Source organism: Micromys minutus, assembly GCF_963924665.1.
Source record: "Micromys minutus genome assembly, chromosome: X".
Lineage (NCBI taxonomy): Eukaryota > Metazoa > Chordata > Mammalia > Rodentia > Muridae > Micromys > Micromys minutus.
The window spans coordinates 40,837,688-40,909,776 of NC_137970.1; the positions used below are offsets into that span (position 1 = coordinate 40,837,688).

Below are 72,089 nucleotides of genomic sequence, written 5' to 3' on the forward strand. Positions count from 1 at the left end.
CAGTTTCTAAAGGAAAAACATTCTTCCTGCTACAGCTCCTGGGTTTCCTTTATTGTAGAGAATACTCAGGAAGATTGACCAAAAAAGAGTTAAAAGGAAGGAAATGGATGGGGGTGGGAGGTGGGGTTGCTGAACAGATGAGATTTCTGAGGGGCCTTCAAAAGGGTTGGAAAGTAATGTGGGAGAGACTTTTCAGAGATAGATTATCAGTGGTATGAGACTTTAAAGAGGTGGCAGTTGAGGCCAGGGACACTGGAAAAGTTAGGTGGGAATTAAAAATGCATTTCTTCGTTGGGTCTTCTCAAGAGATTAAAATAAAGCTAAAAGACCTGTTAAGAATTTTAGCCGCTGACCTAGATTTCTTTGGATGGATGCCTTGCAATAAATGAGACACATAAGGCCCCGATTTATATGAATGTTCTAAAGAGTACACGCAGCAACTAAGAGCTGAGTTAGAATCAATTAGAACTGAGATCTGGAGAGAGATTAGATAGACTACCTCGTCTACAAAGCAGCAATTAACTGTTAAGGACAAACCTATTAAGATAGAAAGTAAAGTTTTGATTACCACACACTCTAGCTGGGGAAGAGGTTTTTTTTTTTTTTTTTTTTTTTTTTTTTTTTTTTTTCTGAGTCACTTTCTTGGAGCATCAAACAAACAGGAAACAGAGAGGATTAAGACATGAGAGAAGTGTGGAGGGAACAGAGACGGAGCAGGGCCAGCACAGCACCAATGATTCTTCCAGGAGAGCACCAGAAAATAAAGGGGAAAATCGTTTTTAAGTGAGATTAACAAACAGACACCAATTTTCCTATTTTGGAGTCACTCAAGGGAGCTAGACAGATGCTCAGCAGTTAAGAGTGATCTTTACTCCTGCATAAGACCCAGGTTTGGTTTCCAGCACCCATTTCTAGTGACTCCCAACTGGTTTTAACTCTAGCTCCAGAACATCTAGCTTCCTTGGGTATCTGTACACACAGAGAGAGAAAGTAAATCTTTAAAACTCAGTCAACACACACATACACACACACACACACTGAATAAATCTTTAAAAGTCAGTCAACACACACACACACACACACACACACACACAGAATAAATCTTTAAAAGTTTAATTCAAAAACGATATAAATTTTAAACTGTAGGGCCAGTAAGATGGCTCATTGGGTAAACATGCTTGCTGAGCAAGGCTGGTGACATTAGTTCAATTTCCAGAACCTGCATAAAAGCAGCAGAAGAGAACTAAGTCCAAAAAGTTGTTCTCTTAACAAATACATGTAGGCAAGGCATGGGTCCCACATACACATATCACCCATACACACAGTAGCAAAGTTTAAAACTTAAAAACATAAATATTTGAACCTACCAAGGCTGAACATCGGAATGCCAAAAATAAACAAAACTCAAGTATTGAAAGAAGAAAACCACATTGTGTCAAAAGAAGAGGATTATTCCTGAATTTCTCATCAGTATTTCCAAACCCTGTGGGAGAACTGGGATAATGCAGCGTCAAGTATCCAGGGTGAGAACAGTGTAAAGCCATTTTCAGACATGACAGGGATTGACATTTACCTCCCCAAACCCTTTTCAGGAATGTAAAGGATCTGCTCCAGCATGTGCTAGGGCATGGAATCTAGAAAGAGAAAGGTGTAACAGTAAAGAAACAGTCCACACAACCAGGAAACAACTTAAGGAAAGCAGCTGCAGAGAGGAACTTGGAAAGAAATCAAGGTGGTTGGAACAGGAGAGAGAGAATGGGAGGGGGGGGGGAGGACTTTGTGAGTAAAATCCACCCAACCAAATATTGAATCACAATAAGGAGCTAAAAGTGATACAAACAAACAAAAGGTGCAGAGACCGGGGATGAACATTTCACCCATATAAATTTAGAACTAGCACCACAGGACTGTGGAAATTAGGACCACAGCACGAAATGCAACAAGAAAAACAAACGAAACATTGCCTTTTCTATTTGCTACAAGAGTGGACTGAATTCTTGCATACCAGCTCTCCTGCTAAGCACAACCAGAACAAACAAACAACCAAGAGCGTGTTTTCAAATGTCTCCAGGAGGAGTATCAGTCCAAAAAAGCCATGAGAGCCAAAATGGGACCTGAATCCGCTGCTGCTTTTCTCTCCATTGAGTAGAGGTTAAAATGCAGCTGAGAAGCTGGGAGCTTAGCAGACGGTGGTGACTCATACGCAGGAACTGTGCAGCGCTTCCAATGGTCTCAAAGGGACTGGGAGGTGCTGCGGTCTGGATGTTCCCTCCAAAACTCATGTTGAATTCAATTGCTTTCATAACCATATTAAGGACTGGGGCCTTTGAGAGGTGATTACATGACAAGGGCTCTGCCTTTAGACTATCCAGAGAAAGTCCGGAGAGTACATGAGTGGGTGGGTTGGTTCTTGTGAGTCTGTGCTTCAGGATTCTCTCTCTCAGCCACTTCTACCCCCCTCCCCCTTCCTCCTGCCCCTCCTCCTTTTCTCTCCCTCTGTCTCCAACTCTCTTTCGTGTGATGTTCTCCACATTATAAGAGCAAGTGTAGCCCCTCAATCTTGTACTTCCCAACAAGCCAAACAAATGCCTAGTGTTTATAAATGACCTAGTTTGCTATTCTGTTGTAGCAGTGAAAAACAGACTTAAAACAGAAAGATGGTGCCAAGAATTGGGCTTGTTACTGTAGCAATTTTTTCTTATTTCCAAAAATTAAAAACTTGGCCAGGTTTGGTGGCTACATGCCTTTAATCCCAGCACTGAGGAAATAGAAGCAGGTGGATCTCTGTGAGATTGAAGCTGGTCTGGTCTACATAACAAGTTCCAGGCCAGCCAGGATTTACAATAAGACCCTTTCTCAAAAAGAAAAATAAAACAACGGGGGGGGGGGTGGTATTACTTAGTGAGATCCTGTCTCAAAATAAATGTAAAAATCAGAGCAAGATCAGCAGTAACAGAAATATTTGTCAGAAAAGTTTTGTGTAAATGATTCAGGACAATAAAGGGGTGAAAATGGCCTATTTTAACATTTTTAAGGTTTTTTTTATTTACTGTGTATTGGTGTTTTGCCTGAATGTATGTCTGTGCACTATGTGTGTGCTGTGCCCGTGGAGGCCAGAACAGGGCGTCAGATTCCCTGGGACTGAAGTTAGCTTCATGTGGGTGCTGACTACTGAATTCAGGTCCTCTGGAAGAGAAGCAGCAAGTGCTTCTAACCACTGAGCCATCTATCCAGCCCCTTTAACATTTAATATTTCCAGTTATTGGGGGGAGGTGAATACTGCGCACATGAAAGCAGGTCCTGGAGGAGGCCAGAGGCTTTGGATGCCCTAGAGCTCATGTTACAGATGGTAGTGAGCTGTCAGACACGGGTGCTAGAAACTGTACCTTGGTCCTCCCTCCGGAAGAGCAGTAAGTGCTCCTGAGCACTGAGCAGTTCTCCCTGGCTCATATCCATATTGAAATGCAGAAGGCTTCTAAAGCCTTCTAAAACAATTAAAATTGATAAGACACTATGGTAAAAATAAGTAGGTATATAAAATATAAAACATATAAAAATCTATAAAATTATGAAATTATTCTGGGCTGGTGAAATGGTTCAGATGGTGAACACTTGCAGGCAAGCCTGACAAACTGAGTTTGATCCCCAGGACCCACATGATGGGGGGGTGAACTGACTCCCATAAGCTGTTCTCTGACTGCCATATGCATTGCATGTACACATACACTGAATAACTGTAAAAAGATAAATATGTACACATATATGTGAGACATAGCAGTAGCTTTTCTCTATACTCTAGCAGCGTATAGCTCTAAAAAATATTATGAACTTGTGAGGAGGATGTAATCTACACAGTTGAGCAGTATTATTTTATGAAAGATAAAAATGAACTGAACTAAACAGAGAAGCAGATGTGAGGACAATATGATGAACATGTCAGGTTCAATTTAATAATAAAAATTCCCAAAGGCCTTTCAAGAGAACCAGTTAAAATATTTTAATGTTCCTCTGGAAGAATGTCAAGAAAATGATGAAAGAAAGAATAGAATTGAAGGTGGTTGTTTTCTAGATGTGAAAATCTACCATAAAGTACCGAAAGTATAACACTGTGGTATCAGCATTAAAAAAAAGAAAATCAATCAGAAAGGCAGGTGTTAGAGAAAAAAAAAAAAAAAAAAAAAAAAAAAAAAAAAAAAAAAAAACAACCCAAGGTTGTACATGCCCTCACGAGAGTCTGGCTAAGTTCTTGAACAGCCCTGTAATGGTCAGCTCCTTGTAGAAAAAAAGAGACAATACCCGGGTAGGGGGGCAAATAAATGGATCTGGAGAGAAGACTTAGTGGACAATCAATCATACTGTTTTTACAAAGGACTACAGTTCCCTTCCTAGCACCTATTTTGGGTGACTCACAGCTGTAACTCCAGCCCCAGGACAACGAATGTGCTCTTCTGGCTTCTGGGGGCACCTGCATTTGTGCAGACACGGCTACACACAGACAATGCATATCATTTTTAAAAATCATAATTTTTATTTATTAACAACTTTAAATTAAGTTAAAATAATACAAATATTAAGAGCCAGGCATACTAGTACACCCCAGAGAGGAGTCATGGAGTTCAAGATTATTTTTGGCTAGAATTTCAGGCCAGCATGGAGTACTTGAGACCCTGTGGGGCAAGTGTGAACTGTGTCACCAGACAGAAAAACTGGTAAGGTTGAGCAGATTAAGGAACCCCAGCAATTCTAGTAATTGAATGGCAGATGTTTGAATCTACTCCCGACCAGATTCCTGTCCTGGAACACATGTCCACGACACCCTACTAAGAGGACCATGATTACTGGACAAGTAGAATAGAAACCCAGAGTTCTCCATGCTAATGAGGTAGCAAGATGGGCCCTGAGGATTTAGCCAATAAGCTTCCTTCCCCAGCATTCCTTCCTGCAAAAGGTATTTAATCTTTGGTCCACCCGGAGTTAATCCTATGCATCCTTTTCCACCATGAGTAAACAGTTTGGATAAGCAAGGACTGTCTCCTTCCTTCTTCCTCAAGGACCTCCACAGGGCCTTATACAAATCCTCAGCTAAGTCTCCTGCACTAGGCCTCCACACTCCTGGCACTCCCTCTGAGCTAAACTGGATTTCCCCAGCCTGGGATCATCTCAGCCCTCAGTCCCATGGGGGAGTTGAGAATGGTCTCAACTCTTCCAAGGTTCCTAGCGACATCTGGGTACCCAAGAGTTCAAGAGTCACAGCCTCTATCTATCACAGCCCCCACCATTTCTCAACCAGAGAAACATGGGCTGGGGCCCCTATCTTAGGCTGCATTACATCTTCCTTGAACAGGTATCAGCATCCCATGAGCTCATCACCCCAACAGGGAGAATGGAATGTAATCTAATGCCTCTGTGTGGTCTTCTGACACTCCAGTGGTGAGTCAGAAACAGAGAAGAAACAAGACCCAGTCTAAAAAAAAAAAGAAAAAAAAAATAGAAATAGAATAAAACAACAAAAAAAAAAAAAAAAAATCTAGGGATGTATTTGTAGAACTTTGAAGGCAGAAACGAACCTTTTTAAGCAGGACAAAACCCCAAAGAAAAGAAAACCATAAACATAGTTGAACACATTGTGTGTGTGTGTGTGTGTGTGTGTGTGTGTGTTATTTCTATTTGATATATATATATGAGTTCAAAGCTGGCCTGGTTAACAATGTGAATGCAATGTGTTTCTATGTAATAGAACAGATAAACTAGACAGGAACAATGTGCAACAAGAGGAGGCCAGTGAGATGGCTTAGTGCGTAAAGGGACTCTGCTGAGCTCAGTGATGTTGAGTTTGATGCCTGGTACCCACCTAATAGAAGAAGAGAACCACCTTTCAAAAGCTGTTGTCTGACCTCCAGTCCAACACACATACGCCTATGCGCATGTACACAAGCACACAATAAGAAAATTAATAAAAATGTTTCTTTTTCAGATACGGTCTCACTATGTAGCCCTAGCTATCCTGGCCACATTGTGAACCAGGCCAGCTTTGAACTCCTAGTAATCTCACTTGCCTCTGCGTGTTGAGATCAAAGGTATGATGAGGCACCATGTTTCTTAAGAAGAAACAATGTACAACAAATACATTAGAAAATTAATAGGCCATACAAAGGACACTCAAGATTCCAAATAAAAAATAAGACTCAGAATTTAAACAGTGTATCAGAGAGATTATGCAAAGGATAATCAGATATACAAAAGTATTAAATTCTACAGAGTCACATCAACAAAGAGTTTGCTTGCTTAATAATTGGCTGTAGCCTCCCATACATGGCCATGGCAGGGTGAACTGCTCTAAGTCTGGAAACTTCACCTAACAGATTTCTTCAGCACCTTCCCTCCATTCCTTTATCCTGTGTGAACAGAAACAATCGAAACAACGTACATCTCTGTATTCATATTTACCTTCTAGAAGAAAATAATTTGGCAATATCTAGTACCTTTTTAAAGATGCACACCAGCCATTCGCCTGACAGTCCCATCTTGGGGGGCGTGCTCAAGTACACATAGATCATATACACAAGGGTAGTTTTTCATTGTTCTTGTTTGCGTGTGTAGATGCTCACACTCATGCACACGTATGGAAAGGCCAGAGGAAGAGATCAAGTATGTTCATCACCCACCACCTTATTTTTTTCAAGACAGGGTCGAGGGTCCGCCTATGTTTGCCTCCCCAGTGCTGCAATTCCAGCACGTGTCCGTGTCCAGACTTTCCGAGAGTGTCAGCAATCTGAATTCGCATCCCCTGGCTTTCACAGCAAATGCTCTTACCAACTGAGACATCTCCACAGCTCGGCTTAACATTCTTCAAGGGGGACAAATTGAAAACAAACACCTATCCAAGGGGAGTTGCTTGATTAAATTCTGGTAGATTCAATGTATGAACTTCCTCAGCTGTTAAAGAAAATGAAGCTAAGCCTGGCCCACTGCCCCGGAAGAGTGGACCCAATATATTAAGTAATATGTAAAGATACATAATTTCTAACCATTTCATCAAAAAAAAAAAATACTTGAAATAAGTGGGTGCAGTGGTGCACGTCTATGTTAGTTCGGGGTCTACAAAGCAAGACTGTCTTTAAAAAGGTCTATCAGTAAGTCTTGAAATCAACACATGAACTCAGCAGATGTGAATACAAGCTAAGACCTATGTCAGGCAAAACCTCAGGGCCAGTGGGGAGGAGCTCCCCAAGGCCCCCCTCCCCCGGTTGCAGAGCTCCTGAATCCATGGTTTTTGGGGAGAGGGGGAAGGGGGCTTCTTGAGGTTCCTGAGAGGCTGCCCAGGCTTTAGCAGACTCCCCTATACGTCTGAACACACTGGCGGCACTAAGTGGACTCCATGGGTTTAAAAAAAAAAAGAGCCAAGCACAGTGTCACACACTTTAATCCGTGCACTCAGGAGACAAATAGCAAGACTTTGTCTCAAAAACTCCTAATGATAACTAATAATAGTAAGTAGTAGTAGTAGTAGTAACAACACAAGAAATTGTGGGGTAACTGTGGAGAGAGTAGGGAAGGATTCAGAGGAAAGGGAGTAGGGGGAAGATACATTGTGAGCACATATGAAACTCTTAAGCAATTTAAAATTTCTTGAAATACACATTTTTTTAATTAACCATCTTTGTGATTATGTGTGCATGGAGGAAAGCCTGTTCACTGATCCCCTCGAGGAAATTGGTTTGCAGAGGGCATAGGAATAAGATCATTACGCTGTGTTTAATACTTGTTTTATACTGTGTAGTATTTATCCCAATAACATTTAAACATCTTTTTAAAGGCCCCATGCCACTCAGGCTGGCCTCAAACTCCCCATGTAGCCAAGAATGACCCTGGACTCCTGACCCTCCTGCCTCAATCTCCACGGACTCAATTCGATTAGAGCTCTCTCTGTGGGGGCTGGACATGGCATGCATTTGGAGATCGAAGGGCAAGCTTTTCGGTAGTTCTCCCCTTCTGTACTGACACAGCCTAACGGTTCGGCTGCCTTGTGGACATACTCCAGGCTAGCTGACTCACAGGCTTCACAGTGTGTAGGGATTTCTCCTGTCTCCACTCTCCATTTTGCTGTAAGAGTTTGGATTACAGGTACATGTCACCGTGTCCAGATTTTCAAAATGTGGGTTCAGGGGGGTTAAACTCAGGCTGCTAGGCTTGCATGACATCTGCCCGGAGCAGCAGACTTTGTAAAGGACCATTGTGTTCCAGGTGGAACTGGAAGTGAGTGGGCGATGTTTTTGTTTTGTTGTGTTGTTGCATCATTCTGTTATTTTCCATAGTTTCTCCAAAAACATGGGTATTTTTTAAGTGTCTAAAGGCAATCAGTGGTTGTAGAAAGGCACTTAATATTTGACATAAAAAAAAATCACTGAGTCAGGAAAGGCAACACTCATGCATAATCCCGGCGTTTGGGGGACTGAGGCAAGAATGAGGGCTTATTGTTTGGTTTTTCAAGACAAGGTTTCTGTGCTGTAACTCCGTCTGCCCTGTACTTACTTGCTGCTGCCGTAGAAACATGGCCGTATGGCTGGTCTCTCAGGGAAAAGGGATTCCCAACATGGGTCTCCCAGAGGCATCTCCTTTGCCCCCATGCCTCGATGGAGCATATCCCCCTACATCTTTTTCCTAATATTGGTGCTGAGGCCTGGGACACCATCTTCCTAACTTTTCTCTCACTTGCTCTGTAGACTGGGCTGGCCTTGAACTCAGAAATCACCTGTCTCTGTCTCTCAAGTGCTGGAACTAAAAGGCATGTGCCACCACCGCCCAGTTTAGGATCGAGTTTGAGGCTAGCTTGAACTACAGTGGTTTGAAGGCTAGTCTGGGTTACATAGCAAGACCTTAACGATGTAGTTCAGTGGTGGAGCTCTCAGTGAGCATAGGCAAGACCCTCAGCTCAACACAAACGTGCTTGTGTTCCCAGCACTTGGAAGGTCAAACCAGAAAAATAAGGAGTCAGCCTTATGCTCAGCCTCATACAGTTAAGACAAACTGTGGTGGTGGTGGTGGACCATAAGTTTGAGGCCTTAAATTCAATCCCCAGTTCAGAAAATGAGGAAGCAGGGAGGGGGAGAGGGAAGGGAAAAGGAGGGGACGTGGGAAGAGGGGAAGGAGAGGGAAGGAAAGGAGAGGAGGGGATAAAGGAAAGGAAAAGGGGAGGGGAGAAGGGGGAAGAGAAAAAGGAAAAGGGAAAAATAGGAAAGGGGAAGGGAAGAAGTTACTGAACAAAAAATAGAACCAATGCTGTCATTACAAGTTGGCAGAGATTTATTATGTCATGGTCTAAGATTGGAAGGTGGCTGGGCTGACAGGTCTAGACGGAGAGTAGTATTTGCTTAGCACATATGGAAATGGAGCTCTGGGTTTGATCCCCAGTACTGCATAAAACTGGGAGTGGTGATCTGGAGTGGAAACCGAGGGGTTCTTGGTTAGACAGTTGGTGTCGTAAAGGTGGACAGATGTGAAAGGCTAAGGCTAAGGCAGACTCGTGAAGAAGTGTTTTGCTGAAGCAAACACAGGAGAGAGGATGTTCTGCTAAAATAAACATCTGAAAAGACATGTGATGAAAGGTTCTTTGTTAACGACAAGCATGTATTAGTCTGCCTTACATTGTAGTTTTGAGTTACATTTGTCAGGACGCTACAGAGAAAAACATACCAAATTTTTTGATGGGTACTATAGTTTGTTGTAGCTTTTTCAGACTGATTGGATACACATGCTGAGGCAAGGCACAGAGGACATGTGATGCTTGGAGGGTATAAAGACTTCACAAAGTGACAAGAGAGTTGGTGTCTGGCTTGTTGGTACAGCTAGCTAAGTCTTGTGGGTCTTGTGTCTTTGTCTATCTTTGCTTTACTGAGAGAGGCACAGCTCTGAGGCCTGTCTCTGCTAGGTCACCACTGTTGCTAACCTGACTGTACCGAACTGAACAGCTGGCGTGTCTATGAAGTGTCTGTGAGTGGATCGAGCTGCCATGCCTGCTGACCTGTGAACTGATTTCCAAACAATACAGATGGAAGTTGCTCTAAAGAACCTTTTAAAACAGGTCCACTTCCCTGAATCCTTTCTTTTCCACTACCTCTGGTGGGTGGTGGTGGGCTACAAGAAAAGTTACAGTGGTCTATATCAGTAATTTCAGCACTCAGGAGGTGGAGGCAGGAGAATCAATTCAGTGTCATCTTCAACTAGGCAATGAATGAATCTGAGGTCAGTTAAAGAGACAGGGAGGAAGGGAAGGAGGGAGAGAAGGGAGAATATACACTGGCTTTGTAGACCAGGCTGGCCTTAATTTGGGCAATCCTACTCCAACCTCCAAATGTTAAGATTAAAGGTGTGAACATTTAAGTCTGGCTTATTTTACATGTGAGTGTGCATATGTGCATGTCAGGTGCACGTGCGTCTTACCACTAGGATAAATCCTCAGCCCTAAATTTGCCCTTTGTGGTTATTTTTCTGCCAAGAACTGTATTGTATGTCTATAACTATAATCCCAGCACTCAGAAAGCAGAGAGACAATATGCTCTTAAGTTTGAAGCCAACCTTGGGCCAGTAAGATGGCTCAATGAATAAGGCACTTGCTGCTATACCTGAAGTTGAGTTTGATCCCCAGGACCCACAAGGTGGAAAAGAACTCCTGAAAGTATATGATTTTCCACATATACAATGTGTTGTGAGCACACATGGCCCCCAATAAAATAAAATATTTAAATTGAAGCCAACCTAGGTGATATATTACATGACGGAAGTGAATCTGTCAATAATAAAATTTTTTTCTGATGAACTATCAAAATATGCTGCTTAGAAGAAATAAGAACTAAACGTTTTAACTGCCACAACCCCTAGAAAAGTGGACACAAACACACATGGCTAAAAGGGAAACCCTGCAGTTATTCCTGTGCTACTGCCAGGGGAGGAACAGAAATATTGGGATGGCACAAGGGAACTCTCCATCTTTCCATGTCTTAGTCAAGGTGGCTAGAGCGTGCTGTTCCTACAGTAGGTGACAGCCAGTCTTTGCAACTCAGTGTGGAGGGTGGGTTCCATGCCTCCAAGTGACTTGCTGCAGTTAGGGTTTCCACTGGGTAGAATTTGGAGGTAACCATTTTTGAAGCTCTGAGACTCCCAATTCAGCATTATTACACTGACAGTCAATGTTCCTATCTTTTATTTTTCAAGATGTGTGTGTGTGTGTGTAGATGTCATATATGTGTTAAGTGCCTTTGGAGGCCAGAAACAGGTATCAGATCCCTGGGAGACAGTTACAGCTGCTTGATATGGGGAACTGAACTCAGGTCATCTAGCACTCCAAGTGTGCTTAACCACTGAGCCACATTCTCCAGCCTCAACATGTGATTTCTTGTGCATATTTCCAACACAATTACAACTCAAGGGAGGACAGATGCTAACAGAACCTCCAAAACCTCAACATAGATCTCTACTATTTCCAAGGACCTCAGGTAAAAGAAATAGGCTCTGTATTAAGTCAAACCAAACATGGAGCAATCAGAAACTGCCTTCTTCAAGAAAGTGAATTCACAAGCCTAGCTTACTACTGTGTAATTGTAGCCCAAGTAAGAGATTTCTGTGGCAATCCACATAACTCTATGTCATCTAGAACTCATGCAAAGGGTCTTGGTAACAACGTACCCTAGTGGCCTTACAGTCTTACCAGGTCATTAGTGGCAAATCCTTGGTGTTCTCCAAAACCAGCAAGACAAAAAAAAATGGGAAGGGAAAACCAAGGAAAAGAAAATAATTCTTGATTTGTAGCCTCAATTTGATTAAATCTTTCCATCAGAGGTCAGAAAACCATTTTAAAACCCAAATAGGGCTGGGGAGAGGGCTGCCAGTACAGTGCTGCTGTGCATTCATGAAGCCAGGTGTCCAATCACCAGTACCTATGGAAAAATCCCAGTGACACATGCCTGTGATGTCAGTATGGGAGAGGCAGAGTCAGGAGCATCCTGGGAGTCTGCCGGCCTTTCAATCTAGCCAAATAAAATGTAAGTAGTTACAGGTGCTGTACTTAAAGCAACAGTGGTTCCCTTGATGGTGAGAAGTGCTAAAGTGAAGGGGTCACAGCACACTGGGCTTGTAACAAGGTGGGGATTGGTCGTGTGATCCAAGTCTCATTTCTGTGTGCATGTGTGTGATGTGTGCTCAAGTGTTCATGTATGCCTTGTCTATAGCCAACACTCCACTAGGGTAACTTAAAACAAAATAGGAATTTATTTACAATAGCAAAGATGTCAAAAATAACAGGAACAATATATAACAAATCCAAGAATTATTTTATGAAAAAGGCAAACAATATATACATGAAACAAAAGATAAAAACAAAATCATTAGGGCAAACTTAACTTTGACCTCCTAAAAAGTTGTAAAATGCAGCAAGATGTCCTTTTTAATATGAATTACTTTAGTAACTCTGGGCCAATTAAACACATACAAGAACACACAATTTTCAGTCCTTCTCTTTACTTATCAAGTCTTCCTATGTTTCAGGAATGCAACATTATGGGCTATGTAAGAGTAGGAGGTACAAGCTATTAAGATGTGCACTGAAGGATGTACTTAGTGACTAACAAGACTCAGGACTTTTAGAGAAACGATAAAGCCAAAGTCTCTGGGTTCTAATTTACTCTCACTGTGCCATCTCTAGCTGCTTTTGGTGAGCTTCTTGACTACTGCACAAAACATCACACTAATCTTTAGCTTCCTCAAGTGCTCTAAGATCACTTTCACTTAACTTGAGCACACAGCAGAATCACCAGGGGCGCTCACTGAAACACAGGCTGCTAGGGCTAATGCCTTGTCCCAGTTCACTGGGGACTGGACTAAGAGGGCAGACTACCTTGCTGACAGACATTATTCTGACATGGATCCTCTTTAAGATGCTGATTGATTTTGCGTTTTCTTATACAAATGTAAGATCTTGCAGGAAATTAATACTGAGATCCTCAGTGATAATAGGTCAGCATATTTTCACAGAATGGGTGAGGTCAGATTTTCTCTCTTATGACTGACTGACATCCACCACATTCTCATGGACATGTAACTCGAGTTTTGGTTATTTGTCATCTCATCTCTCTTAGGCCAACACTGGTTTCTGGATTACAGAATCTCATTGTTAAAATCAAAAGTGCTGCCCATCTCTCAGGATTCCTGACTTTTACCCAACCTGTAATTTTCACCACTATAGTGACCATCCTCCAAGATTTCCTTCTACTAGAGGCCTCTAACCTGGACACAAAGGTAGGATCTCAGACTCAATGTGTCATGAACTGATAATAAAACAAATCTTAAGTGCTTTCAAAACCCACTTTATGGATGGGTAATTTATAACGGGAATCGGAGATGCTAATATAACAAATCATTTACAAAGATAAAAGAAAAAAATTAATTTCAAGGACATGCTCATCAAAGGACTCACCAATCACCTCCTAACTTCTCAATGTTACTTGCAAATTCACAGGACTGAAATATCAGTATTTGCATCCAAGTCACAAAATTCAAAGCAATCAAGCATTTTGCATTCCACTGCTGCATAAAAGGAATTAAGAAATAGGGGATGAAAATAATCCACTGCTTTTGATGTTTATTAAGTTTACAAAAACTGTACATTTTCTTAAGAAAAAGCTTTAACTTAGTACTGGTATCAAATAGACTGAACATTCGTTAACAGGAAAATATTCTGATTTTTATTTTTGCACGTTATTCTCAAGTACACAATTACAATAATGTCACACATCCCCTATATGATTTTCTTTTTATGTATTTTACTTTTTTTACAAAGTATACAGAGGGAGGGACATACAATATTTAATAGGATATTTCTACAGAACAATAACTTATATTATGTCCTTGTAAAAATCTGTACCTCTTTAAAACATTTAACTGAAACATCCTTTTTTAGCTTTGCTAATCAAATTTTGCTTTAAGAATTAAAACTAGGTTGTAACTAATGTCAGTACATAACAGTGACTACTTCACTTTCTTTTTATACAGACACATTTTATATTCACTTGACCAAACCCTTAAATACCTTTTTAAAGGCTTAAGTTGTGCTTTAAAAAGAAATGAACTGTGTGTGGTTCCAGATTATGTAAAGAGAAATATAAAGTGTGTAAGGTGTTCTGTTCCTTATCTTTCAATTTATTTAAAAAAATATATGTTAAATAGTCCAATCATTAGTTTTGTACTGATTGTAGATGGTTTTTAAATTTCATAAATTTCAATGTTAGCTGTTTTACACTACTTCTGGGGAAAATAATAAAGTAGATTTTAAAAGTTCTCACAAAAAAGGACAGCTTTCAAGAATAACAGGGCAATAAAACAAAAAATAGCTGTGATGTATTTTTAAAGCACATTGCGGAGGCTACAAAGGCAGAAGGATTCCCCATCGGATGGAAAGCCTAGGGAATCTGTGCCTTGACACTGACTGGCATTGAGGATGAAGTTCATACCAGCCTTAAGAATTTGATTTAGAACTAGACTAAATCAATCTAGCACTTCAGAGGTTTGCCAAACACCAAATACTCAAGACATCTAACCCCAAAAATATAACTTTTGAATACAAATCTTGATGACAAAGAGAAGGATGGAAGGTAAAAACTAACGGCACGAAAGGGATGGAGCACCATAATGAGGCAGCAAGGCAACTATCGAGTGGGAAGAAACTTCTAAGTCTCCCGTGATGTGCCAGACCCGTGTGCCAACAGCCAATTCCAGGGACTCTAGAAACTGTTTTCCAAAAAGACAACTTAACAAAAATCTTAATATCCAACTTATTTTTACAAATTTCATCAGCGATCAGACCTGTATGTTACAAATTGCCAGCTCTCAAAAACAAAACTGTGAAAGACTTGGTGAGGATCCAAGTGAGGCCTCAGACTGTTCACACACTTGGACTACACCTCTATCATGTAATCCAAGACAAGCGAGTGTCAAGTTTTTCAAGTTAACTAAGAACTAACAGAGCAGGCTCAATTGGCCAAGTCTAAGTCCTTATTAGCACCCGTTCTCTGGTCCATGGAGCCATCACTCCCTTTCTGTCCCCCTTGCTTGGTCAGACAAGAGCTCTCTCTCTGGCTTTTCAGAGAGAACTGGGGGATTCATGTCTGGATACCCATTAGCTTTTCAGAAAAATATAAAGGCATGGAGTTGAAACTGTATGAAAACATTGTATCTATAAACATCTTAACCTCTATTTTTCAATTATTTTTCAATTACCAAAGATATTTAAAAGAAAATACCTTTACTCTTTAAAAATACTAGTGTCCTTATTTTCCTTCTAATTCTTCACCTGAGTAGTCTCTCTGAAGAGCAAGACTTACAAAATGCTCTCTCTTGCATCCCTGGATCTTTCACGTTACTGTAAATTTAATACTTTTCATTATAGATTTTAAAGAACTACTACTGGGGGTTGTGTGTATAATAAGTATGTAAAATAAGCAATACACACAGATACATGTTACATATATATGTGTATATATAGATAGATATATATAATTCAGGGTACATTTACATATATAAAGTTGCAAAAGATCCTATGAGCCACAAGTTACCCCTAGGAGATTCCAAAATGCAGTCTTCAGTTAAATTTCATTTGGAGCACACAACCATTCCAAGACAAAGCAGCACAGATAAAATAATCAAAATACAACAAGATCAAGCAAAAATTTCCAACAAGGTTTTCTAAAAGTCTACTACACTGACAAAAGATATAAAGAGTCTAAAGGAAAAAAAGTATATTTTCTTCACTAAAAAGGAAAAAAAATCAGAAAGAAAAGTAAACACAAACCCAGCCACTGCTCGTCTACACAGCGGTGCCAGGAACACAAAAGTTCATATGAAAACTTTCATTGTCATACAGTCTACAATACTAGGCAAGACAAGTAAATGACTTCCATGTTACTATCATGAGACCTCACCATACAAACAAAATCTCCCATTCCATTAGATGTCTCTGACGATTTAGTTGTGAGAAATTTGTGAGACAAAAAGTTCGCATGAATCCTTTCAGTTACCAATGCAGAGTTACCATGAGTTAACTGGTCTTACAAGAGTACCATCAAGGTAAGCAAGGTAAATATTTTAAAATAAATATAAAACTTCTAAGATAGAAAACTTCAGTATAGAATCAGGGATTACTTTAGTAAAAGCAACTAACTTGTTGCTGTTTTTTCCCATGTATTAAACAACTGAATAGAATTCAGAACACGCTATTGAACAAAACGTAAAAACAAAGAGTCAACTAGAAGCAATAATCCTATTTGTACACAGCATAAATCAATATACAGTATTGTACGTGAACAAGACTGATTGGCTTTTAAATGAATTTTCTGTTTCAAGGCCAGTTTCTCTACAAACAGCTGTGAAGAGTACTGTTAGGGCAGGCCAACTTCTTTATGATGTCGCATTATGTGCTGGTTCTTTTCCGAGGGTCTTCTGAATCCTTTCTTGCAGTACTCACAGCGGTGAGGATAGTCTTTCGTATGAATGGAGATAACATGCCGCTTAAAGCCTGAGGCATCTGTAGTGCTATATTCACAGTACTCACACTGATACACTTTCCGGCCACTATGGGTCTTCATATGCTTTTTAAGCTCACTTTGTTGCCGAAATCCCTTTCTACATCTCTTACACCTAAATGGAAGGTCCTTTGTATGAACTGAGAGAATATGGCGACTTAGTACAAACGGATCTGCAATCTTAAAGTCACAATGTCTACACTGGTGCATTTTTTTACCCTTGTGGGCAGCCACATGTTTCTTGAGTTCTGAAGGCCTGTGAAAGCCTTTATCACACATGTCACACTTATGAGGATAGTCCTTAGTATGAACTGAAATTATATGTCGCTTCAAATCACTTGAATTTGAACTCTTGTGGTCACAATGCAAACACTGGTGAGTTTTGCTCTCTTGATGGATAAGAGCATGTTGTTGCACCTCTTTGGTATCCGAGAAAGTCAGAAGACAAATGTCACACTTGAATGGCATCTCTTTACTATGCTTAGTTTTTACATGTGTTTTCAAGTTAGAAGAATCTGCAGACCTGTATTCGCAGTACTGGCATTCATAGGGCTTCTCTCCCGTATGGATTCTCATGTGCTTTTTGAGCTCTGATGGATGGCGGAAACCTTTGCCACACTCTACACAAATGTGAGGAAAATTCTTGCTGTGGACTGCCAAAAGGTGGCGATTCAATAGGCCTTGTTCAGCCGTTTCATATTCACAGAACTTACACTTGTGCATTTTATTGGCTCCTTTTTCCTTATGCACCATTTTATGAGTAAACAAAGCCCCAGCATGAGAGAAATGCTTTCCACACTCATCGCATTCTATGGCTTTCTCTGCCTTGTTGGTTAGCTTGTGGCTCTCCAGGTGATTGTGTAAACTTATCTTCTTGTTGGTAGTGTAATCACAGTCAGTACAGCGGTACTTTTTCTTGGCAAGGTGTTCAGGATGGTTTTTCATGTGCCTTTTCAAGAAGCCTCTCGATTTAAACTTCTTGCCACAAATCATGCAAGGGTAGACAGTCAGAGGATGTCCATCTGGGCCAATGATTATTGCTAAGAAAGGAAAGGAGCATAAGCGATCAAAAGTCTGGATGCAAGTGTGCTCTGAACACTACAGTCAAGGGCTCCTTGTTTGCCTACATGCTACACATTTTTTTCTCATTTTCAGTCTAAGATATACAACAACCTAGCCCTAAGAACTTGGGCTACACTAAACTAGCCTTTTCCATTTTAACAAAATCAATTAATAAATATGTAATTTCTACTGAAAATGGAGTAAGCCTCATCCATTTAGATTCCCATGGGAAATACTCATATAAAGATTTTGTTAGAACTCCTGCTTTACTATGTTAACTTATGATGAAGCTTAAATATACCAATAAAAGTCTTAATATGCAAACCGGTATATAGGACATAATACAAACTCCAGTACTTATTGTGTTGCTCCATCAATTGCAACCATTGATTCTATATTGAATATATATTTAATATCTTTTCAAAACTGAAATACTGCCAACATTAATGAAAGGACTCCCTTTCATTTCCACATAATTCAAGTTTTGAACATTTTTCATCCTTCTTTGATCCATTTCCCAGTCCTTTTCAGTCAATAAAATCATTCATGAATATCACTGAATTCTGAAATTCAATACACAAAAGCTACGTATAGTCTAGCCACTAAAATGCCATCACGATACCCCTGTAGATGCACGCTATCATTTCCTGAGAGCTTGCGGAGCACGCTGCACCGTGGAACTCGCGCGCCCTCACCTGTTTGGTACTGCCTGGAATCAGGTCTTCTCCTTTTCTTTGGTTTTTGTTTAGCCAGTCTGCCGAGGCCAGCAGACTCATCTATGTGCAAGAGGGCACTTGCAGTGCCATTCCGGTTTTCAATTCCATCAGAATTATTACCTAACAATGTGTATTAAAAAAAAAAACCATACAGTATTATAAGTTATAAAGAATTAGGAATTCTTTATTAACTACAACAATGAAAAGCCATGATACTCATGAATGACAGATATACCCAACTCTAGACTTTTATAAGTACGCTCATTATAGTAAGACCACTGGAAATGCCTAGCTTCCAAAGCTAAAACACGTGACAGAATTTTCCCCCAGGGGTCCCAGGCTATCTCCCAAGATTTTAAAGCCATGGACCCGATACAGTTAAGCTGAAACATTCCAGCTTCAAAGTCTGTATACTTCATATTGTATATTTCCTTCTATATTATAATGTAAACAGGAGGAAATGCCTGTTTAAAGTCAGGACCAAAAGTAGTCTTTCTAGTCCTCCTCTACTCTTGTTTAAATCAAATAATACTTATATAAGTAGTAACACACAAGTAGTAGTAAACCACAAAAAACAGTTTTTCAGTCACAAATTCGTGTCCAAAGAGCGGCTCTGTGACTTACCGTAAGCAGCTGCCCATGCGATCGGCATGAAGGTCTTCATTTCGTTGTCCTCCGCTTGCTGTTGTTCATGCGCTGCCACTGCGGCTGCAGCAGCATCCTCCTCTCCAACAATCACTTCCATATAAACTTCATCGGCAATTTCAGCAACATCTAAGTAGAAAATATGAAATTTTCTGATCAGGTTCTCAGAGCTCATAGAAAAGATACTTTCACTTGAATTTCGCTAATATGCAAATGGGAAGTCTAAACATTACCTAGAATACAGCTTTTGTAAAATAAACACTCAAACACTTGCTGGACTCTTTTCTTGGTTTTCACCATAATTTAAAGTAGCAAACATTCTAAACATACAAGTCAATGATTCCCTGAGAACATGGAAGCATAATAATTTCTAAAATAATGCTACTTATTTCCTTCAAATACAGACCATTAAAAAGAGACAGAGAAACACTTAGAAACATCTTCTCCCACAGAAAGACCATGTACTTACTCAATTCTTCTTCTTCTTGCTGAGTGTCATTAACAGCCATATAAACCATCTTTTCCCGGGGAACGCGAATACTGTTGTTTGGATCAAGTAGTTCAACTCCATGCTCATTCTCAGGCTCACTTTCAACGATGTCTACAGTTCCACCTATCAAAGAAAACAGCAGCTCTAAGAATTTGCTTTAAAATTTCATTTCTACTTCTTCCTTTTTCAAACATATTTCTCTGATACTATGCTAAACTTATTTATCTTCAAAAAAAGGGTTCATATCTTCTCAGTCTAAATAACCCAAAAAGAATTAGACTGAAGCACTGCTCAGCACTGCTCACCTAAGTCATCTTCTCCAGGATCAGCTTTAAAAATGTACACCTTGATGACTTCAGGGCAAGTGCCATCCACTTTACAAGGATCAATTTCTGTTTCGTTGTCCATCGTCAGTCCAGATGAACCATCATGTTCTATTTTACCAGCATCATCCACTAAGCAAGCAGAAAATACAGCTCAAGTAATAATAGAAAATGCTTAAACAGAACGTTACTGTTTTGCTGCTAATAAACATTCTCTTTCACTTGAGTCACATAAAATTGGATGATTTTAATCTAGACAAGTAGACGGTTCAATAAATACCTTTCTAAAGATTTTTAAAACTGAGATAAGATATTTTAAAAAGTATTACAAAAAAATTGCCTGGTAGCCTAGAAACTTTAAATAAAAGGGTGTATTTAGCCTTTGCTAAACACATCTTAATATTTAAGGTGAAGACCTTTAAATAATGTTCTAATAGTAAAATGAAAAAGCACGGCCTTCATATGAATAAACTCTACCTCATGGCTACTATTCTTAAATTTTTTGATGTGATCTATTTTCATCAGAATAATACGTTTAAAAAAAAAATGATGACTGCCAGAAAGGACTGCTTAAAAACCTATAAAATGCTAGACTCAATGGCACATGCCTTTAACCCTAGCATTGAGGAGTCAAAGACAGGCAGATCTCTGAGTTCCAAGTCGAATTTGGTTAGGAAAACCTTGTCCCCAAAAACAAAAACAAAACCCCCAAAAACCCTAAACAAACAAACCTTATAACACATATCTTATGTAAGTAACACATATATATTACTTTAACTTGTGACTTTTAAGTTAAGGTCCTTGATGGTGAATACTACAACATATAAATTCAAACATACTCTGATATACCCAACTGTCCTCTTGAAAGACAAAATAAGAGGGGCCAAGAGAAAAAAAGAAGAAAGAAACAAAGGAAAGAAGGTACAAGATAGGAAAGTGTTAAACAGCCAACAACACTCTTAAAAGCCTTATAGAAGTCAAAGTTAAAAAAGTCACCAAAGTAATCAGTGTTATATTACGGAAAATAAAACACAAGATGTCAAATATACTCTTAGATATTTAGAAAGACCCCCAAAAATGTAATTGCCATTATAAGTAACCTTATTATCACACATTATTTAGGGACATCTCTGGCAACACAAAGTATGGTAAAGGTTAATAAAAACTCAGCACCTAGGACAATTCATCATAAAATGTTAGACTTATCAATGTTAAGTCTATTAAAGAAACAAGACCTAGATGTGGTGGCACAAGCCTTTAATCACAGTACTTGGGAGATAGAGACAGGCAGAACTCTGTGAGTTCAAGGCCAACATGATTCAGAGCAAGTTCCAGGACAGCCAGGGGGTTGTACAGAGAAGCCCCAACTCAAAAAAAGAAAAAAAAAAAGAAAAAGAAAAGAATGAACCATAAAACTGTTTATTCTTTATGCTCTTAAGCTCAACTAGCCCTAGCTTGCCCCAAGTGAAGGGAAACAGGTCCAAGGCCTAGAATAAAGAGACCTTATGGGCATCAACAAGCCTTTTCCTTTTTCTTTTTAGTTCTCTTCTTGGTGTTCTCCCACATTCATTGTTTTCTTTCTGGCTGGATATTTATGTTTTACTCAGTTCATCAAATGGTCAATTGTAATTGTATATTATTAAGACCTTAGGTTAGGTATTGGGAAATACCAATATGTCAGAGTAAGTCTGCACTCCAGCAGGAGAGCAGACAAGTAGTCAGATGACTATTTTATCTGGAGCAATAATAAATGTAACTACTGTTTACTGACTAAGTACTACACACAACAACCTTGTGAAGCAGATAAAGTACTGTTGACATTTTACAAAAGAGCAAATAAAGGTCTAGAAAGGTTGACTATTTGTAGTTACACAGAATTTAAATCTCAAACCACATGAGTCAGAGTCTGTGTTAACTTTTGATCTATAGAGTTTGAGATGGACACTGGCAAAAGCAATTATATTATATCAAAAACTAGTGAATAGTGTAACTACCTAAAGATTTTTTTTCCATCAGAAATGAGATTTATATATCATGACTCTTTAGGCAGTACTGCAAGCAAGGCTAAATGTTGCTGGTTCTGATCACTTTTACATTTTAAATTCTAAATCATCTGGGGTTGTTTTTTTTTTTGTTGTTGTTGTTTACAACCAATATTAATTAAAACAAGATACAACTGTAGTGCCATAAAGTCCTGTCATGTTCTCCATAGGGTTCAAAACCTACATTTACTTAGCTTAAATCCTTATAGATAAACAAATGCACACAACAAAACAGCAAAAAAAAAAAAAGTCAAAAGGCAAGAATATACTAATAACTTGTCAACCTGACTTACCTAGAATTAAGACCAAATTTTTTTTAAAAATCTCTTAAAATGATTTCTTTAATAAAACAAAACCAGGCATGTTGGCACATGCCTTTACTTTAATCCCAACACTCAGGAAGCAGACACGGGTGGATCTCTAAGTTTGAGGTCAGCCTGGTCTACAAAGCTAGATTCAGGACAGTCAAGGCTACACAAAGAAAATATAGCTTTAAAAAAAAAATCAAAGACAGCCACAGTTATATGTGAGACCCTGTCTCAAAAATGACTAAAATACGTTTTTATATGTATCTTATTTGAAGTAACTGAAAATAAAGGTGCCTTATGGAGAAAAGATAAACACCTGTTAACTCACATTATAGAAGAAAACCGATGCTAAGCTCTCTGCAATCTTTAATAAGAAGTTTGTATAGACCATAAAAGAGGATCAGCATCCAAAATGATAGTGTTTCTTGTACATTAAAAGGTTCTAAGTAGACAAAGGAAGGATATCTTACTCAGACTGAAAGAATGAGAAGGGCACTTACTTCATTCAGGTAAAGAACAAACTATGAATGCAGGTACAGAGACAAGCAGTATGGAAGAACAGAGGGTAAAGGTGGTGAACAGACAACTGCTAAAGGGCCTTCTGCACATGGCAGAGACGCTCAGACTCAATCCTGGAAAGCTGCAAATGTTTCAATCAGGTCAGACATCAAAATTTCTTGGGGAACTTGAGGATGGCTAGAGAGAGACTCAGAGTGAGTCTCTCTCTAGCCAAGCAATTCTATATAATCCAAATGTAGGGACATGGGGCCAAGAAAGTGAGAAAAAAGGAGATTGATTTAGAGGGACCCTAAAGCCCTAACCCTGATCAGAGGCATGAGAACATCTGCTGCAAGTGATAAGAGATCTTTAAGCAATGATGAGATCAGAGGCCTATTACTATACCATCTTGCTGGCCTTGAAAACATGGATGGGCTGAACTTGATTAAGACACAAAGCAGGGAGAACACTTATAAGTCTGCTATAGATGACAGACAATAAGGCCTTCAATAAAAACAACAGATAGTAGGAATAAGAAAAAAGGTAGATAGAACACCTACTTGAGATGAGTAGTACTTGGATAGTATGCTACTTCAGGAAGAAGTCATGACAAAAGAACGAAGTCAGGGGGATGATTATGAGCGAGAATGTAACAGAAAAGAGGAAAAGGAAGGATTTCCTGTTTCTTTAAGACAGGTTCTTACTCGGTAGCCCAGCCAAGTATGGAAGTCTCGATATAGCCCAAGCTGGCCTTGAATTTGAGGCATCCCTCCTGCCTTAATCTCAAGAGTACTAGCATTAAAAGTCCTGTACTAGGCTATTAAGATGGCTCAACAGGTAAAGGTGCTTGCCACCAAGCCTGATTTTGATGCCTGGAGAGAACCACCAACCACAATGTCCTCATATTGTGGTACATGATTCTCATGTGCCCAGACAAACACACACAGAGAGAAATAAAATTTCAAAAACTATCAATAAAAGCATGTGCCATCAACCCAGCAGTGAATGGTGTGATTACTTTAGAGTATTAAGAATACTCTTGCAGGGTGGTGGTGGACACCTTTAATCTCAGCACTTGGGAGGCAGAGAGAGGGAGATGGGTCTCTGAGTCTGAGGCCAGCCTGGTCTACAGAGCGAGACAGAGACAGAGAGGAGCTACAGGAAAAACTTGTCTCAAAACAAAACAAAAAAACCAACCAAACAAAAAAGATTGTTTAAAATATTCTCACAATCTAGATAACTGAACCAATAGTCATTTTAAAATTTTAAACAGTAGCTAGCCCCAAAATCTCACCAATCTATGTAAAAGAGTCCAGAATACATGGGTTTCATCATCAGGGCACAGTTGAAGATTGATGAAGTTGACTAAACTTTGAACAAAGTTTTACAAACCAATACTAAGCAAGACACTCAGAAAGCTGAAGCTACATAACACAAAACTGTCTCATAAATCAAAATAACAACAAAAAGGGGACGGGGGCTGGAGAAACAGCCTAGTAGTTAAGAGCAATTGTAGCTTTTCCACGAGAGACAAGTTTAATTCCTAGCACCCACAGCAGGTAGCTCACAACACCTATAACTTTAGCTCCAAAGGATCCAACACCCTATCCTCCGAGCACATAAGTAACAAACACCCAGACATACACACACAGTTTAAAAAGTTAAATAAAGTCATTAAAAAACAACCAAGCAACAAAAACCCCCACTGGTACTAAAAAGATGTCCTCCTGATTCCAAAGATCAAGACTAGTCTTACTATTTTGACATGTAAGCTTGTCTGTCAGGACCCTTATAAAACCTTCAATGACTGGAAAACCTAACCATCTTAGAACATGCACAATGACATACACTCATCTCTAATTCAGAGTTTTGAAAATAAACCTGTTTGCTTTCATAAATAGATGGGAAGATGCATTTCCAGTACACTGACTTCCCTGATAACAGCTATTTTTATTATACACAAGTAGAATTTACCTTCAGATTTTCACCTTGAGAACTTGCCCTACCTACTCAACCTGTGAAATTATTCTGAATATAAAATATTACAGAAGTTTTTTTTTAATGTACACTCTGATGGTTCTGTTAAGTACTCATAATTTCACTGTAATTTTAAAGCTACTATTAAAAATGAAACTTCTAAAAACAAAGCTTCGATTAAGTTGAGTCATCCTATGTATGATTTCTGTCTAAGTGTCTTCTTCAGCAGTCAAGAGAACTAGTACTTTAGAATAAGGCTCCTCCAAAACAGAAGTGCATAATTTTTTAAATTAAAATTACTTCTAGCAATAACTCCCATTTGCATTGCATCTTGCTATTTCTCTCATGTTTCTATGGAGTTTTTTGCTTCATTTTCTAGATAAGGAAACAAAGGCTGTGAGATGGTCCCCCAATGAAAGAAGAGGGAAAAGTACAAGAACATGCCTGTTTGTAGAACTCAAGCCTTTATTTTCATCTCCTAGTGTTTACAAAAAATGTTTAATGACTAAAACTCAGTATTTAAAAAAATTATCAATAATCCCAAGCCACCCAGGAATTCTCTCATATGTTTTACTTTTTTTTCTATTCTAAAAATTGAAACTAGCAAATCATCTTCCCATCTTGTCTAGCATTTGACCTAAAAACAGAAATAAAATTTTGGTGAACAATCTCATTATTAAGAGAACTATAGCAAATATAAGCATGCTATATAAGGAAGCCTCAGTAAACCCATCTGAAGATTGAAAACTAGGAACTTGCTGCGATAGTAGATACTACGGCATCTAAAATTCAGCACACTAAAGTCCGTGGTCCAATAATTTATTGCAGATGCCTAATTTACAATGCCTATAGTCTCCCTCCCTCTCAGAAAGAGAAATGTAATAAATGTGTGTCTATTTCTTTATAGAGATACAACTTAGGACCAACTCTACCTGAGAATTTCACCTATAGAAACAATTTCATATGGAGAAGCAAAGAAAAAAAATCTCTGAACAAGCTTTAAAGATGAAGTTTTAGGGTGATTATAATAACAATGTTCTATATACTTGAAATCACTAAAGAAATAGATTTTAAATGAATGTGTAGAGCAATGCAACTTTATTGTTCAATGTAACCATTCCACACAGTTCCTCTACTCGCTACAAAACCTTTGCCATTCTTAAAAGTCTGAATTCAATATAGATTTTATGTTAAAATATAGCGTTATGAACTATCTTTGCTAGAAAGTAGAAACCAAGAAAAAAAAAAACTAACAATTTCCAAACTCATTATAATGGTTTGATTATAATCCAAAAGTGGATTGTTAATATTATCTTTCTTTACTTTGAAGAAATGATTATGACAAGGGGGGGGAGTTCAAAAATGCCTGTACAATAGAGAACACAAAAGATACAACCAAAGCCACTATCTCTAAATTTAATTTTAAAATAATGTAACTACTTCATTATAGTAATAGGACAGGAACATGAGCCTGGATACCTGTTTAAATTAAATGTACCCTTGCTTTTTTTGAACTTGTATCTTTAAACAAGAATCAAGTGAATATAATATGAAATATATTTAATATATACAAAACATTAAAATATGCTAAAATATACTAAAACAAGTTTATTTCTGCCCATATTTACTTTTTCAGGACCATTAATACTGACTTCAATAAGAACCCTAGGACCTAAAAGACAGATAAAGATAAATAAGATTTTGGTCTGGATTCTGCAATACTACACTTAGTATGTTGGTCTCAATCACTACTAAACCTATCTATTTTAAAATTTGTCTTCTAAAGATGTTCTTCTAAAAGAGCAATAAAGGCCAAGCCTTACTCCTTAGTAAACCTTTAGAAAGCTAGAAGGGTGAAAGCCAGAATGGCAGAAAACAGAAAGAAGCCAGAATGCTGTCTCTTTCAGAGTCTGGGAGAAAGCCAACTATTTCCTCTAACCTTGGTGTTGGGTTATCTTGTCTTGTTACAGAAATTTGGGCCAAGATAGCTTAATGGGCAAAGGCCACCATCAAGGGTAACAATCTGTGATCTATGCTTGGAACCAGCACAATATGAATTGTTTCTTGTTAGGATGTGGCTCGGCCCTTAGCACACACTTTATTAAAAAAAATATTTACTTATTATATACATGCACACTATAGTTGTCTTCATCTACACCAGAAGAGGGCATCAGATCCCATTACAGATGGTTGTGAGCCACCATATGGTTGCTGGGAATTGAACTCAGGACCTCTGGAAGAACAGTGCTCTTAACCCCTGAGCCATCCCTCCAGTCCTAGCACGCACTTTTAATCCCTCTGGCTGGAATACAGACACACTTTTAGTACTCACCTTTAGTCTCAAACAATGAAAGTAAAGTTAGTTTGTAGAAGGAGGGAAGCACCCACATTTGAAAGTGATATCTAATTGAATAACAGAAAGAGTGATGAATCAGAGACATTTAACAGAATAGGATATGCCCAACTCTCAAGAGAAGAGAGGGGAAAGGGAAGCTATTTAAGAAAGAGACAGACAGTACAGGAAGGAGTACAGTTCAGAATTCAGAAATACAGTAGAGTTCATGAGGAATATACCATAGAGTTGAAAGGGAGAGTAGAGTAGCCCAAAGAGGCAGAGGCAGTAAAGCCTCCCAGATGACAAATAAACCATAAACCAGGCAAATAAAAGGTACTTTTACAGGAAAGAACAGACTTCCTTCACAAGATGTCCTCTGACCACTACACAGACATCATAGCATAACCATATGTTTATATGTGTGTGTGTATGCATGCACGCAAGCACGCATGCACATACACACACAAATAAAATACATTTTAAAAACTAAAATAGAAGGGGCTGAAGAGAGTACTTCCTGCTCTCAAAGAGAATCCATGTTCAGCTCCCAACATACTAACAGCCACCCATAGCCACCCATACCAGTCACACACACATGGTGTACATATATGCACATGCAGGCAAAATATTCATAAAATAAAAATAAATCTAAAACTTTTTAAATAAAATAAAAACATTATTTATACTAGAATGTCTTACTAATAATGAACTGAAGTCTTCATTCTTCAGCTGGCTGCTGAATTCACGTCCATCTATCTTAGACATTTATCTAGGCTTCTTAAACTAGCTCATGTCATCAACCCTTTATCACCCTTTATCCTTTGGCTCTCCACCCAACCTCGTGTTCATTCTGTATTGGTAGATGTGATTGTTTATATATTCTCAGCCCAGGAAGTGGCACTATTAGAAAGTGTGGCCCTGTTGGGGTAGGTGTGTCACTGTGGGTGTGGGCTTTAAGACCCTCATCCTAGCTGCCTGGAAGCCAGTATTCTGCTAGCATGTATCAGATGAAGATGTAGAAGATGTTAGCTCCTCCTGCACCATGCCTACCTAGGTGCTGCTATGTTCCTGCCTTGATGATACTGGATTAAATCTCTGAACCTGTAAACCAGCCCCAATTAAATGCTTTCTTTATAAGACTTGCCTTGGTCATGCTGTCTACTCTCAGCAGTAAAACCGTAAGACAGTAGATAATGCTCCTCCAACAGGGAAAACAGCTGTGCCATTCAAACATTCCTCTAATTTTCTGTCTTTAGAAAGGATTCTCATTCCTACTAACATTTTATCTCTCTGCCTAACAGCTATCTACTGTGACCCTGAACACTGGTCCCTCCCTCTTTGCATTTTATTCCACCCATTAGCCTTCCTTTTTCTATTGTCAAGCTGGCCCTGTCCATTGGTTTGTCCCTGTACCGATACATTCACCACTTTGCTAATCAGCAAAAGCCATACTATTGCCTCCTGTCCTTTGACTAATCATAATGTCTTATACAAAGTGTTTCCCCTATTTCACTTTCACTGGTTTCTCAACCCATTATAGTTCCATCCTTCTATCTCCTATCCCCTCACTCATGTTTTACTGAAACTAATCCAATACCAACAACATCCTTATTGCCCATAAAGAGTCTTTCTTCTCAGTGGCTAACACATTTAAGGCATTCTCTGTATCCCTCAATAATATTGAAAAGTCTCAGTTTGTTACCTTGTCTCCTGCAAACCTTCAATTTTCATTTCACCTCTCCCCCCTTCTTCTCCTTCTTTCTAATGAGACCTTGTCTCACCTTGCAGCCTAAGCTAACTTCAAATGTCTATATCATTTTATATATAGAAGATCTATACTGACACTTTATGTTTTCCAGTTAGCACACAAACTAATGGGTTTCCTTATGGCATTTTCATACATGTGTATGATACTGTTTTTCACCCCACTCCCTTATGACCTGCCCCCACTCTGCTTTCATGTCGTATGTATTCCTTTTTTTTTTTTCTCCTTCCCCTTCCCTAAAGAATTCTTCCTTGGAGCTGAAAAGATAGGTCAGCAGTTAAGAGCACTGGTTGCTCTTAAAGAGGAACCAAGCTCAAATCTCACCACCCATGCAGTGGTTCACAATCATCTGAGCCAATACATCTACTAACTTCTATGGGCACGTGTAACATATATGCAGGCAAAACACTCATACACATAAAATAAATCTTTTAAAATAAAAGGTGGTCTTCCTCTCTATCAGTGTGGAGGCTCACACCTTTGGACCAGGCACTTAGGAGGCAGAGGCAAAAATCTCTGAGATCTCTGAGTTTAAGTCTATCCTGAACAGTTCCAGCTTCACAACAGCCAGGGTTACACAGAGAGACCCTATCATATACACAAAAAAAGTTCTTCCTTCTCATGGTCCCTTTCTAATTCGTTTATTCATTTTATGAGTGCTCTGTCTGCATGTACACCTGCATGCCAGAAAGGGTATCAGATCCTTTTATAGCTGAATAAGCCACCACGTGGTTGCTGGGAATTGAATTTAGGACCTCTGGAGTGCTCTTAACAGCTGAGCCATCTTTCTGGCCCCTTCCCTTTCTACTTTTATGACCTACAATCTACTCCATACACAAATTTCAATCTGTAACGTCAGATGAAAGAGAACATGTAGTTACTGTCTGAGTCTGACCTAGTTCTCTTAACAAGATAATCTCTAGTTCCATACATTTCCCTGCAATTATTTGATTTTTCTCTCAGCCAAAAAAAAAATCTACCACTATATATCTACTACTTTTCTTTATTCATTCATCTGCTGGTGGATATCTAGCTGGTTTTATTTCTTACCTATTGTGATACAGCAGTAAAGTTTGCTATGTAGGTTTCATGTGGTACACTAACTCAAGAGTCCTTCCTTCAGGTAAATACCCAGGAATCAATGAATGAATATATATAACATTACACACATATAACACACACACACTCCTCCCCCCTAAAAACTACATCACGTATTTAACACTCTTTTTCTGCAAGTACTCTCTGGAAACCACCAACTACTTCTAGGAGATACTTCTTACTCTTTCTGTTACTTCACCCATTTCTCCTCTCTCCAAAATGTCAAATTTATATTTTTAATTGCCAAGAAAACAAGCATGAGGCTGTCTCAAACAAGGAAGCACCTCATATTTTTAGCAAATACTAAATCATTCTTACTCACCAAACTTACTCCCTTTCTTGAATGATCATCATGACCCAATCTTCCAAGCTAGAAATCTTAGGGTCAAACACCAGTTATCTTTGTATTATCTTTCTGCATCCAAGTCTCACCTAGCTCATCTGAGACTAAATGGATGACCATTTTACTTTCTAAACTGGAGTTCGGCTCTCCTCAATCTTCTTTACTACTAAGGCCTTTGGGATAAGATCTTCCTCAATCTTCTTAAGTGTTAGGATTACAGAACTATACAACCACACCCCAACTTGAGGTACTCCTCTTTATACATGAACCACTTCAACTACTGTCTATCCCTAGTCTCTTGTTCACTTATTCTCAATCTCTACTGGTACAAGGATTATCTTACAAAATAGTTTTAAAATTGAAGTAAGCTACATCACATACTCCTGAAGACCAGCAAAAACTTAAAAAGAAAAATGCTGTCTTGTTTTGGTTAGAATATAAAAAATAGATAATCTCATAATCTTTCTAAATTTTTATTACTGTATTATGTCTGTATCTGTGTGTTTAAATGTAAGGAACATATGTGGAAGAGAGGAAAATTTTGGAAACTCAGTTCTCTCCTTCCACTGTGGATTCCAGGGACTGAACTCGGGTCACCATCAGACTTATACAGCAAGACACGAATACTTTTGCCTGCTGAGCCATCTCACTGGTCCTAAATGTCCATTTGTTATAACCCAGTAATTCTATTTCTGGAAATTCATTACAAGGAATGAAGTACAGAGTTGTAAGCACATATTAAGTTTCTAGGAAAGGCTAAGATTTCCATTCAACATATGAGCAAACACAGGCACACAAAGAAACATAGCTACATTTTTATAATGCATGTGATGTGCATGAGAGCTCTGTGTGTGTACATGTGTTGTGTGCAGGTACATATGCACATGTATGTGGAGACCCAAAGCTGGTTTCAGGTATGTTCCTCTGATTGCTGCCTACTTTATTTATTGACCAGGCTGGTTTCAAATTCATAGAGATCTGCCTGCCTCTGCTTCCCAAGTGGTGGATTAAAGGTGTGCATCACCACATCTGGACAAGGTATCTTTATAATGGACATTTAGTTAAGAAAGTTTCACCCCTGGTGTAAGTTAGATAAAGAGCCTACAGAAGTACCTGTGAGAAAAACCATACCCGAAAACTTACAAGAAATCATAAGGTAGTCCTCACAGTTGTTTTTGTCTTCATCCTGCTGGTTCACAGGGATCCCGTTGGCATCTATGACTGCTTCAGAGGCACAGTCTGCTACCAACACTTCTTCCGAGACAACATCAGCAGCCAGAGGATCTGTGACGATTTCTGCTTCTACTACACTATCGTGAACCACATGCTCAACGTGACCAACATCAGACACATGTATAGATTCACTTGTCAAGACATGTTCAGGCATAGATATTGAGGCTGAAGTAATATCAGAAGCTAAAACATCATCTGGAACTGTGCAATGTGTTAAAGAAACTTCTTCCGTTACATCTGAATCCAGCACTTGTTCAGGGATGATGACTGTTTCGGATACATCTGCTTCGTCCATGATATCTGTACACTGGACATCTTCTATAACAACATCCTCAATAACATCTTGGATTACAACTGAGTCCGGGTCATCAGGAACATAGTTATGTACGGTTATGTCTGAATCCACAACATCTGACACATAAACCGTTTCTTGTACTTCCACAACAATTTGATTACCATCCATGTGTGTAGCACCAGCTCCTAAAAAATAAACAAACTCATAAATAAGTGTGGTAGTTTGAGTAAGAATGGCCCCTATAAGCCCATATATTTGAATGTTTATAGTCACCAGGAAATGAACAGATCATAAGGGAGGTGTAGATTTGTTGGAGGGTGTGTGTCACTAGAGATGGTGAGCTCTGAGGCTTCAAAGGCCCATACCAAGCACCAGGCCTAGTGTGCATTCATGCATGCATGTGTCTATGCTTATATCTCTCCTAACCCTCTAGCCTGTGGATCAAAATGTAAATGTCTTTGCCTATGGATCAGGATGTAACTCTTGGCTACTACTTCAGCACCTGCCACCATGATGTAACTATCAACAAGTCCTCAATGTAAATACCTTCTCTTCTCTTATAAGAGTTGCCTTGGTCATGATGTCTCTTTCTGGCAATGAAACAGTAGCTAAGACTGTAAGTAATAAAATCATGAATTTCAGCACTAAATATTTCAACCAGCAAAAATATTATTCAATTTCTCCCAAGATACTACAGTAGCTTCTCAGTTTTCTCAAACACTTAGATTCCTTTGAGCCTATTTTTAAATAAAATCAGAAAGACACTTTTTAGGACACTCTTGCATATTTATCCCAAATCAATAGATAAGGGAAAATTATGATAATAATACAACTGAGACAAAGAAGAATCTTCCTGACAGTAAAATTTTAGGGATGCTGAGACTCATTCAGTTACTTAAGGCATGGTTATAAAAAGTAATGTACCTATGGCTAGCAGATGGGTCAGTTTTCTTTATTATATGTGTTTTTCATGTATTTTCCTTCTTCTCTACCTCCCTTCCTGAACTTATTTTTTTTTATTTCCATCTTTCCCATGACATTTTTTCTTCTTCACTTCCTTCCCATCCTTCTCCTTTTGCTCTGGTATCACAAACATTCTCTACCTAGGACTATAGAATTTTAGATATTGACTTATATTCTGGACAGGGCTGGAGAGACGGCTCAGTGGTTAAGAGCACTGACTGTTTTTCCAGAGGTCCTGAATTCAATTCCCAGCAACCACATGGTGGCTCACAACCATCTGTAATGGGATCTGATGCCCTCTTCTGGTGTCTGAAGACAGCTACAGTGTACTCATGCATAATAAATAAATCTTTAAAAAAGACAACAACCAGAACATAAACAAACAAACAATAATAATAATAAAAAAATACTGTCTGTGGGCAGATAGTGAACAGAAGTGCTACTGCTGAGGAGCAGTGGGATAAAGGTAGGTAGTAGAAGGAACCTACCCACAACTTCAGCAGAGTACTGGATTCTTTCTAGCTGTTTCGCTGCCCTCACCCCCAAAGCAGCTCCTCGTAATACAAAAAACTCTCTGTGAGTCCATTTTAGTTAAAAGAGTGACAGGAGATTAAATCAATTTTTGTCTAAAGAGACTAAGTGACTATAGTTTGCACAGTATATGGTGTGCAGTTAATATTGCTAGTAACAAATGCTGCAAATGGAACAAATGGTACATCCTTCTGAGAAGTACAAAATAAAACAAATCCAGTATCTTGGCTGCCAGTCCAGAGAACAACAAAGAAATTTTTACAATTCTCAAAAAACAAAAGAAAAACAACACAACTTCAATAGATCAATGCTTCTGCTTGGTTTTCAGAACAACCTAGATCTATGTAGGTAGCGAATTCAATCACTATATCCCTACCCAAACACTCAATAACAAAGCAACAAGAAAAAGCAACAAACAGAAACTAGGCTGGCTGTGGTGGAGGCCCGAACCTTTACTACCAGTATTCAAGAGGCAGACGCAGGTGGTCTGTGGCCAAAACTATCCTAGGACACACACACACACACACAAAAAAAAAAAAAAAAAAAAAATCCTGTCTCAAAACACCAAAACCAACCAAACAAGAAGAAAATGTAAATCACAGATGAGGGTTAGATAACACTTAATAGTTTTGTGACCATGAACAAGTCACTGAACCTCTGAGTTTCCATTGCCTCATCAGGAAAATGAGAATAGTATGTGCCATGCAGTCTTAGAACTCAGGAGGCTGAGGTAGAAGGATACATAATTCAAGGTTCAACCTGGATTTCATAGACTGTCTTAAAAAACTTAAACAAAATGCTTGAGAACAGGAATGTTTAGCATAGCAGACTTTTCACCTTTAAAATATTCACACATACATAATATATCATAGGTAGTGATCCAAGTAGAAATATGAAATTCATAAACGCTTTTTAGATAGCCTAAGGGTCATTTTACGCAGTACTTGTTCATATGCATGTGCTTTTACTTCAACCCATGATATGATGTGAGGTGTGAAATTTTCTTTCTACTTGCGGTGTCATAGCAGTACTGCTAAGTTTTGGGTTTTGTAGCACTTGGGATTTTATTAAAGCTATTTATGAAAAGGCCCAATGTTTAAGCAGGGGATGATAATGTGCTCATTTTTCATCTGTAGATTCTGAAATCCAAACATAACTAACACTGTGAGCAATGTTTAGCAATTAGAGCCATTACTACCTCCCAATTTGGTAGATTAAAAAGTACAGTAATCCAAGTCACTATACCTGTTGCATCAAAAAATGAGTTTGGTGCTTGTGGTTGTAATTCAAGTCCATCTTCATCCATGGCCCTTAAATTCTCATCAGCCAGAATACCTAAATCAAGGGAAGCCAGTATTAGTTTTGGTATACTTTTTTAAATGTCACATTTTCATTTCTGAAGAACTTGATTATACCACAGGTGAATATCTGTCTATCTGACATAAACATATAAATCAAAAGGATCACCTTTATCCAGGCTCATTTTAAACTGAGATACATGCCAAGTCCACACCTATAATTATGGCATTCAGGAGGCTGAGGCAGGAGACTCTCAAGTCAAGACCAATCTGGGCTACACAGAGGGTTCCAAATCAGTCTCAGCTACATAAGACCATGTCTAGTGAGGCCCTGTCTTAAATAAATAAATAAAATAAAATAAAAAATCCAGAGCTGGGCAGTGTCTTTAAACCCAGCGCTCCAGAGGCAGAGGTAAGAATATTTCTGTGTTTGAGGCCAGCCTGGTCTATAAAGTGAGTTAAAGTACAGTCAAAGAAACCCTGTCTTGAAAAAGAAATCAATAATCTAAATGCACATATTGGTGAATGTTCCCATACACGAAAGCCTTCCTCCTAGTTATAATGGTACACACACCTGTAATCCCAGAATTCAGGAGGATCTCGAAATATTCAAGGTCGAACTGAGCTACTTAACAGATTTTTATATGTTTCCCTCCCCTTCCTGAAAAGCCTTTAGTCATCGCCTATAATCAAGATACAGAACATTTCCAGGACCCTAGCACTGTCATCTGAGTGACATCATCCTCTCACATGATTACTTAACCACTTTTTTTTTTGTTTTGTTTATGTAGCTCTGGCTGACCTGGAACTCACTCTGTAGACCAGGATGGCCTCGAACTCAGAGATCCACTTGCCCTCTAACTCCGGAGTGCTGAGATTAAAGGTATTAGTGACCACTGCCCAGCAACTGACTTATTAAAGGTTCAGCTAAATTCATTCTGTCATGAAATATTTCTGCACAAGTTTCTTTCTGCATTACTTCCCTAAACTTATGCAGTCTTTCAAACACTATATTGAACAATCAAAGAATCACCAATTACATTTTTATAGTAAACAAGTAGTAAGCACTTTTCTTAAGCCCCTAATTTATGCAAGTACAATTTTCACAGTTTATTTAACTCTTTTGGCCAAAGGTACTAGCAATGAAATGGTTTTTTAAAAAACAGTATGTCCATTCATTTTTAGCCCAATAAAATAAAATTTCTACCCTCAAAATATCTGAAACTGTGAGCAAAAATCAGTTAATGATCTGTTCCTTTCACGAAGCCCATTCTCCCACTCTCTGCCCACCTCCATCTCTCTGTCTAGGCCACTAACATAGGAACTAAGGAAGGTCATTTTCCCACTTTAGCTTAGATTAGTAAAATAAAGCTTACAAACAAAAAAAAATCAACTTAGGGCTGGAGAGGTGGCTCAGGGGTTAAGAGCATTGACTGCTCTTCCAGAGGTCCTGAGTTTAATTCCCAGCAACCACATGGTGGCTCACATCCATCTGTGAGGAGATTAGATGCCCTCTTCCCATGTGTCTGAAGACAGCTACAGTGTACTCATAAATAAAATAAATCTTTTTAAAAAGAAGATAATATGAGCTTGAATCTTCTTTGAACAGAGAAATGATGCTTTAGAGAAATAATATTTGTGTTAAAATTTTCATAAGCATATAGTATTTACTAACAAAGAATTAAAAGCCAAAGAAAGATAGATGTGTATAATAGTTCAATTTTAGTTTGAATTAGAAAGTAGAGACCAGGAAACCAATGAGGATGTTTCTGCAGTATTTCAAACATGGGCAAATAAAATCTGTGATGTCTGATCTTTTGAAATACTAATCAAATAATATTAGGTACACTGCTTGCTTTGTTAAGGGTTTGTTTGTTTGTTTTTGGCTAAAGTAGGAAAAGGAGAGTTAGCAATCAGTGCTCTTAACCACTGAGCCATCTCTCCATCCCAAGCTCATACTATCTTAAATCCTAAGTCCAAACTACCTTTCGATCACTGTCTCTCCCAACTTCCTCCCAAGTACCTCTCACATATGTACACACTTCAATAAACAAAAATGCCACAACACCCCAACCCTTTGCCAGTACACTAGGGCCCACAGGTAATTCTAGTACAAACAGGAGGATTGCCAAATTCTAAGCTAACCTAGCTATATAGTTAGAAAAACAAACGGACCTAACCTCTACAGAACTCTTTCCCTGCAAATGTCCTCCCCTGTAACTCCAACAAATACACAATATTCTAGAAATATACCCTCCCTACTCAGAACTTCCAGAGAATGTTATTTTTCTTAGTACCCTTGTTAACCACTGGCTATTTCATGTCTTGCATAATGTATTGAATTGTATTTATATGTACTGAATTCATGCATGGTCATATAGGTAGGTGGGCTTTAGTATGTATACAGAGGTCAGAGGCCAACCTTGGCAGTCTTCCTTGATTGCTCCTTGTTTTTGTGTGTTTTTTTTTTTTTTTTTTTTTTTACATTTCCCTAAAGCTTTTCCAAATATCCCTCCTGTATTTATCCCCATCCCCCTCTGCCCCATCTACAGTTAAAGCTCCCATTTTCACCCTGTCTTCTATGGTTACTTCAGGTTATACATAAAACCCTAAAGATAAGATTCTAGAATCCACACTTCCACCTTATTTTTTGAGGCAAGGCGTCTTATTGAATCCTTCCTGACTTAGCTAAGCTGGCTGGATAGTGAGCTCCAGTGACTGGTCTGTCACCAACTCATCCCAGACATTATGGAAATGTTGAGGATCCAAATTCAGGTCCTCATGGTTATGCAAGAGTCACTTCACCAAGAGTCCAGCCCCTATCTATCTTTTTATATGCTAAATTCCATAGTCCTTAAAAAAGCACCGGAGACCCAAAACTTACATAACGTTTTTAATGTGGCAGCAATGGCTCTATCATTTTCAAGAAATAGCTATGTTTGTGGTAAGAATTATTTGAAATGAAAACAAATGATGGCTAGATTAATAAACAAAATGGTTTAACCATGAAAATCAAGGTGTATATGCTCTAAGTTCTCACTAATACTCCCTAATGACACCTTTAGGTATAATTCTTTCCCCTTTCTAAAAAAAAGTAACTGCAAAATGATAAATGTATATTAACCTTCTAAGCATAATAAAATGTTAGGTGAAATTAAGCCAACTAAGGCAACAAAAGGGATCTATACATTAAGGTATATCTGTCAAGTCTCACTACATAAGACTAATTCAGACTAATAACTACTTAACTCAGCTGTAATCTTCCTTGGTTTTCCTATGACACTAACAGATAAATCAATTCCACTGATTCTAAAGTTCATTCCAGCCTATTTTTTCATAGCTCCCTTCTCTATACAGTAGCTCCTCTGAGTCCCCTCACATTACAACAGAGCCAGACCTCAGCCTCGTACACTTACTCCATTCTCTCTTTGCTTTCCGTCTACTCCCCTGGTTTCAATTATCATTTGTACAGACCACCAAAATCTACATGCCCAGAGCAGCACATTATGCTTCCACCAGACTTATGACTCTCCTCCCTTCCTTCTTCCCCACTCATAGTCATATCTTGTCAACTACTTCTCCACAGGACTCCTCAGCAAACCATCCCAGTCCTTATTTATCTGCAGTTTTATCTCAGTTTCATACTTCCTGATCCCTGAGGCATGAAAATAACCTCTTAAGTGGCCTTGCTCTTTCTGCCTCTCCCATAACAAATGACTTTGAACCCTGAACAAGAGCTAGTGCCAAGGTCTGAGGCATTACTGCTATATCTGTGGGAGACTAATCCTCCTACCACTGCTTTGATCAGGGCACTCCCCTGGGCTCAGAATACTTCAGCAGCTCCCCAACATTCAGAGGCTCTACAATATGAACCCAATATGCCAAGATAGATTTGTTGTTATTCTCATCTTATCATAATCTAACATATTTTAGCAAACATAGAAGAGGGCCATTACAAAACCTCAATCAAGTTTGGAAAAAACACAATTTGTACTTGCAAGCAAAAATGACTATACCTTGGGATTTGCAATCCCTCTGGGGTTAGACTTGTTAATTCCCTCTAACAATGAAAATGAAGCTGTGCTGTTAGAATAGAAACTACTTAGAAAAATGGGATCAAGTAAGGGTAGTTAAAAGGGGCAAGCCAATAATGACATAGAAGTGTGCGTACTGGGGAACAGGAATCAACCCCCCCTCAAAAAAAAACCTGACAAATAAACAGAATGCTTCAAAGCACCACAATGAAATGCAGGTGAAAAAGTATCATTGTTATTGCTTTCCTCAAACATTCTCAAAATACCTGAGACTGTCACCCCAATTTGGAAAAAAAAAATCCCCTCCTAGTACAAAAGTCATGACTCTGAAAGAATTCAGAATAGAAAAATTAAGTATTAAGGGAAATATTGAACTAGGTGAAACCCAGGAAGTATCCCCCCCCAAACTTCCTTTCTTCCAAAAGGGCAACATAAACACCCCCACTAAATCAATAGAAAAAGCAATGGTACTTCATCTCTTAAATTAGGAATATGGGATAATTTACTTGTTTTTTATTTAATTTTCTTTCTGGAAAGAAAGACAGGGTCTTGCAATACAGTCCAGGCTGGACTCAAACACATGGCTGTGTTCTATTTTCCTATACCTACACACTTCCTTGACTTACTCTTGAACAAATTATCGGGATTCTTAGATATTCACATGATATGCAAAATCACTTTTTTGCTTGTGGTCCTCCAAAAACCTTGGTTTAAGTAAAACGTTAAACTGACTGGTCTTTTCACTGTCACACTTAGAAAACTAATTTGTATCATATATGGTAGATGAGATGCTTCAAACTTCACAAGGAGCAACAAAAGCAAATCTATCTAGAATTTTTTTCAGAAATTGAGACTGGTGAAAATTTACAGCTATTAAAAATCCCTCTGAAGTTAAGACTTCATTCCCAAATTTTGTCATGTTGTTCAGTACTAGCCATAATTTCTCCAAATACTCTCATTTCTCTTAGGTTAACCCTCAAAGTCAGCTATTCTTTCTTATTTTTTGAAACAGTGAACTGCAGAGTCCTGGCTGTCCTGAAACTCACTCTGTAGATCAGGCTAGCAGGCCCTTCAATAAAGATTTGAAGAATGTTCTTAAACAATAGACATTTTCTTGGATTTATGGCACTAGAAACTTCAAGGGCCTTCAACAGAGAGCAAATGTTCTACCACTGAATTGAATCTCAGCCATCTTTTTCACTTTTTGAAGAAATTTCACTAAGTTGTTCAAACTAGCCTTTAATGTACCCTATCATGCTAGGCAGGCTTTTAACTTTCTATCTTCTTGACTCCCAGTCTTCCTAGTAGCTGGGATGGTTTTATATATGCTTGGCCCAGGGAGTGGCACTATTAGAAGGTGTGGCCTTGTTGGAGTAGGTGTGTTACTTCAGCCATGAGCTTTAAGACCCTCATCCTAGCTGCTTGGAAGCCAGTCTTCCACTAGCAGCCTTCAGATGAAGATGTAGAACTCGCTCATCTCTGCCTGGATGATGCAGTGCTTCCCACCTTGATGATAATGGACTAATCCTCTGAACCTGTAAGCCAGCCCCAATTAATTGTTGTCCTTATAAGAGTTGCCTTGGTTCATGGAGTCTCTTCACTGCAATAAAAAAAAAACCCTAACTAAGACATATATCTACATCATAAGGTCCAGCTAAGTTCTTGCATCTTAGGTATTTTCTTACCTTTTCTTAGACATTGATAATGCGCTTGATTTTTTCATAACTAGACTGATTCTAACTAGACCTAGTCCATGTAGGGTTGTGTTCTACTACTGAGCTTCCACCCCAACTCATATTTTCTTTGGACCATCTTTTTTTGTTTTTTGAGACAGGATCTTACTATGTAGCAAAGGCTGGCTTGTAACTCATGCAGGCCAGGTTGGCCTCAAATTGGTGACAATTCTCCTGCCTCTAACTCCTAAGTACACTATGCTGGCTTCTCTATCACTCATTATTAGAATTTCTATTATAGGATAAGTACTCCCAAATCTGTTCTCTATTATCACTAACTTTCCTCTTATTTGCTTTTGAATTATGTATTTATGAGTGTAGGTATGAGCACCTGAGTGCAGGTACCTACCCACTGAGGCCAGCTCTCAGATCTCCTGGAGCTGAAGTTACAGGAGATAATGCTCTGCCCTACATGGGAACTCAATTCCAGTACTAAGTCATAAGTGTTCTTGACCACTGAGCTATCTCTCCAACCCCTGACTAACTTAACTTTTCTATACTGGCTAACTTGACCTCACAAATCAGATCTTTTGCTTTGTTTTGAAGTCAATCTCTCTCTATTATGTTATCTCTGCCAGTCCTCCACCTACACAGACCCACCTGGACTAAAGGCATACACCACCACACCCAGAAAGAGATCTTGTTTTGGTTCCTAAATAACTGAGGGTTTTTACATAGCAATCTTGGAGGACAAAATGTTTTCCCAGACACTTCAGAGATCCCAATGGTTATTTTATACCTAACATTACATTGTCTTCCCTAGTGTTTCATTTCTCAGTTGGTTTTGGACACCTATTCAAAACTTCTGCTTTTCCTCAAAAACATTGTTCCTTTTGGTTGTCCACATTTACAGACAGGTTGCTCAATTAGCTACACTGACAGCTGGAAGACTTTCCTCAGCCCCAATGAAAAATATCTGCTTTGCCAAGAAGTGAACTTGTGTTCAGTCACAAACATCCTTTCTAGTATGAGTACACAAGACAAAATATGTGACCAGTCATCCTTTCCTTTAATGGTGGATAAGTATTACACTTTCTAGGGCCAGTATCATTCCTGCAGAATGACTATAAGCCACCTAAAACACTGCCCCTTAGCTGGGTCTGGTGGCACAAGGAAGGAAGGAAGGAAGAAAGGAAGGAAGGGGAGGAAAGGGAGGAAGGGGAGGAGGGAGGGAGGGAGAAAGAAAGAAAGAAAGAAAGAAAGAAAGAAAGAAAGAAAGAAAGAAAGAAAAAAAAAAGAAAGAAAGAAAGAAAGAAAGGGAAGGAAGGGAAGGAAGGGAAGGAGAGAGAGGGAGGAAGGGAGGGAGGGAGGGAGGGAGAGAGAGAAAGGGAGGGAGGGAGGGAGGGAGGAAGGAAGGGAAGGGAGGGAGGGAGAGGGAAAGAGAGAGAGAGAGGGAGGGAGGGAGTTAGGGAAGGGAGGGAGGAAGGAAGGAAGGGAAGGGAGGGAGGGAGAGAGAGAGAAGGAGGGAGAGAGAGAGGAAGGAAGGAAGGGAGGGAGGGAGGGAGGAAGGAAGGGAAGGGAGGGAGAGAGAGAAAGAAAGAGAGGGAGGGAGAGAGAGAGAGAGAAAGGGAGGGAGGGAGAGAGAGAGAGAGGAAGGGAGGGAGGGAGGAAGGGAACGGAGGGAGAGAGAGAGAAAGAAAGAGAGGGAGAGAGAGAGAGAGAAAGGGAGGGAGGGAGGGAGAGAGAGAGAAAGAAAGAGAGAGAGAGGGAGGGAGGGAGGAAGGAAGGAAGGGAAGGGAAGGGAGGGAGGGAGGGAGAGAGAGAGAAAGGAAGGGAGGGAGGGAGGAAGGGAAGGGAGGGAGAGAGAGAGAAGGAGGGAGAGAGAGAGGGAGAGAGAGGGAGAGAGAGGAAGGGAGGGAGGGAGGGAGGAAGGAAGGAAGGGAAGGGAGGGAGAGAGAGAGAGAAAGAAAGAGAGAGAGGGAGGGAGGGAGAGAGAGAGAAAGGGAGGGAGGGAGGGAGGGAGAGAGAGAGAGAGGGAGGGAGGGAGGGAGAGAGAGAGAAAGAGAGAGAGAGAGAGGGAGAGAGAGAGAGAGAGAGAGAGAGGTGCACATCTTTAATCCCAGCACCGGAGAAGCAGAGGCAGATGGGTCTCAGTGAGTTCAAAGCCTATAGAGCAAGTTCCAGGACAGCCTGGGCTATACAGGAAAACCCTATCTGGAAAAAACCAAAGTGAAATAAAAATAAAAGAAGGGCTTGGAAATTAGCTTAGAAGTACTTTGACTAGCATGCAAAAGATCCTACGCTCAATCTACAGTATCACAAAATTAAACACTACCCCAACCTTTCTTGCTACAGCACCCATTTTGTAAATCCATGTATAACTCAGATAACTTAATGCATTTCCTACTACAAGACCACCAGAGGTAGACCTACCTACAATAGAGAAATGGCTCAGCTTTAATCACTTGACTATGTCCATGACTTTGTTCTTCCTCCTACAACCTTTTTGCTTTGGACATTAGTGTATTTATAGGGTGCCAGTTTCTGGTATATAGCCATAGATTCACTAACTCCCTTGGTTTTTTCCACTGACAGATTCTAAATTGCTTTCTACAAGGACAAAGTATTCCGATGAAAAGTACATTTCAGGGTTCCTTGGCTCTGGATTTTTACTTTTACACAATATAATTTTTTTTTAAAAGAGCAAAGGTATGTGATATTTATTCTATGTTAAATTTAAAGTCATGATTTTTAAAGTACCATAGAAAATAGCATGGAAACATGTAAATAAAACAAAAATACCCATGAAACAGAAACTTAAAAAAAAAAACTAACACATTATAATACAATACTCAACAGAACAAATATTCTTAGACATAAATAACTAATCAATTCAAACCCTAGTCCATAAGAACAAATTATATCAGCTTACTTTATTTTCAAACAATCCTGCTCACCTCCTCTGTCAAAGGGAAGAGAAAATGCCTGCAGTTGTGAATGGAAGAAGCCAGTCCTCCTTCCTTGCCCTGTCCCACTTGGAACTTTTGTATGCTTCACTCAGGAATTAAGTCCAAGTTTTTGTTACAGACTAGTTTTTCCATAAAACCATTCTGTGCCAATTGGTAATTGCCAGGTTCTGTTTGCTTAAAGAGCCTGAACTTTCACAATCTATTAAAATAGGCCCTAAAATGACAGACCTAAAACCCTTATTTTTCCAAAACCCCTATTCCTGCTCAGATTAAGAGCTGCCAAAAATATCCTCCGAATTTAGCTATATTTGTAAGCTAACAATACCACACTATGTTAAATGCTTTTAAGATTAGCCTGATGGTAGGAACAATACAGGCTTTGCACTTGTTTTCAGATATGTAAAGCAATAAACTCCCCTTTATAAAAGCATGCAGTAACTGACCAATCCCGTTACCATATAACATTCTACTGTTTATCATAATGAAATGAGTATAACAACTCATTGTTTCACCCTTTTTGCTTTATAGTGACTAATTTTTAAGTTGCTTTGTAACTTTTGCTGAGATTTTCAACAGAAATCCTACTCAAATGTCTCCTGAATGTCTCCTGTTTTTAGCTGTAGGTGTACTACAGTGTGTAAAAACCAGGAGGACAAAGACAATATGTAAACATGATATAGAGTGAAGATTAATTTAAATTACATTGGACAAGAATATGTGAAATATACCACAATAGATAAAATTCTTAAAAGGTCAATTTCCAGGCTGGAGAGATGACTCAGCAGTTAAAAGTTCTGACTGCTCTTCTAGAGGTCCTGAGTTCAATTCCCAGCAACCACATGGTGGCTCACAAGCATCTATAAGATCTGATACCCTCTTCTGGTGTGTCTGAAGACAACTACAGTGTACTTATATATAATGATTTTTAAGTCAATTTCCATCAAATACAATTCAGGATAAAGAAATGTTGGTGTTATTTAAAAAGGGTTCCCTTAAACATTTGATTTGTTCCTGTAATTTCTGCCAATCTTTTCACAAACTAAGCATTTAATTAATCACTGGCCTAGTCATTTCAGTAGTTGTTGACTTAGTTGAGTACCATTCTTACAGATTCCATTTCTCAATGAGTGATATATACCCTTGTATTTAAAAAAAGCCTAGTAGTGGTTATTAACTGCCTTTAATCCCAACAAAGAGGCAAGGGGAGGAAGATCTCTGTGAGTTTTAAGTCAACCTGGACAGTCAGGCTATACAAAGAAACTGTTTCAAAAAAAACAAACAAAAAACAAACCAACAACAACAACTTAGTCTGGGTGACAGATGATACATGCCTTTAAACCTAGCACTAGAGAGACAGAGGCAGGAGGATCTCTGTGAATCTGGTCTACAGAGAGTTCAAGGGCAGCCAGAAGCTCTCTCTCAAAACTAAATAAAACCCTTTCTAATACATTAGAACTTAAAAGGACTTTGAGTTGTTTATTGGCTGGTTTTTTTTAATTTTTCAGTACAATTATTTCTTTAGTGTTTATGAGTACATGCATGTGAGTGCACATTCAAAACCCACATTCTTGTGACAGTCAGAGCAAAGCCTGAGTTAGCTTTCGATTTGTATCATGTGGTCTCCAGGAACTGAACCCAGGTAGTCTGACTTAGCAGTAGCCACCCTCACTAACTAAGTCATTTACCACTGCTGGGTTTTGATTTTTTGAAAAAAATGCAATACCCCAGGCTGCCTTAAACTAACAGTAACTCTCCTGCCTCAGCTTCCTGTGTACTGAAATTACAGGTGCTAACTATATTTTTAGTTTAATGTAGTCTAACTTTCAATTACTTTATTCAAACCAATTCTTTTCTTAATTGTAACTAGTTTTAAAAATCACACATTATCACTTTGTACTTTCTAAAACATTCAAGATATTTATAAACTACAAAGAGTTAGGAGTATAGTTCAGTGGTAAAGTGCCTGACATGTTTAAAACTGGGTTCTACACTCAATACCACAAAAATAACCTATGTTCATTTGTTTTATCTATTATCTTTTAAAGATTTATTTACTTATTTTATGTCTATGAATAAACTGTAAACTGTCTTCAGACACACCAGAAGAGGGTATCGGATCCATGTGGTTGCTGAGAATTGAACTCAGGACCTCTGGAAGAGCAGTCAGTGCTCTTAACCACTGAGCCATCTCTCCAGCCTCTATCTATTATTTTTAATTGAATTTCTGAGAAACAGTCTATTTATATTCCTATCTGTCCTGGAACTCCTATATAGACCAAGTTGGCCTTAAACTAGAGATCTACCTGCCTCCGCCTCCCCAGTGCTAGGGTTAAAGTCATGTGCCATCATGCCAAACTAACTATAAACACCGTCAGGATCACTGTCCTACCCACTAATACTAAAAGTAACTAACAGTGAGTGACTCCACACTATACCTAACCTACATAAACATATGATTTCTATTACTGCTATTCCTTAATACATTATACTAACACCAGTAATAGTCTCCATGAATCATAAACATTGGTAAGAATACTGGGGAACAATGTTTTATAATTGGCAGTTGCAGAACTGTAGAATGTATTTCTATACTAATGTTGTTTTAATACAATTAGCAATAGGCTTTGCATATATAATTTAGTAAATCCCTGAATCATTAAACAAAAGAATGGGATGGATTTGCCATATAAGACCAGCAATAAACATACTCCAAGATGACCATCAACTAGTGTTTTTAAACTATACAATCTTTCCCTGGAACTAAAGAATCAACTAAGGAAGAAATAATCTAAGAGTTTTTCTCCTAAAAAGTATGAAGACAATAAAACACCACTAAACTAAAAACATAATGATTAAAGTATGGGGAGCTGATAAAAAAATGGAAAAACATCTAAGAAAACTGTAAATCAATGAGGGGACATGGAAATTACCAGCACTTTGTTAGACAGAGAGGCAACTCTGTGGTAAAGTGTGTGCCTGTCATGTGAAGGACTCAATCCCTAGTACTGGGAAAAAAGAAAGGAGGAGGAGGAAGGAGGGAAAAATTAATGTAATTACTACAAAATGTTTAAAAATAAATAAAATTGTTAAATACAACTCTTTCAAAATAAATCACGTTTTCCCCCAACTATATGAACTATGCCATAACACAAAGCTTTATCAATTATGTTTACAAAATTTCCCATTTAAAACAAAACCATTATAGCACCTTCGCAGAGTGGGGTACACCTAGACCTTAAATCATTAATAACTCAAGAGCTAAGAATGCAGCCTTGTGGCAATCCTTGGTGTTTAAAAATCATTATGTTTAATCTTTACAAACCAAAAGAACTTTGACTATTTCCATGTTTTATTTTACATGTACTTTATGCTCATTGTAACTAGTAAGATTTCAATGCATACTATCAAACCTTTTAAAAAAATCAAGTACTAAAATATATTCATAGTTTTATGCAAAATGCTTTTAAAATCTGTACATTTATCTCTTTTTAAAAATAAAGTTGTTTAATTAAAAAAACATGAGGGCTGGAGAGATGGCTCAGCTGTTAAGAGCACTGACTGCTCTTCCAGAGGTCCTGAGTTCAAATCCCAGCAACCACATGGTGGCTCACAACCGTCTGTAATGAGATCTGATGCCCTCCCCTGGTGTGTCTGAAGACAGCTACAGTGAACTCATATAAATAAAATAAATCTTTTTTAAAAACTTAGCTATTTTGAACTTCAAGTCAAATATTTGTAAATAAGACTTATATAAAAAATAATAAGAGTACTGTGCTTGATGGTGTACACCTTTAATCTCAGCACTGGGTAGGAAGCAGGTAATTTCTGAGTTCAAGGCCAGCCTAGTCTGTATATTGAGTTGCAGGACAGTCTGATAGTGAGACTATCTCATAAAAAATTTAGTAACAGTATATATCCACTAAACATACAGACAGACATTAACACAATATAATCGTTACAGTGTTAAAGGAAGGAGCCAAATAATGATCAAAATTAATCATTTAAAAAGAGAAGAAAGCCAAGTGTGGTGGCGCTCACCTTTTATCCCAGCACTTGGGAGGCAGGGTAAATGTTCAAGGCCAGTCTGTTCTACAGAGCAAGTTCCAAGACAGCCAGGGCTACACAGAAAAGCCTTGTCTTGAAAAAAACCAAACCAAACCAAACCAAAACCAAAACAAACAAAAGTTACAGTATGTTTTGGATCTACTAAAATGTATTATATGCTATTTGATCTTATTATAAATTATCCTTGTTCCTCAATTTGATTTTCAAGTTGCTTGCTGTTGGTATAACAACTGAGTTTTGTTATTAGTCAATGTTCCCCAACCATGATGCAATGAAGTTGGAAAAGCCAGAACATGGGCACAGTGTACATGTCTGTAAACCCAGCACTTGGGGAGATAGAGGCAAAAGGATCAAGAGTTATGACTAGCAACAAGTTTGAGGCCAGCTAGTAGTACATGAGACCTTGTCTTTAATAGAAAGATCAATGTATTGAAAAAGACAATGTATTTAGAACCATTTAATAACAAAAATAAAGTATCAAAATCATAAGATCCAGTTATCAGAGAAAAAAATTAAATTTCAATACATGTAGTTCAAAAATTGGTTAAATACTAGTAAGCAGCCTCCAACTTAGTTTTTTAAATGCCAGGTCACATAGAAACAAAGTAGAAATAAAGGCATAACAGTGCCAAGAATAGAAACACCCATAAAATAGAAACATCCATAAAATGAACAGTTTGAAAAATCTGATTAGCACAGGCTAGATACTGACAACGCATAAGAAAAATGGAAATTAAAGTCAATTTCTTATCATCAAGGAAACCTGTATTTTATGTCAAGGAAAGTTTATTTTGTATAAATCCCCCCACAAAAAAAAACTCAAAAGCAAAACAGATATACCACAAGAGAAAGGGGGCTATTAATAATACAAACCCACATCTACAAAAAAGAAGAAACCAAGTACAGTTTTACAAATGGAGTCTGTCTACCTTTCAATGATCGGATCTCTATGCAACAGACCTGTTTCAAAAAAGAGGGAATGCTCCCCAATTCATCTTACAAGGTTAGCTGGGCAGTTATACGCACCTGTAGAGAGACAGAGAGAGGAAAAAAAAAACAATAAATTATCCTATGTCATTATCTTGAACTTTCACTTAGATTTACCAAAACAACTTTTAGAATTATTTGGGTAGTGTTTTTATAGTTTTATACACATATGCATATGCACAAACACATACATGTTACACACATACACACACACACACACACACACACATACCCATGTGTGAAAGAATTAGTAGGGTATTCCTAATTTACATTCAGGGTTCTACTGTATTCCTGTTCAATTGTTTCTAACAAAACCATTTTGTCAGCAAGTGCTCAGAATATAGCATTTCCTAATAGGCTTTACTATTGTAGGATTTTCTTTCAAAGCAGACAACCATTTATAACAATGAACATACTCTTTAAAGTGGTAGCAAAATATAACTATGTGCCAGGCAGTAGTAGTGGACACCCTTAATCCCAGAAATTTAGGAAGCAGAGGCAGGCAGATCTTTGATGAATTCTAGGCCAGCCTGGTCTACAGAGTGAATTTCAGGACAACCAAATTAAGAGAGAAACCTATCTTTTAAAAAAACTGAATTTTTACATGAAGTCCTAGGTTCAGTCCCAAGCATCATATATATAGTGTTGTCTAAAAGACTATCAAAGAACTTGGCATAATGGTACATATCTATAATCTTAGCATTCTGGCTACAGAGGCTAGAGGATCAGAAGGTCAAGAGTTATTCTTGGGTATATACAGCTAATTTGGGAACAGCCTACAACACATGAAGGGGGGAATGGAGGGAGGGAAGGAGAGAGAAGACACAGACAGCTTGGCAAGAAGAACACTGGTCTAGCATATGTTAATCACTACGTTTAATCCCTGATAGCACCAAAGGGGGTTCAGGGTGAAGGGACAGAGAACAAACAAAAGAAATTTTGTTTTACAAAGGCAAGAAAGATGAGATTAGTGTTTCTACTAAAGGTAAAGGCAAACACAATAAAAATCCAATAGTTTTTCTCAGAAATTGAAAATCTAACCCTAAAATAAGTAGCAACAAAAACAGCTAAAATAGTCCTTTAAAAATGAACAAGTTAAGACGTAATTATAAAGCTAGCATCATGAAATCAAGGTAGCAGTGATAGAACTAGCCAAACAGGTCAATAAAAACAGAAACAGAAACTAAAAGCAGATGTGGAGCCAATGAGATGGCTCAGTGGGTAAAAGGAACTTGCCATCAAACCTGACAACCTGAATTCAATCCCCAGGACCCAGATGGTGGAGAGAACCGACTCCTGCAGGTTGTCATCTGACCCCAGACACATCCCCACATATATACACAAAAGTAAATAATGTAATGAAAGTTTAAGCAACATAAAATGAAAACACGTGCAGATGTATATAATACACTATGCCTCAAGGGAGGCAGACTAAACTCTCTGAGAAATGCAAAAATAAATGAGATTCCCTACATCACCAACAGAGAAAAAATTCCAGATAAATTGTATATGAAAAAGCACATAGCCAAGCACTGGTGGCACACGCTGTTAATCCCAGCACTTGGAAGGCAGAGGCAGGTATATCTCTGAGTTCTAGGTCAGCCTGGTCTAGAGTGAGTTTCAGACAGTCAGAGCTGCACAGAGAAAGCCTGCCTCAAGAAAAAAGCAAAGGAGAGCATGATACCATGATTACCTTGAAGAATTTCTAGAGAGAACACACGTGTACACACACACACACACACACACACACACACACACACACACACACACGGGGGGGGGAGGGGGAATCACCCAAAAACTGGCTACCTTCACATTAAGACCTCCAACACAAAAAGTAAACAAAGCTACAAAAAAAGCCACAGAGTAGGAAGATACTTTCATCGTATACAATCACAAATCTTTTGGATCTACAAAATAAAAATATCCACAAACCATAAGAAAAAGGCAACAGTTCAACACAAAAGTTGATCAAGGACTTATGCATAAACAATTCCCAGAAAATTCAATTGGCCAGTAAATTTAGAAGGAATCCAACTCCAAAAGTAACCCAATAAATGGAAAATAAACAAGAACAAGGAGATTGCATTTATACCCAACAGATAGGGGAAACAGCAACATCTAATCTTTTGGCAATGATCTGGAGAACTAAACTCAGAAACAACTGGTGAGAGTGTCAAATGAAATGCAATTTGGCCTTTTGGCAATTCCCAGTAAAACTGACAATGTACAGACTTCCTCAATAGAGCAACTGCCTGCAAGTCTACTACAAGATGGAGACTGAGGATGCTCACAGCAGCACTGCTAGGAACTGCAAACAGCCTAATGTGTTCCCTATAAAAATAAATAGATCAGTGTTTTTATATATTAAAATACAGTATTAGTGAAAGTTTGCTTAGCTCCTGAAAACACCTTGCTGATACCCAGTACTGCTTGCCCCCCAAAAGTATGAATGAAATACAACAGTAGTTTTCAAACTTTTTGGTTTCAGGACTCTTAGGCTTTCAAAAATATAGGAATCTAAGACGTTTTTTATGCCACTCATACTTAGAAAGGTTTAAATTAAGAGTCCAATATAGTGGCACATGCCTGTCACCCCAGGATTTCAGGTTAAAAGCATAATTACCAAGTTTCAGGCCCCTCTGGAACTAGAACAATATCTTGTCTTTTTTTTAAGCATTTAAAAATTTTATTATACATGCATGGATAACATTTTAGAATGTTAAGTTTTTAATATTGATACTATTTTATATTTCTGCAAATCTAATGACTCATTTCATAGAGGGAAGATAACTTTCAACTGTTTCTGCACTTACTCAATTATAATATCATGGATCATGTATTCTCTAATACCTGAATAATATGCAGATGAATGTAAATAAAAAGGGCAAATGACAGCAGTATGAATATAATTCTGACCTCATAAGCCTCCTCTAAGACCATTAGGGACCTGGAAGAATCCCTTTAGCACACTGGAAAGCCAATAAATTGGACCAGTAGAACTATGTTTGGTATTTGGGAGGTGTTGGCATACCCCTTTTAATCCCAACACTCAGGAGGTAGAAGCAAGCAGATCTCTGAGTTTAAGGCCAGGTTCCAGGACAACCAGGGCTACATAGAGAAACTCTCTCTCAAAAAAAACATAAATAAATAAATAAGCAAGCAAGCAAAACATTTTCAATATATATAACAATGCACAATGGATAAAGTTAAGACACATAAAGCAATACCCAATATCTAGTTACATACATATTATAACAATGGTTACATGTAGAAAAGAGGAATAAAGTTATAAGCTGTGAGACTATTTCATTAAAACATCACAACAAACTAAAATCTGTCAACTCATTAACACTCACTTTTCAAGTACTTCATAATTTTAAACTTTAAACAAACAGCTATATACATTAAGGCCATTTAGTTTCTTTAAAATGTACTTCCTGCTGAGAAAAAAATGTTTTAAGATTACATGGATTTTTAAAATGCTGTCTGGATAAACAATTTGGCAGGAGAAAGAGCAGTAATTGGCTATATTCCAATCAGATATGGGGCAAGGATAGAGGTTACTCAGCACCTGAGTTTGACCTACTGTCCTAACAAGATAGCTGTGCCTTAAAATGAATATCCCCTGGTCAAAGAACATATGGGATAGATAACTGAATTTGAATAGCTGAAAATTATTCAGCTAAATCAAATTTACTGAGCCCAATAATTTAGATAATTGTTTGGGAAGATGGTGATCATATGCCAGGTACTACTTGGGGACAACAACAAATGAGAACCTGTGTCTACATTCTACTTAGAGGACAAAAATACATACATTAAAACATGAAAGACTAAATGCTAAGGATGTCCACATTGTTTCACAGAACAAAAAAATAACAACTCAGGAACACTGATAGTGTTAACAGACAGAGTAAGAAATGGGAGTTGTTTGGGGACCCTAAGCTTTAAAAATAATCCTATGTGCTGGATATGTTTGTTTTCAGCTATTAGACACTTCAAATGCTGAATTAGACACTAGATATGTGGGTATGGTAAGAGACATTGAGCTAACAGAAGATTCCAGAGAGAGAAGCTAACCCACCATAAGCTAACCCCGCCATAAGAGAGAGAAAAAGCACAGTGTGTGTGTGTGTGTGTGTGTGTGTGTGTGTGTGTGTGTGTGTGTGTGAAACAGAACACTTCCTTGACAACATGAGCATGTGGTAGAAATTTCCTGACTTGGGAATTACTGGGTTTAGTAAAAGGTGAAGTGGAAAGTTAAAGAAAAGAGAAGACAGGTGAGGTTTCTGTACAATAAGCAAACCAAAAAATACTTGTAAGGACAGGAAAACGAACCAGCAAAGTTGCAGGAGACCAAATTAGGCAAGGTTAATCCCTGCACTCAGAGGTGAAGTCTACCATAATGACTTGCAGGACAGCCAGGACTACATACACAGAACTCTGTCTCAACCAAAAATAATTGACAGAGCTCCATCCCAAAGGAGGAAGGCCAACATGTGTGCAGACAGCAAGAGAGAGGTAGGGCAATCCTTATATAGACAAAGGCAAAGTGAAAAGCATATATGGGAAAAAAAAATCAAGACTAGGAAGAGAAACTGACAACCAGATAACTGGTTAGACTTTCAGTTAGGGTAAAAAAAAAGGGGGGGGGCTCTAAGCCAGTTGTGGTGATAGCACATGCCTCAGGAGGTTAGGCAAGATATTTAGGAGACTGATGCTAGCCAGGTTACTTAATGAGACTGGGTCTCAGAATAACCAAAATTTGTATCTTTTATGAAGGTGAAGGATCTCGAGGGCCTTTTAACTGTTTTTTAAGCTTAAAAATGAATCACCACTGTGCATAAGCATAATTACCACATTATCAGTAAGAATTTGGATAGAGTAAACATTTTCAAGCAATGGGAGGGTTAATGTCTTTGAAAGAATCTATGAGCACTTTTCTTTAAAGGAAATTGCAAAAAAACAGAAAGAAATCACCATCTAGAAAGTGGACAGAAGTCAGACTAGTATCTTGTTTACCCAAGACTGACAAGGTAGCAATAGTGTTCCACCAGTCAGCTCTCCAAACTATCAGGCTCTGTGACCTCTAAGGTAAAGAACTTTGTATATAACCATTCCTGGTAGAAACTATACACTTGACAATCTTCCTAATTATACGAACTGACTCTTATTTCACCTCAATCTTGAATATCCACTATCTAGCTTTTTACAAAGAACCACTTAACTGTACCAATTAACCCTAAGAATTTCACACTGTATATTATGCATTCTGACTGCTCTCAATCCCCAACCCCCACCTCGACACTCAAGAACTGCAGCTTAAAAGCCTTTTTAAAGAAAATTTTTAAATGTGATTTTCTTTTTTAGATTTGTTTTCAATATGCATGCAGGATGGCCCCAAACTCACAAAAACCCCCCTGCCTCTGCCTCTGAATGCTAGGGTGAAAGGCATATGCCGCCGCCACCACCCAGCTTAAGAGAACTTCTTTGCCATAGCCTCTAGGAAAACTACTCTCCAGGAGCAATATTTCCAACTTGTTGCTGTCTACGAAAGTGAAGACGCTGAGAGTGAATAAATACATAACTGTGAAACACATTTCCCACATAAGCATCTAGTTAAGTCAAATATTAATCAAAAATGCAGGAAGGCTTGCTTAGCAAGTAACCTTAGTTAGCCTCTCAAACAAAACTCTCAGCAGGGAGAAAAACAGATTGCAAAGGGCAGCTGAACGCCACTGCTTTTTAATAACCATCCTTCCAAACTACTTTTCAAAACTGACTGCCTAAAAGTCATCATGGCACCACTTGTAGGTTTTATTTCTCATCTTCAAGGAGCACCAGTCTTAATTTTCAACAATGGTAAATGACATTATAGGAAATTCAACTGTTTACTACAGAAATAAACAACTCTGAGCAAAACATTATTTACAGCGAGTATAGAAAAAGAAGCAACTGCCTAACGAAAACAGATCATTCAAAAATGTAATAAAATACTTTAAAGAGGTAATAAAACCTGGCTTCTGACCACTCTTGGTAACTATCGTCACTATGAAAACACTGGTCAGCCTACAATACAACCTACTTCTCTCACACTTACTCTAGCCCACCAGAGCTGACAGCTATCAAGCACAGATCCAGTTGTTATCCTTAGAGTCTGAGGACTCCCCCCTGACTCTGACTGCTCCCCACGGAGCAAGCCCTTCCATCATTCACACTGCAACCCACCTTTCCAAGCCTCCTACCTATACTATCCATTTCAGCCAAACAGTAAATACTTGACGTTCTCTAAAGAAACTTCACCCTTGAAATGCCCTTTGCCTGTCTGGGCCACTACCTAAAAACACCGGGCTTGTAACCTCAAAATGCCACCTATTTCAAAAACTCATTCCTGATGCTTCCATCGGAAACCATGCCACCTCTGAAATCCCAGAGTATCTCGGTTGTAGCTTTCGCGCCGCACTTCTTACATTTCAACATTTGCTCTTCTACCTCTGAACAAACCTCCCACAGCCACCACCTACAAGAACCCCCTTACTTTCTTAGCACCTAGCACGGCTAGCATGGGACGCCGAGATTACCAGAAAAGTTGTGCGGAGTGAGAACGAAAAAAAACTTTCGCGGGGTGGAATTCCACTCTTAAAACCCTCACATACGATCTACCACAGCAAATTAATGAACGCTAGATAATACATCACATTACATTGTTCTATAAGAAAATAACTTCTGCCCTTCAGTTTTCCTCAATTAAGAAAAAAAGCATATACCAAAATTTAAACGCAGCCTCCCAAGAAACTTGTTTCCACAGAAAGGGGCACAAAAACTTCCCTCCGGTAGTGAGCCTTCCGCTTTCGTAGGATGCCTTTTCCCCCCTATTGGTCAAAAGAGTGGTGAGAACTTTCCCATCACTTTTCTTTCTTTATTCACAGACTCGAGAAAGCAACGATTGGCGGAGAAGAACCGCACCAGGGTCACCCTAACGGCCACGTCTACCTCTGAGAAAATAAAGTAATAATAAAATGCCTCCGGCTCCACTACTGCCACCGCTGCAGATCACCGTAAAGCGGCAGCAAGCCCCAGAGAAAGGCTCGAAGCCGCGGGGCAATACGGATGAGGTGGCTTCGGCGCCAAGACTGCCGCGATGGCCGCCTGCGGCAGCTGAGCTGAAATACAGCGGAAACAGCAGCCAGTCACGGGGCTGTGGGAGGCTGGGCAGGAAGGTGGCGCTGCCGCCAAGCGCCTGGAATCCAAGTGCTCATCATGGCGACGAGGGCAATGGCCGCCATGGGGAGCGAACACGCCCCTGCGCGCACACTCGACGCCGCGCCCGGGCTCCGGTACCCGTAGCCAGCGCCGCCACTGCCCGCTCTCACACCCCCCCTCACGGGCTGTAGCGGAATTTTCTCCTCAGACACCGCCTTCAAAATGGCGGCTCCCCCTCCCGGCAACCCCCTCAGTCGTACCCTGCAGCAGGCGCCGATCGTCCGCCATCTTGTCCCCCGTCCCTCTTTTCCCCCCCCTCGCCGATATTTACATAGCGAAAATCGGCCGGGCCGGCCTGCGGCCTTCACCTCATGCCTGCAGCCTTAGCCTCCTCGCCAGGCCTCGCCCCCGCACGGTGCCCCGGGTCGGCCGCGTCGCCCACCCAGGACCCCTCAACCGCCTCCCCAACCGCCGGGCAACACTGCCCCGGACCCCGCCCGTTTACAGAGCGCGCATTTACCGCCGTTCTGAACACCCGGGCGCCACCCCGGGCCTAACTGCGGCCTCCTCGGGGCCTGCTCGGCGTCGCGCGCCACGCCGCCCGGCCTAGCGCGGGAGGGCGCCTTGCGGGCCGCCGACCAGGCCGAGACCAGGCCGCCGCGCGCGTACCAGGCCCTACGGCCGCAGTAGCACCCTGGACTCACCGGACAGTCGTGCGGCGGTCGGCGACGGTGGCGGGTGCTGCAGGCCGGCCTTTCTCTGGAGCACTGGGCCGGGCTCCGGCTGGTGGGGCGGGCGGAGGGAGGGAGGAGGGGCCGAGCTCGGAGCTGACAAAAAGCGGCCCAGCTCCCCGGCACGGGCCCGCCGTCAGCACGTCACGTCACCGCCGGGGAGAGAGACCCAGGAAAATGCGGAAGGATAGATGGGCCCCCTCCTCCGCCCGGTGGGTCCCTCTGACGCCCCGGGTTGGCGCCGTTCACGCCCCGCAACCGGGGAGCCCAGTGGCCTCGCTGCGGCGGGGTCTCCGGCGGCCTGAGTTTCCGTGACAGCGCCCCCCTTCTTTCCACCTCCGCGCTCCCGCCCGCCACCGCCGCCACACACACGCCGCTGCCACCGCCGCCTTGGCTGTAAAGTCCGCACGAGGCCGTGGCCCGCGGACCCCGTCGAGAGGCGGGAGGCCCGGGCCACCCCCCACCATGTTTGTGGGCCGCAACCACCCCCCGGGGGCCTCCAGGGAGACCTACCGCCTCTCCGCGAGGGTCCTGGCCTGAGGCGGTGGCTCGAGTTGTTTGCAGGCCCTCAGATCCCCCTCCCGCCATAAATGTGTGTGTGGTGTGTGTGTGTTTTCATCCCCGGTGCCTGGGGATGAAGATAAATTTAGCAACCCTCGCCGTCCCCTGCCTTCCCTTAAAAAAAAAATAAAAAAAAAAACAACTTTGAAACAAAATGAAAATGGGCTTGCCAATTTGAATGGTGCAGGCAAAGTGGGGGGTACCTAGAACAACTACCAACTCCCCGTTTTTTTTAATAAGCTTTCTGTCAGAAAGCCAAATTGGTCTCTTTGGAGGAGGGGGTACATTCTGAAGACTCTAGCACACTAGTCTAGGGAACAAATTTTTAGTGGTATAGAAACTACAGGTGTGTTACACTGGAAGTGTACGAATCATAACTTTATGTTTCAATAATAATGGTACACATTCTACAATTATCTAGGGGGTGTTTTTAAATAAAATTCTTAAGTCTCTTAAACCCTAAGAAGATAGAGAAGGAAGTTAGCTGATTCGACAAAATACAAACTTAAAAATTAGAATTTTGTGTTTTCCCTCTGTCCTTATTACTGTGTTACATTTTTTTTCGAGACAGGATTTTTCTGTATTACCCTAGTTGTCCTGAAACTTGCTTTGTAGACAAAGCTGAACTCGAGATCTGCCTGATTCTGCCTCCCAAGTGCTAAGATTAAAGGCATATGCCACCACCGCCCAATTATGTTACATTACAATACTGAACTGGGGGGCTAAACAATTAAAAGTTACCGGGAAAACATAAAATCGTGTAGTTTGTATATTAATGTAGACTCTGACATGCTATAACCCTTTGCGATGTACTAGGGGGATGTAAGACCATGAATGTTTGGGGATATAGTCCAGGCTGACAATTTCTTGTCTCAGCCTCCCAAGTGCTAGAATCATAGACAAGTCCTCAGACACCCAACTTGACATTGGCAGAGACAATGTTCCTAGCTGTTTTCCCATAGTTAAGACATTTTTAAAGAACAAAGAACAAAAATGATAAAGCAAATAGCATACAGGTGTAAACTGTATTTAAACAGGGGGAGGGGTGTGTTTTAATTCCAAGTATGTAAATTGTTGTGTCAGACACCGTACAATCATAAAAAATTGTTGTTTTTTAAAAGGAGACAAGCATGGTAACTCAAACCTATAATCTCCACAATCCAAAGGCTAGGTCGAAGAGGATTTTGGCAAGTTTGAGGCCAGAGAGTGCTATTGACTGTCAGCAGGGGAAGGGGTCTGGGGGGATTCTCTTGGGTAGAACCTGTCTTAGGATTGGAACAGAAATTGGCATGGTCCCTGGAAGAGAATGCCATAAATCTGTGACAAGTTCCATCATTTTTCTAGATCTATCTAGTCATCAGTAATTTTCTTGTTGGTGTTTTAGCTTCCTGCCATCAAAAAAAAATGTCTTTCAAATATAAATTACAAAATTTTCACCATTTATAGGAAATTCAGGCTATGAAACATACTGTATCCACATAAAAAATAAAACTAAGCAAGATTACTTCAAGTAGAGAAATGAGAAAAGATCCAGGGTGGCACAAGCCTTTAATCTCAGTGATCAGGCTGAAGCAAGAAAAGCACGAGCTCAGACCAGCCTGGACTGCGCAGGACAGCCATCTCAAAAACCTGAAAAAAGAAAGTTGCAGGCAGGCTCTGCATTTTTTGTTGTTCTGGAAACGGAGAAGAAAGGATTCTTTGCAGTCTAAGTCTTGAAAACCAGCCTCACCTCCAAAAAGTGTGGGGGGGATGAGTTATTGAGTCATATTAATACAGATTTTTAATGCTAACCTGTGTTTAAAGTACTTTCTAAGGGCCTCTACTTAATATTAGGTTTTCCCAGAAGGGAATCTACATCAGTCACACAACGATAAACAGCAGGTTCAAAACAGAAAGACCAAATGTCAGCATTCTTGTCAGGTTTTCCCTTGCTAACCACCAACTACTCTACCAGTTGCTAAGCACTTAAGAAAAGAGTGTTCAAGGAGAATAAAGAAAAAAAGATGCTGCCTCAATTTACAAGATCACACAAGTTATTGGGCATTGACAGTGTCAAAGAGCCCTTTGTGATTACTTGGCATATATAAAGAAACTTTGACGGGAAGGGGAAAAGGATGGCCTACTTCTCATGCTTAAATTAGACATATTTCTATTAAAGTGTAATGAGAATCCTATTGATGATTGCCCAAATAGAATCAAACATGTATGTATGTATGTATATATATATATTTCAAAACAGGAAAGCTAGCAGGGGTACTATCATGAGCAAAGTCCTTTTTGGGTTTGGTAGCCAGCACTGCACCCAAAAAGAAGGAAAAAGAAAAAGTGAACTATCATTTTAAAACTACATCATTTATGAAAGTATCCTCGAACATTTAGTGTACCGAAGATGACTGAAAAGCATTTCTTAATCAAGCCTTGGGTGGTTAAGCATTAAACACCTCGTGCTTAATTTCTAATAGAAATTAAATAATTCTCCTGGCTAAGATGGAGTGTAGAATCTTGGTAAAAGGAAGCAACAAGGATGCAAAGGTTAACCTTGCAGAACATTTTTCATTGTTGTTTTTTTTGTTTGAGGCTGGGTTTTTCTATGTAGCCCTGACTGTCCTGGAACTTGCTCTATAGACCAGGCTGGCTCCAAAACCACAGATCCACCTTCCTCTGCCTCCTGAGCGCTAGTATTAAAGGTGTGCACCACCACTTGCCTGGCTTCCAGAACTTATAAAAAGGATGACAGATGACGTGTAGAGCGATAAAAACATTCTTGAAAACTCAACATGATGTTGCAGACTTAAAATCTCAAGCAATGCTGAGGCTGAGACAAAAAGATACTGAATTAAGGCCAGACCTGGATACAAAGGTAGACTCCTATCTCAAACAACTAAAAAAATACAGTGTTAACTGCTTTCAGTTTTCTCAGCTAAGTAAGCACAAAATAAGAGGAAATTTTATCTGGAAAAACTGAGAGCAGAATATTTCAAAAGCCTATATTAGAAATAAAATGACTGATTTCAAAGCACTTAAAAGAATTTTGATGGTATGTTGATATGTATTTGTTCCTTCAGAGCTGTTCATGTATGTTAAAAATCCAGTCATATTTTTGCGAGTTTTAATAACAGAATTTCTGACATATTTATACATGCTTGAACCAGCAGCCACATGAGGGCTTTGATCATTTCCCCAAAGAAAGATTAGTGCAAAAAGATTTGCACTCCACAACCCACTCGTAGGAATCCAAACAAGATGATTTATTTCTGGCTTATGAGTAAATACAGACTTTCTTCAATAAAGTTGTGATGATGCATTTATTTTACATCCCAACATTTAAATTTTTTAAAATTTCCCCTAGGGAAGCTATATCTTTATCTGAGCATGACCTATAAAAATTAACCACTTGTCTGACACTTGATACTTAAAGTACACTTAGCATGAGCACATCTTCTGAAGATTTCAGTTGGATATAATTAGTGCCAAATAAGAATTTTTAATTCTCCAAGCTGTGTGCCTTCACCGAAGAAAATAATTGTAAAGTAATGGTTGAGAAGTGGGTGATGTTTCAAGCAATATTTTTCTTTTAAAAAATTTTAAAGATTTATTATTTATTACATATGAGTACACTGTAGCTGTCTTCAGACACACCAGAAGAGGGCATCAGATCCCACTACAGATGGTTGTGAGCCACCATGTGGTTGCTGGGAATTGAACTCAGGACCTCTGGAAGAGCAGTCAGTGCTCTTAACCACTGATTCATCTCTCTAGCCCTCAAGAAATGTTTTTCATATGAATATTAGTTGACTAAGATATTGTATAATTCCCCAAATTTACCAATGGCCAGATTTACCTCTGGGATTATAAATAACAGGACACAGCAGACCAAGTAGCTCCATTGAAGAGGCAAAAATCAATACAGTGGCCTAGAAACAAACAGCAGTAATCGGGAATACCCCTGGTGCCCAGCTTTCACGCTCCACTGTTTTCCACTGAAGAACTCAGGGCTCCTCAGAGAAATTACTGAAGACCAGAAAAGCACACAATAAGACAGAATACCTTCTACAGGAAAGCAAGAAAAGCAAGTGGCCAACTTTACTCCTGGTATGTAGAAAAGGTCTCGGGGACCAGTTCAAAGATTCCAGCTGACTACAGTTCAAGTGCCAACATCTGAAGGATACTAAAACTTCTATGGATCAAGATGTACTGGATGTGTTCATGAATTTATGAGGCCTTACAAAAGATCAGCTAATGGCAATCCATGTGCAACTTGGTATAAATGTAAAGAACTATTAAATTTTACAATTGAGCTACATCTCCAGCCCCTGTGTTTTGAGACAGGATTTCACTATATAGCCCAGGCTAACCTGGAACCTAACAAGCTTCCTGCCTTTCCCTCCTGGTTTATGCTACCTAAAATGGTGATTTTGATGGTATGCAAATTATATCTTTCTTTTTTAAAATGATAATGTTTGGAGAATGCAAAGGGACCCACTCATTATTTTGAAAGCTAGTGAAGGGAAAAACGAAGCACTTGAACCAGAAGAACTGTTCCTCAGATTAACCAAATGGTTCACTAGGGAACTCTTTAACTAGAAATATCCCCACTAATATTCAGAGAATAATATTGAACTTGATAAGACTAGACTGCCACCATTTTGTAACCACCAGACTAATAATAGATCTCAGCAACAACAGTCAATGGCTGCTACGCAAAAGGCCTACCACATGTATACCCCATGATAGACAAACACTGCCAATTCACAGGAAACATAGTGGACAAAGACATAGAACAATGAAAAGCCTGTGATGTGACCAACAACATGTAATTATAGAAAAATTCTAGAAAACAAGTGGTCTGCTTTCTGCTACAAACAAATTATAAACAATTGAAGAGAAAAACAAACCAGGTAACCAGCATCGGGGAGGTAGAGACAGGAGGATCAGGAGTTCAAGGTTATCACAGGCTACACAGACAAGCCTGGACTACAAAAATTCCTATCTTAAGAACAAAGACAAAAAAGGAAGTTAGAAAAAAAAATTTAATGGGCTGGAGAGATGGTTAAGAAAAAAACCAAACAAGCCTTTAAAGAATGTCAGTTAATTACAATGGATGGACTCCCATTGTTTCCTAGTGTTGGTTTTGTTTTGAGACAAGGTCTATGTAACCCAGGCAGTCTGCCTTGGCTCTTGAGTTACGCTGCAGGCAAGTACCACCTCCTCACCCAGCGTTTTCATTTCAATCTTGATTCAAACAAACAAATTAAAATGAATTTTTAAAAATGAAAAAGGGGTCAAGGGACTGGAGAGATGGCTCAATGGTTAAGAGCAATCACCGGCAGCTCTTCCAGAGGACTCGGGTTCAATTCCCAGCACCAATGTGGCAGCTCATAAGTGTCAGTAACTCCACTCCCAGGGGATCCAACACCCTCCCACAAACATGCATGCAGGTAAGAGAAAAAAATATGCACATAAAAAACAAATAAATAAATCAAATTCAAAATTGATGACAGAATTGGGAAAATAACATGATATACAGCTTATAGAACCAAAATATGCCTTTGTTTAAGTGTCATGATGCTAGTATCACTTAGAGATTCAAGGCCAAAATATTTGCAGGTAAAATTACACACTATCATGGGTGGCCTTCAAAAAAAAAAAAAAAAAAAGATATGGGTGGTTGGGAATGAAACACAGACTGACGTAAAGTGAGTGGCTCAGTGATAGGGGACGGGGCATGACCAGACACGGCTAAAGCTGAATGACAGACAGGATTTCTTATATTCTTTTCTTTGTGTATATATCTAAAGTTTTCTTTTCTTCTTTTGAGACAGGGTTTTACCATGTAGTCTTGGCTAACCTGGAACTCACGATGTGGCTCTGGCTGTCCTCAATTCATGGTAGCCCTCATTCCTCAGCCTCTCGAGTGCTGAGATTACAGATGTGAACCACCATATCTGGCTTGAAAATTTCCATAGCAAGTTTAAACCCTATATGCATATGTATACAAAGAAGAGTTAACCTCCAATTTCAAAGCATCTTTGAAGTAAGCAAAGCATTAAATACATAATGGCTTCCTTTCTCAATTTTCCTTTTTTTAAAAAAGATTTATTTATTACATATAAATACACCATAGCTGTCTTCAGACACACCAGAAGAGGGCATCAGATCCCATTACAGATGGCTGTGAGCCACCATGTGGTTGCTGGGATTTGAACTCAGGATCTCTGGAAGAGCAGTCAGTGCTCTTAACCACAGAGCCATCTCTTCAGCCCCTTCCTCAATTTTCTATGGACCATATGAGCATTGTTTATTGCCCAAATGATCATCATGATCAAGCAATTAAGTGAGTAAGACTGCACTGCTGATTACTAAGCAAGCCATTAGTGATGGGCACACAGCTCAGGGATACAGTACTTCCCTATCATGCATGAAACCCTGGGTTCAATCTCCAACACAGACAGAACAAAAAGGAAGGAAGAAAAAAGGGAAGGCAGGAAGCAGTAATGTTTTCCAGATGTGTAAGAGATCACTTTGGTAAAGAGGAAGAAGCCTGGGGCCCATCTTGCAGAAACTCTAGACAAGCCAACTGAACTGAATCCCTGGCTTCCGAATTTGTTTTACTTTGCTTTTTTTTTTAAAGACAGGGTCTCTTTGAATATTCTGACCTACCCTTGTACAGTAGTGCACGTCTTTTATCTCAGCACTCCAGGGGCAGAGGCAGGTGGATCTCCATGAGTTTGAGGCCAGCCTAGTCTGCACACCTAGTTCCAGACCAGCCAAGGCTACACACTAAGACCTTGTCTCAAAAGGGGGGGGGGGAAGGAAAGGAAGGAAGAATTCACACTTGAAGCACTTCAGAGGTAGTACTGGTTGCTTTCCCAGAAGACTGGGTTCAGTTCCCGGCACCTACACAGACTTGTACTGTAGTTCCAGGGGGAACATCAGCCCTCTTCTGGCCTCTATGTGTATTGCATGCCCATGGTGCACAGACATACGAACACCCATACACATAAGCTAAAATACCTCATCAAATTTTCAATTCAGCCTGATGATTTTTCCGGGCTTATCATCAGCTGGGTTTGTTGAGACAGACAGGGGTCTCGTTATTTTTGCCCTGAATTTTGCCCAGGTTGGCAAAACAAAAAACAAAAACAAACAAAAAAAAAGCATCATCTTCCTGCCTCATCCTCTCCTAAGTGCTGGGATCAAAGGTGTACACCGCCACCCTGCCTCATTCTCTCAAGTGCTAAGCTGCCAGTTTGAGCAACATTCCAGACACTCAAGAAAATTGTTTTCCTTTCCACAACCTCCTCATTGATGTTCCAGGGGCAAACACCTGATCTTTGTTATTCCTTTTTACTCACCCCTAACACTAAAACAATGACCAAAAGTATCATGGCAAGATAGGCTGTAAGTGCAAAAGGCTTGGCGTAATCACTTGGGGCTTTATTACCAAATGCTCTCAGTGATCTGAGGTGCCCTCAAGGCCCTGGCATACTTTCACTGATGATGCGGGTTTTGATTGTAGTATCACTTCCACTTGCTAAGATTACAGGTGTGCACCACCACCTTTGCTAAGATTACAGGTGTGCACCTTTGACTTGGATGGCATATACATACACACACACACACATTTTTTTTACTGTGTTGAATGTATAGAACATTTACACTGCGTGAGCCAGGCCTGGTGGTGCATGCCTATAATTCCAGCACTCAGAGGGTGGAGACTGCAAGGTCAGGAGCTATAGACTAGCAACCTGGAAGCCGGCCTGAGCTACCTGAGACTGTGTCTCAAAACTCCAAAAGAGACAAACTCAAACTACTTAGTTTTTCCACCACCTGGCTTTTCTTTCTTTAATTTATGTTTCATACAAACCGGAGCTGGGACACTGGGGAAAGTTGAGAGCTGGGTGGGGTTTCTATTTGCTTATGCAGATGCCTCCTAAAGAGCAACGCCCCCCAAGCACACACACCTAGCTCTCATCCTAACCTTAATTTACTCCTTTGCTCACAGGAATTGGAAGCTTAAATCCGTGATCTTTGTGAGAAAAAGAAACCTTGAGGAAACTATTTAGGTTTGACTCATCTTTCGGCCTGTATTGTACATACCCCACAGGCAAGAAAGAGGAGCAAGGTATGATTTCATTCTTTTTTAATGAGTTATTTTTATCTGCATTGGTATGTCTGTGTGAAGGCATCAGATCCCCTGGAACTGGAGTTACAGACAGCTGTGAGCTGCCATGTGGGTGCTGGGAATTGAACCCAGGTCCTCTAGTAGGCCGCCAGTGCTCTTAACTGCTAAGCCATCTCTCCAGCCTCCGACTTAATTATTTTTATTATTGGATTTTATGTTATGTGTATGGGTGTTTCGCCTGCATGTGTGCTTCTTCACCATGACTGTGTCTAGAGCTCAAGGAAGCCAGAGAAGGGTCTCGGATCCCATGAAACTGGAGTTACAGGTGGTTGTGAGCTCCCAGGAGAGTGCTGGGAACTGACCCCGGGAATTGAGCCTCTTAAACCCTGAGCCCTTTCTCTAGCCCCAGTCTTCTGTTTTGATTCCATTGTGTCTGAGTTTAATACTCTGAATATGGAAGCATGAAAATTATTCCCCAAAGTATTTCTCCTTACCCTTCACAATAAGGGACTCTTAATTAGACACAGGGCTTTGCAGCTAAAATACATACTTCCTGGTCCCCTTTGCCACTAGCTGTCACCACATTAATACAGTAGAGGAGGAGGGATGGGGCATTGCTCTATCCTGTATTATAAAGAGACATTTGTACTCGATATTACAAAAAGGAATCTGCACGTACATGTTATTAATAGCTTAGAAAGTATGCACTGTTAATTGTTGGCTTGTTTTGCATTAACCCCTTCCCCCAACCCAGATGTCCAGGGAGGAGCACCAGGTCGATACCAGCAGAACCTAACTAGACTCAGCTTTTCAAGTGTCTGGCCTCAAATCAACCACAGGCTGGAAGGGTACACAGGTTGGTAACAAGGGAAGAAGCATGGACAGACAGTCTCAGAAGTGAGGCTAAGCATCTCAGCAGAGGGCCAAGACTGATGTCTGCAGAGATTTGCTGACTCCCTTTGGCCTCTCCTCCCCCTATAATCCAGTGCTGGCTGCAGAAGAGATAGATAGAAGGCAGGGGTTGGTGTGGTTTGGTTGTCTTGTTTTTTTTAACATGTTAATCTTCTGCCCTCTCAGATCCCCTGCTCTCTGAATAAAGCACAACTTCGAGATTCAATTCTTCTCATAGCTCCTGGCCTATGAGGTTGAGAAGCTTGAGAATGCTGGCATTCCGTTTCATACCCAGTTTCATACCAACAAAACTGGGGAAGACAGGTTAAGTGCCTCTTCAGGACCCCCTTAAAACATGATGTGTGCACTCTCCTGGGCCCTTTTCCATTGCCTGATGGCTTGGACATGAACAGCAGGCTGATAGTGCTACTTGGGCTACACAGATAAGAGCTCATGTTGAGTTTGGCATGGATTCCTGCCAACCCTGGACCTTCCACCAGCACCAGATTCCTTTGCAGGATGGGAATGTTGTTAAATCAAATTACATTTCTGTATTTTGAGAACTCGTGGAGAAAAGTTCTGAGCCTTACCTTTTCATCTTCTTGTTCTGAACTGTCAGATCATATGTTCTAAATGCTTCCTACCCTTTAAAATATGCATGTAAAACAGTAACACCCTTCTTAGTGCTATGCCTGCATCACTTGGGCTTTGATAGACTTGTTTTCCTGCTGTCAAGTGCTAAACATTTCATAAGTTTTCTTGTTTTAATTAACTCTCTCTTTGTATGTGTGTGGAGGGTTGGGTGTATGTATGTGAGGGACAGACAGAGAGGCAGAGACAGAGACTCATGCACACCATAGGACACATGTGGCAACCCATAGAACAACTTTCTACAGGAATTGGTTTTCTCCTTCCCCTTCAGGATTGAACTCTAGTTGTCAGAATTAGTGGCAAGCACCTAGTTACCTGCTGAGCCATCTCACAAACCCCTCAGCTTTTTTCTTTCTTACTTTTTAAAAACTTGATCATCATTTAGCATTGTTTTATTTTTTAATTTATTTATTTTATGTATATGAGTACACTGTCACTGCCTTCAGACACACCAGGAGGCATCAGATCCCATTACAGATGGTTGTGAGCCACCATGTGGTTGTTGGGAATTGAACTTAGGACCTCTGGAAGAGCAGTCAGTGCTCTTAACCACTGAGCCATCTCTCCAGCCCCCTAGAAGTGTTTTTAAATGTCCCTACATATATGGTGGAATATGTGTGTGGCTGGAGAGTCTAGAACAGAAGGATAGCTTGAACCCAGTAGTTTGAAACCATCCAGGGCAACATAGAGATCCTGAGGGGAGGGGGGCAGAGCAGAAGGAGGTTAGAGAGGAAGAGAGCCCAACAGAGGAGACCAAAGTTGTTTTTATATTGTTCATATCAAATATGATTTCTTTCTCTGGACCAAAGATTGTAATTGGCACATGGGCTACGCAAAGGATCCTTAGACTGTTTTGTTTATTTCGGTCAGGTAAGGTAGCACAAGCCTTTTATCCTCGAGCTCCTGGGGCAGAAGCAGGCATTTCTCTGTGAGTACAAGGCCAGCCTGGCCTTTATAACTAGTTTCATTGAGCCCAGACAGGGATACAGAGGGATACTTTGCATGGTGTTTGAATAAGAATGGCCCCCATAGGGTCAAAGCTTAGACATTAGTAGTGGAACTCTTTGAAGGGATTTTAAGGATTAGGAGGTGTGAACTTGTTGGAGAAAGTGTGTGTGTCACTGGGCAGGAGCTCTAAGGTTTTAAAAGCCCCTGTCAGGCCCCAGTCAGTCTTTCTGTTTCTGTGTTTCTCTCTCCCTCTCCTTCTCTCCCTTCTCTTTCTACCATGATGTACCTCTCAACTATTTCTCCAGTACCATGGCTGCCATGCTCCCTGCCATGATGATAATGGACTAAGCCTCCGAAACCGGAAGGGAAGCTCCCAACCAAATGCTTTCTTTTATACAGTTGTCTTCATCGTGGCGTCTCTTCACAGCAATAGAACAGTGACTACGGCAGAGGTTGGTACGAGGGACTGGGCTATTGCTGTGCTAGGCCTAATCGTGCCTTTGTTTGAAGGAATATGGACTTTGGGGCTTTGGCAGTTGAATGTTTTAAGTGGGGCATAGAAGACAGTGGTGCTGAGATGCAACTGGTCTTTGGCTAGTTGGTTTTTCTCTCTTCCACCCTTTCAACCCCCTAATCCTTGAAAAGAGAGAAAAGGGGATATAGAGGAAAGGAAAAAGATCCCTGAATTAAGTCAGGGGTCAGAAAGGGGTAACATTATCATTAAACAACTTCCTGCTGATAGGGGCATTGAGTTCCTTGAGGCAAATTTGATCACCACCAGATTATCAAATTTCTTCTTGTTATTTCTTATTTAAGCACGCTACCTTAACAAACTGACCAACAGTAAGCAACAACAACCAACAGCCACCCACCTCTCAGGGCCCTAGCATTTATATACCCTCTGTAAAAGTCCCCAGAATTTCAAATGTCACACAACTGCAGAAACTATCTGAAGCAGCCGCATATCCCACACCTGGGATTAAAACAAAAACATATTCATATAATAGACATGTGTTTTTTCAAGAAACCAAAATTACAAAATTGTCACTACACTGAGAGCAATGTAGATTATGATGGCCCAGCTCAAGAAATTTCAAAGGGGGAGAATATTAGTAAATGGTCTAGAGACTGTTCTTGTGATATTCTGGCAGAAAATACGGCTGCTTTTTGCCCTTATCCTAAAAAATCTGTCTGAGGCTAACTTGAAAAGTTTTGGACTAATATTGCTGGCAGGGATTCAAGACAGGCTAATATTGACTGTGTCATGTAGTTAGTAGTGAGTGCTCTTATTAAGATCTGTAATAAAAAGGAGTAAGCTGAATAAGAAAAAATAGTACATGTACAGTTTGGGGAAGAAAAAGAAACACCAGGAAACGTGATGGAGCTACGTGCTCAAGGAGATGAAAAGTTTAAGGAAAAGCTGGATATTAAATAGAATAAAGGGGGGCTGGAGAGATGGAAGGGGGCTGGAGAGATGACTCAGTGGCTATGAGCACTGACTGCTCTTCCAAAGGTCCTGAGTTAGATCCTAGCAACCACATGGTGGCTCACAACCATCTGTAATGAGATCTGATGCCCTCTTCTGGTGTGTCTGAAGACAGCTACAGTGTATTCAGATACATTAAATAAATTAATTAACTAAAAAATAGAATAAAGGGAGTGGTGACATCAGGCCAAGAGTCCACCCAGCTAAGGAAATTCTTTATATTACCTTTAATTCCTTGTTAGAAAGAATTTGAGGAAAGCTTAAGCAGTGAAGGAAACCATCAACAGCAGAATGCAGGTGCAGATGTAATCAAAGAAAGGGGCTAAGTTCCACCCCAGCAAGCAGCAGAACTTGGAAGGTTTGGCTTTAGAATCAAGGATGCAAGCAAGGGGTTATGCAGTCTCTATCCCATGACTAAGGAAAGCCCCTGAGGCCAGGTGTAAGTCAGGAGTATTTTTTTATAAAGCCCAGAGAACCATCTGCATGAAGCTGTGAAGGTGAAGCCTGGGTTTTGCCTTGGAGACCCCAAGATGTTGGAGATGCCAGAGTCATGGGATAGCTGCTGAGGAAAGCTACTAGCAGAGAGTGGAAACAACCCTGGGAGAGAGGTATATTGCAGTCAACAAAGCTGAAGAGCTTTGACATCAGACATGGAGATACAGAGTTTGGAGTTTGCCCAGCTGGTTTTCAGTCTTGCTTTGGTCCAGTATTTCCTCACTGTGTATGTGAGGTCCAGTATGTTCTCCCTTTCCTCCCTTTTGGAATGGTAATGTGTATTCTGTGCCAGTGTCTGTTTAAAGTATGTGATGTGCTTTTGATTTTACATACTGTATAGAGATAATCTTGAGTGTCAGAAGAGACTCTGAACTTTTAAACAATGTTGAGACTGTGATAAGACTGTGAGTACTTATGAAGCTGAACTGAATTCATTTCTATGTTATGACATGGCTACATGCCTACGGGGGTGAGGTAGAAGAATGTGGTGTTTTGAATAAGAATGATCCACATAGACTCATATATTTGAATGCTTAGTTTCTTCATAACAAAATACACCTTGTCTCAAAGATAAGTAGGTGGATGGATAGATGGATGGATGGATGGTTAGATAGATAGATAGATAGATAGATAGATAGATAGATAGATAGGCAGGCAGACAGACTCCAATCTAAACTGTGTCTGATATATCATGCCTATAATCCCAGGAGGCTGAGGTAGAAGGAGTGTAGCAAGTTCTAGGTCAACCTTATCTCCAAAAACAAAAGCCCAATCTATTATACACTATTGGTATAAAATAGAGTAAATTGGGTAATTTTAAAAATATTTATTTCATTTTTGTTTGTATAAGTGTTTGGCCTGAATGTGTGTATGTGTGCCTGATGTGGAGATTAGAAGTTGGCAGATTCCTTAGAACAGGAGGTATGAATGATTGTGAGCCACCCAGAGCTCTCCAGGGAACTGAACCTGGGTCCCCTGCAAGAGCAATAAGTGCACTTAACTGCTCAGCCACCTCTCCAGCCTCAAGATAAATTATTTTTGACCACAGTACAAATAATTTCTTACTTACTTTTCATTAGTTTAAATTCTTGAGAAGTAATGTTTTTTATAAAGCATTTTATAATGATTTGTTTTATTTTATGTGCATTTGTGTTTTGCCTGCATATACTGTTGTATTTATAAAAAGATAAAGAGTGGGGGGATATTTTCTATGGAGGTGTGGGGGAAAAGGGGTGCCTCCAGTAGACCCATGTTGAGGCATCCCTTCCCCCTGAGAGACCAACCACACGATGGTATAGTACAGAATAGAGTTTATTCAGGGCATGGGGAGGGGAGTTAAGAGGGTAGCAGAGGGAGAGAGAGGAGTAAGAAGAGGAGTAGAGCACATGGAGAGAGAGGGGAATGGGGGGAGTGGGGACAGGAAGGGAAGAGCCATAGAGGAGCAAGAGAGCAAGAGAACAGGAGAGCAAGAGAGTGAGGAGGGGCACACATCCCCTTTCAGAGTGCCAGGCAGACCTGGCTGTTGCCAGGTTAACTGTGGGGTGGGCCTTAGAATGCTAACATATATGTCTGTGTGAGGGTGTCAGATCCACTGGAACGAGAGTTACAGACAGTTGTGAGCTGCCATGTGCTTCCTGGGAACTGAACCCCAGTCCCCTGGAAGAGCAGCCAGTGCTCGTAGCCCCTGAACCATCTCTCTGGGCCCGAAATGTAATATTTTCAGATGACAATTTTAAAAATTAGGTTGGCTTTATTCCAGTGACTCCATTTGTTATGTGTGATTCTCCCAAGGAACTCGGCACCCGGGGTCGTAAGTGCTTCACTGCTGGGGAGAAATGCATAACCAAAAAGACAGACAGTAACTAGTAACTTGAATTGGGGGGAGAAAGGTCAAAGTTTTTACTATTAGAGATGGCAGTATAAAATAGTTATCAAATTCTATAAAACAGAATTGGGGAGGCCCAGGAACACCTGAATATAATACCACTCCAGAGGAATCTGAGTTTGAGGTCAGTGGGGATACTTTATCTCTAAAATAAATGTTTTTTTTTTTAAATATTCCCTTTCTGTTTTTATCTTGTCAGATGCTAGTAACAAGGAATCCACTGACTGAGACTGCTGCAGAAACTACACAGGTAATAGTATTGCTTTACAAAACATCCATAACATAGCACAAGACGTAACCAACTTATATGACCGCCTTTTGGTTAACAACTTTGGCCCAATCAGGTCTTGAAAAATGAAGCAGGCTTTAAACAAAGACTCCTTCGTCCCTGCATCACATATAATCAATAAATATGCTAAAATAAAGTCCAGCATATAAAGAAACAGGCAGATGAACCTCTTAGAGGTAGCCTGGTCTACATACATATCATAGTCTAGGACAGCTAGGGCTACATACACCCAGGTTTTTTTTAAGGCTAAAATAAGTGATAATTCATCATGACACTTTAAGACCAAAAAGAGTCACTAATTACATGACATAGGGATTCTTAGACACTATCATATGGAACAGATTTGGACAGTGCCCTGGTCTTAAATGAACCACAATGTTTTCTGCTAATTTATTTCTTCGAGCACACAGACATCAAGCAAAAGAAATAAACACCCCTAAATTGAGAACAAAACAGGAAGAAGGAGCTGGCAGGAATGTGGAAAGTTTTGTAATTCTGGCAAAGGTGAGGCAAGCCAAGGACACAGCAGGACTCTTGACAAAGCAAAATTAAAATTTCACTGAAGTCTGAATCACATACAAGAGCCCAAGGTGCCTAGCAACTGAG

At 39.8% G+C, this 72,089-nt stretch overlaps 1 protein-coding gene across 1 annotated transcript; it reads right to left on the bottom strand.

Annotated features, from left to right (window-relative positions):
* Nucleotides 1-12,303: 12,303 nt before the first annotated feature.
* ZFX (zinc finger protein X-linked) lies at nt 12,304-56,149 on the bottom strand. The gene is made up of 9 exons (XM_080909903.1): nt 56,126-56,149; nt 48,192-48,257; nt 34,438-34,527; nt 31,314-31,883; nt 19,787-19,936; nt 19,461-19,604; nt 18,971-19,120; nt 18,326-18,466; nt 12,304-17,608 (listed from the first exon to the last, which is right to left on the bottom strand). The coding sequence occupies exons 3-9, from the start codon at nt 34,496-34,498 to the stop codon at nt 16,425-16,427; spliced, it is 2,400 nt and encodes a 799-aa protein (XP_080766029.1). The 5' UTR covers nt 34,499-34,527; nt 48,192-48,257; nt 56,126-56,149; the 3' UTR covers nt 12,304-16,424.
* Between the last annotated feature and the right edge of the window lie 15,940 nt (nt 56,150-72,089).

Bases quoted from the DNA above. Each gene is read 5' to 3' on its own strand.
- ZFX (XM_080909903.1), bottom strand. From the start codon at position 34,498: ATGGATGAAGATGGACTTGAATTACAACCACAAGCACCAAACTCATTT. The intron at 19,937-31,313 runs GTAAGTTTTCGG...CTGCTTGCTTAG, and splicing joins GGACTACCTTATGATTTCTT to TGGATGATGCTGGTAAAATA. The intron at 17,609-18,325 runs GTGAGGGCGCGC...TTCCTTTCTTAG, and splicing joins TTCCAGGCAGTACCAAACAG to CAATAATCATTGGCCCAGAT.